Source organism: Vicia villosa, unplaced genomic scaffold (assembly GCF_029867415.1).
Source record: "Vicia villosa cultivar HV-30 ecotype Madison, WI unplaced genomic scaffold, Vvil1.0 ctg.000063F_1_1_1, whole genome shotgun sequence".
Lineage (NCBI taxonomy): Eukaryota > Viridiplantae > Streptophyta > Magnoliopsida > Fabales > Fabaceae > Vicia > Vicia villosa.
Window position 1 is genome coordinate 760,632 of NW_026704991.1, and position 72,089 is coordinate 832,720.

The 72,089-nt window shown below is 32.4% G+C and overlaps 2 protein-coding genes and 1 long non-coding RNA gene across 8 annotated transcripts; 2 read left to right on the forward strand and 1 right to left on the reverse strand.

The window, feature by feature from the left end:
* Positions 1-1,771: 1,771 nt before the first annotated feature.
* LOC131623419 (probable LRR receptor-like serine/threonine-protein kinase At1g06840) lies at positions 1,772-10,299 on the forward strand. 2 transcript variants are annotated; one of them, XM_058894430.1, is made up of 20 exons: positions 1,772-2,063; positions 2,394-2,549; positions 3,780-3,930; positions 4,204-4,275; positions 4,403-4,474; positions 4,609-4,752; positions 4,857-4,928; positions 5,037-5,108; positions 6,142-6,216; positions 6,379-6,447; positions 6,575-6,640; positions 6,753-6,824; positions 6,969-7,055; positions 7,327-7,395; positions 7,552-8,039; positions 8,127-8,288; positions 8,428-8,763; positions 8,848-9,098; positions 9,496-9,630; positions 9,746-10,299. In XM_058894430.1, the coding sequence occupies exons 2-20, from the start codon at positions 2,444-2,446 to the stop codon at positions 10,094-10,096; spliced, it is 2,850 nt and encodes a 949-aa protein (XP_058750413.1). In that variant the 5' UTR covers positions 1,772-2,063; positions 2,394-2,443; the 3' UTR covers positions 10,097-10,299. The 2 variants fall into 2 exon arrangements, with proteins under 2 accessions (XP_058750413.1, XP_058750414.1); XM_058894431.1 differs by lacking the exon at positions 1,772-2,063 and adding an exon at positions 2,104-2,262.
* Positions 10,300-21,436: 11,137 nt separating this feature from the next.
* On the reverse strand, positions 21,437-28,442 carry LOC131623420 (probable LRR receptor-like serine/threonine-protein kinase At1g06840). 4 transcript variants are annotated; one of them, XR_009290196.1, is made up of 14 exons: positions 28,279-28,442; positions 28,008-28,076; positions 27,811-27,879; positions 27,610-27,681; positions 27,371-27,457; positions 27,208-27,276; positions 26,944-27,068; positions 26,563-26,846; positions 26,336-26,387; positions 25,908-26,158; positions 25,633-25,767; positions 22,796-25,533; positions 22,495-22,705; positions 21,437-21,995 (listed from the first exon to the last, which is right to left on the reverse strand). XR_009290196.1 is itself a non-coding variant. In XM_058894432.1 (12 exons), the coding sequence occupies exons 1-12, from the start codon at positions 28,296-28,298 to the stop codon at positions 25,231-25,233; spliced, it is 1,536 nt and encodes a 511-aa protein (XP_058750415.1). In that variant the 5' UTR covers positions 28,299-28,442; the 3' UTR covers positions 22,381-25,230. The 4 variants fall into 4 exon arrangements, 1 of the variants encoding a protein (XP_058750415.1); XR_009290195.1 differs by lacking the exon at positions 21,437-21,995 and having other exon boundaries at positions 22,381-22,705; positions 22,796-22,870; positions 22,978-25,533; XR_009290193.1 differs by lacking the exon at positions 21,437-21,995 and having other exon boundaries at positions 22,381-22,705.
* Positions 28,443-49,528: 21,086 nt separating this feature from the next.
* On the forward strand, positions 49,529-50,291 carry LOC131623390 (uncharacterized). Of its 2 annotated transcripts, none has more exons than XR_009290189.1 (3): positions 49,529-49,677; positions 49,787-49,911; positions 50,069-50,291. It is a non-coding gene; the product is annotated as an uncharacterized LOC131623390 (long non-coding RNA). The 2 variants fall into 2 exon arrangements; XR_009290188.1 differs by having other exon boundaries at positions 50,072-50,291.
* The last annotated feature ends 21,798 nt before the right edge of the window (positions 50,292-72,089 follow it).

Consider the following 72,089-nt stretch of genomic DNA (forward strand, 5'->3'; position numbering starts at 1 on the left):
TCTCCATAAGGCATTCTCTTCTGCGTTTATATCATTGATACCTAAGATGCTCAATGTTGAATCACTTAGTGACTATCGACCAATTTGCCTCATTTGTAGTATTTTACAACATCATCTCTAAACTCTTAGCTGGAATACTAAAGATGGTTACTATCATGGTCGTCTCTTCAAATTAATCGAAATTTATTTTGGAGCGAAGTATGTTGGACGAAGTTGTTGTTATAAACGAAGTTGTGGATTTAGCGCAAAGAAACAAGAAAGATTTGTTTTTCTTTAAAGTCAACTTTGAAAAAGCCTTTGATTGCGTCTCCTGAGATTATTTCTTATACATCCTTCAGAGAATGAACTTTTGTAGTAAATGGATCAAGGCCTGTATATTTTCCAGCTATCTCTCTATTATGATCAATGGAAATCAAACTCTAGATTTTCAAGCAATAAGAGGATTACGCCAAGGAGATCCTCTCTCTCCGTTCCTTTTCATCATAGTTGCGGAAGGTATTGTTGGCTTATAGAGGAATGCTCGCACTAGAGTGAGTTTCACTCCTTCTATAATATCGAAAAATTTGAAAATCAATCTTTTGCAATATGCGGACGATGCAATCATTCTTGTCAAGCCCCTTTGGAAAAATATTTGGGCCATTAAATAAGTTCTTTGCGATTTCGAGTTGGCTTCAGGATTGCAGATAAATCTTCACAAGAGCAAAATCTCTTGGAAATGGTTTAAGGCAATATTTAAGAGGGTCCACTGTTTGTCAAGAGAGATATTGATTTTTAAACCCGATCCATAGGGATGGCAAACAGACCCAAACCCGTGGGGCCCACCCGCACCCGAACCCGAGTCAACGAGTGAAAACCCGAGTTGACTGGGTTTGGGTTCGGGTTCGGGTGCCACCCGATATTTCGGGTGCGGGTTTGGGTAGTGTGAAACCCGCGCCCGAAACCCGAAATCACACCCGAATATATATATATATATATATATATATATATATATATATATATATATATTATATAATATAATATATATATATATATATATATTATATAATATAATATATATAATATATATATATATATATTATATAATATAATATATAATATATATATATATATAATATAATATATTATATATATTATATAATATATATATATATATAATATAATATATTATATATATTATATAATATATATATATATATTATATATATATATATATATAATATTTATATATATATATATATATATATATATATATATTATGGAAAGTTGTAAGAAAATTGTAGGAAAAATATATTTTATATATTTTGTTGCGGGTTTGGGTTTGGGTGAAAAAACCCGAACCCAACGGGTGTGGGCGTGGGTGTTATTTTGTCACCCGAATAACTTATGGGTTTGGGTTCGGGTTCGAGTGGTAATTTCGGGTGCGGGTTTGAGTAGTATAAAACCCGCACCCGCGGGCACCCGTTGCCATCCCTACCGATCCATTTTAAGGTTATTTTTTTTTCACTTTTCTCCTTTCTTTGTATTAGGGTAGAGTACCCTCCCTTTGTACCCACATTAATATAATAGTTGTTTATAAAAAAATTAAAAGAAAAGAAGGAAATATTACATCATACTTTAGTTTTTTAAATTACTAAAAAAAGAATAATATATAAAGAAAATTTGATATCCGAAGAAGTAAATAGAAGGAGAATAAAACAAAAGGAATTAAGACACACACTCTATCTCCTTAACTAGTTGTTGGAAGTTGGAGCTGAAATTGTCCCCTAAAAAGCCTTTTTTTATCTCCATTTTGTTTGATTTATTGTTTCATCCACACTATATCAAATCAACTTCATTCTCCTTTTTCATTCTCATAAAGTCAAAGAAACCAACCCCATTTAAGAACAATAACTCTCCATTTTTTAATCCAAATGGTATTAATCTACTGTACCATTGAAAGTGATGGCTTCTATAATCAACAACACCACCACCTACATTTGTTATGGCGACTCAGTCATAAAGACAACACCCACCTCGTTGATTTTCACATCTTGCCCACGTTTATGCCTCTTTCACTCTCTTTGGTAATAATATAGCACCCCATGTGTTTGGTTTTATTCCGTTTGTGTTGTTAGCTTCAAAGTTTGAGTCTTTTTGCTATTTTGTTTCACTTAAAGACCAAACATAAACACCCCATGTGTTAGTTTTTACTTGGTTTGTGATATTAGCTTCAAAGTTTGAGGCTTTTTTATTTTGGTTTCAGTTTTGCTTCTGTTGTTTCAGGTGGAATTCTGATTTTGTTTGGTATTTAGTTGGTTTTGTGGTTATGTGTTTGTGTAGGGTTGTTTTTGGATTCACATCATTGATTGTTTTCTAAGTTGATTTGTTGCTGTTGCTGTTGTTGTTGTTATCAGGGAGAGATATTTAAAGGGCTGTGTTGTGGTGATTTCTATATATTTCAAGGATGTTTCTCTCAGAAGGTTACAAGCATCAAGTTATTTTCGTTTTATGGTTTTGCTGCTATTTGGTGCTTATTGCTGCACAGGGTAATATCACTGACCCTACAGAAGGTATGTTTGTTTTTCTCCTTTTTTGGCATTTCATGATTACTTTGCTTCTGTTAGGGATGTACTTAAATAATTTTGGATTTGTCTGTTATTCATCCCTCAAGTCTGAAGTCTCCTTGTGTGAGGGAGATGTTAGGGATGTATTGTTAAACTTTTTTTTATGTCTTTTGGCATGTTTGGATTGATTTATTTAAAGCTTATTGACCATCATAATAAACACTTCTTAAAGATTGTTTGAAAGAGTTTGTGGAAAAAACTTATGACATGTCGTTAAGTTGTTCTCAATTTATTTCTGTAAAACTTCCAAGCTAACTAATGAAAACAACCAAGGCCGTCTTAAAGTTTTTGAAGCCTTGTGTAGGCTAGCCACAACAAAATAAATATGGGTAATATGTAGCTACGGTTTAACCGTGACAAATATTTTTATGAGGCTCTATTTAGACACGATTTAACCGTGAAAACTTTTGAGCCCTGTGCGGTAACTCGTCTTGCACGTCTTCAAAGACGGTCTTGAAAACAACTTATAGCTTATATGGAACGAATTTGACTTTATTTTATCTTTTGTTATAGAAATAGTTTATGCATAAATACTTATAAGTTATAACTTAGGCTTTTCCGATATTTGGTTCTTGATAAATTCTCTTTGATGATATTCGAGTTTTTTTGGAAATGGTAGACTAATAGTAATAGTATAGTGGTGCTTTTTGCAAATATGTTCTTTTAGTTAGTTACAATGTTGGTTAGTTTAGGGATTCAGTTGTATGAAAAAACCTTAGATGACTAATTTTTTAACATAAAACCATTTATACATCTTTGTCTAATAGCTTAAGCTTTTGCAATAGTTGATTCATGAGATGGGTTCTAAGCTTCTACGACCAAGTGCTCTTGAGTTTGGTCCATGTCTCCTTCACTAGAAGTAATTGAATTTCAGCACAAGATAGGCGGTCCTATAATTTTCCACATTTTAAGCACAGAGAGCCCTTTTGGATGTGGGGACATGTTAGAAAAATAATATTAAAAATATTCACACGTCTTCACCAAACAGATTTAGCTTTTAGGATAGTTTATTGAAACAAGATCTTTTTTGATGAACGAGTAAAAATACCATATATGCAAAAAACTGGATACTATGAGACTATCTATAAGGCCTTGCTTATACTATCTAATGTTGATTTTGTTTGGCTTTATTTGATATTGTGAAGTTACGATAATTTTGTCTGAATTGGCATGCAGTTGAAGCATTAAAAGCCATAAAAGAAAGGTTGATTGATCCTAATGGAAATTTGAGCAATTGGAGGCGCGGAGACCCATGTACATCTCGCTGGACAGGAGTTTTATGTTTCAATGAAACATTAGTTGATGGCTATTTACATGTTCAAGAATTGTAAGTTTTTTGTCTTCTACTTGACATTTCTGTTTCATAGTTCACAGTTCTTTATGATGAATTTTTCAATTTTATTTCCCCGAGTTAGTATGTCTTCTAATCTCCATTTGACAAGCCATTATCAATCTTATTTGTTCTTTTTTCTTTCTTTCATTTTTTTCATTTCTTTTCCAGAATCAACACTCATTGCAGAGCTACGATTCTTGTTTGAAAATTGAGAATTTTCTTTCCGCTGCTACTCCTTTTTTTATGTTTGTTTTTTCTTGTTTGTAGGCAACTAATGAATTTGAGCTTGTCTGGAAATTTGGCACCAGAAATCGGCAGCTTAGCTTATATGGAAAGATTGTAAGACTATAGCTTCATTTATGTTTGATACAACAAATGTTGTTCGATACTGCTTTGCTTACTTAGTAGTTTTGACTCATCTGAGTGTTTCCTAATTTGCTGATACATGTTTTTCGGTCTTCTAAAGGAACTTCATGTGGAACAAAATAACTGGGAGTATTCCAAAGGAAATTGGCAATATCAAATCTTTAGTCCTCTTGTAAGTCAACCCTTTTTCTTTTGGCATGTATGTTAGTCGCCAATATATGATTAAAGGGCTCAATTATTTTATCGCCTTGGTAAAACAATGGTTCTTTCACATTAACTTTTATTTTTCATTTTCATTTTTTGTAGGCTATTAAATGGAAATCTATTAACAGGTTCACTTCCAGATGAGCTCGGCTTTCTTCCGAACCTTGATAGAATACAAATCGATCAAAATAATATATCAGGATCTCTACCAGCATCATTTGCGAACCTGAACAAGACAAAGCACTTGTAAGGTTCTTTCTGACGAAAATTTAGTTTAAGCATGACCATTGTAATTATTACCATAACAATAGAAAGAAAATAATGTTTCATTTTCCCCCCCAACGGTGCAGTCACATGAACAATAATTCAATTAGCGGGCAAATCCCACCGGAACTCTCGCGATTACCAAAGCTTGTTCACTTGTAAGTTTGTCAGCGGAAGTATCCATTAAGATATTTCTTTGTTTAATTTGAACCTTAGATATATCATGCTTATATGTTTGTTGACAAGGCGTTTCTCTGGAACTGCAGCCTTCTTGACAACAACAATTTATCAGGATCTCTTCCTCCCGAGCTATCCAAACTTCCAAGCTTACTTATACTGTATGGTTTCTTATTCTCTGAGATGTGTGTGTAAAATTCTATTTTAATTTCTCGTTTCAAATGTAAAAAAGCTCACATTCTTTATACTGCTGATGGCATCTTGCTTCTCATCCACGGGGCATTATTAATCTCTGTTATCTGTTTCATTATTTAAACATCTGTGATTTAGACTGTCATGAAGGAGTAAAATATAGAGTAACTACTCAAATAGTAGTACCCGACAAAAAACACGTAGACCCATTTAATCTTTGAGAAATGAAAAATACTAATTGTTTTCCTTACGAATCTCAAACATGTGTCAAATTAATCCCTTTAAGATAATTGTTATGGGCATTTTAGTACTTCTTTTGAAATTCTTCTCAACCAGATTGGTATTTTCATTTCTCAGGGACCAAACAGGTCTCCTTTTTGTCGAGGACCAATTTGCGATTTCACTCTAAAATAAATAAGTGTTAGGGTATCTGGAGGATATCTCATAATTGATATGTTAGGAATAGTTTCCATAGTTCATTTATTGAGTATGGCTCGTATATATATGTAGATTTGGGGTATTATTATAAACTGAACCATAGTATTATATATATATATATATATATATATATATATATATATATATATATATATATATATATATATATATATATATATATATATATATATAATTTTATCACAGAAATAAAACGGAATATAGCTGCTCTATAGTCCCAGATGTAGGCACCATTGACCGAACTGCATTAACAAATATCATCGGTGTTCATTGTCTTTTACTTTTGTTTCTTTAATCTTCTATACTGGTTGCTGTTCTAACTTCATTATATATATCATGATTTTATTTTCTGATTAAATTTCTGGTCATGTTTTATTATAAATAAGAGATCAATACTTTGTCTTTGTGTGGTCTTTGTAACACCTCCTTCACTATAAACCTCTTTTGATGATTACATTACAGCTCTTATATATTTGTTTGTTTGTATCTTTAATGTAGTATAATTAGAATTTTGAAGTGTTGTATTGGATATTCTTGTTTTTGCAGTCAACTTGACAATAATAACTTCGAAGGAAATAGCATTCCAGATACTTATAGCAACATGTCAAAATTGTTAAAGTTGTAAGTGACTTTTGTGATCCCTTGTCTCTAAGTTTATAAGAACAGGGAGTGGAGTCCAGATGCTTATACTAGTTGAGCTACCCCACCCACCCCTGTTAGGAGAAGAATTTGATTTTAAGTTTGGTCATCTAAATGTTGTCATTGGTTTCTTGATATTATCAGGAGCCTTAAGAATTGCAACTTGCAAGGACCAATTCCCGACTTAAGCCGGATACCACACCTTCTTTATCTGTAAGTTAAGTTATCAGTACCAAAAGAGGTTACTGTTCTAGGCAAAGTGCGAAGATTATGATTTCCTGCGTTTTAAAAGATACTAGCCTGTAACTATTTTTAATGAGCATTGTTGTATGTATTTCAGTGACCTCAGTTCTAATCAGTTGAATGAATCAATTCCTTCCGATCTTTCACAAAACATCACAACCATGTAAGATCTCTTTCATTGAAATAATTTGTACTCTATTGATTTTGCATTTAATTATTTGAATTTCATATGTCAATTTTTCCACCTGATTTTTGTCCGCCGGGGTTACATGCAGTGATTTATCAAACAACACACTTACTGGAACCATTCCGTCCTCATTTTCTAATCTTCCAAATCTTCAGAAATTGTAAGTTGTCTTTTGCTTTATCTTTTCCCACCAAATATTGAATTTTGTACTAACTAGTAAGATCCTTTTTTATATTTCTTATTAATCAATCATGTTATAAAATAAATGGTTTCTTACTAATATCATTCTCTGTGGAACTGGTAGGTCTCTTGCAAACAATTCATTGAACGGCAGTGTTCCTTCTACAATTTGGCAGAATAAGACTTTAAATGGAACAGAAAAATTTATCTTGTAAGCTCTAAAGTGATAAGTTCCACAATTTTGTTTTCTTAGCTAAATATGTATGGTGAGTGTTCGTGCTCTTTCATGTGTAGAAAACAAAAGTAATTGAATGTAACCACATGTGTCAATGTCATGTTGTAGATTTGAACCTCGGGGCATATTTTGGGATTTTTTCTATTCTTAGTATATACAATTCAATTGTACTTCCCTCTGAATAGATGCTAGTGAATTCTTTGATTTACATTTTTGATTTTCATAGCCGGTGATTTGAATTTTGCAGGGAGTTGGAAAATAATCAATTCACAACTGTATCAGGCAGTCTTGATCTTCCTCCAAATGTCACAGTCTTGTAAGGTTCTTAACTTTCTAAGCAGTTTGTACTAAAAGCATTTAAATGCCTTGTGTATTTCTCTGAAGATCAAGCATCGAGCACTAGATTCAGCATTTGTACTCAATAGTTTTTAAATAGCTTCCACGTTGCTATCTGAAAATAATTGTCTTTCAGGCTTCAAGGGAATCCTCTATGCTCAAATAACAGCCTGAGTCAGCTCTGTAATTCTGAAAGTGTTAACAGCGCAGATGGTCTAACTCCAACAAACACCATTGGCTCGTGTCCTGCTCAATCGTGTCCACCACCTTATGAGTACTCTTTGGATTGTTTCTGTGCAGCCCCATTGCTTGTTGATTACCGACTGAAAAGTCCTGGGTTTTCAGATTTCCTTCCATTTATTAATGAATTTGAGGTGTACCTCACTACCGGTCTCACTATAAATACGAGTCAGCTAAACTTTACTTTTTGGTGGGAGGCAGGACCTCGACTGCGAATGAACTTGAAGTTTTTTCCTGTATATCTTGGTCAAAATAGTTCTCATACTTTCAATGGTACCGAGGTCTCACGAATTAAAAGCATGTTCACAGGATGGAATATTCCTGACAGTGATTTGTTTGGGCCCTATGAATTGATCAACTTCAATATGGGTATTTACCAGAATGGTAAGTCTCACAAACTACGCATGAATATTATGAATTTCAAATAAAATCTCTATTAGGGTTAATGCATATTGCTCGTTATTGTTGCAGTAACTGCCACCTCTTCAAAATCAAGGATAAGTACAGGAGCAATAGTCGGCATAGTCTTAGGAGCAATTGCATGTGCAGTGACGTTGTCTGCGATTGTTACTCTTCTTATATTAAGAACAAAATTCAAAGATTATCGTGCAGTTTCCAACAAACGGCGTCACGGTGAGTTCCTTATCACGAATCAGCAAGTGTATTGTTATTTTGTTCCTTATCGAAATCTGAAAGTGGTGCTACAAATTTACTGTTACAGACGATGTTTGATTGGTTATCAAGAATAACATAGCTTCTTATTTATGAACAGTGTCTAAAATCTCGATAAAAATTGATGGCGTAAGGGCCTTCACTTACGGAGAATTGTCCTCTGCTACAAGCAATTTTAGCAGCTCTGCTCAAGTCGGACAAGGGGGATACGGGAAGGTTTATAAAGGTATAATTTCTGACGGCACAGTTGTTGCCATAAAACGTGCACAGGAGGGGTCACTGCAAGGTGAGAAGGAGTTCCTTACAGAAATATCACTACTATCGAGGTTACATCATCGCAACCTTGTCTCTTTGATTGGATACTGTGATGAAGAAGGTGAACAGATGCTGGTTTATGAATATATGCCAAATGGAACACTAAGGGATCACCTTTCTGGTACATTTGAATTTCTCGTTTTCTATTTTCCCGATATTGTATGTTAACTTATGATTTAGTAACATCGTATGCTGTTCTACACAGTTACATCAAAAGAACCTCTGACTTTTATCACGAGATTGAAGATCGCACTAGGGTCAGCTAAAGGTCTCATGTATCTACATAATGAAGCTGATCCTCCCATATTTCATCGGGATGTCAAGGCCAGCAACATATTATTGGACTCAAAGCTCGCTGCAAAGGTGGCAGATTTTGGACTTTCACGGCTTGCCCCAGTTCCAGATATGGAAGGCATTGTTCCTGGTCATGTATCTACAGTGGTAAAAGGGACACCGGTAAGACTTTCATAGTTGGATTTAACTTATTTGGGTTTATCTATTGACATAAACACTTGTAAGACTATTTGGGGGAAGCATATGGAAGAACCTTATTATGATATGCCTATAAGCTGTTTTTAGCTTATTTTCATAAGCTCTCTAAGATAGCTTATGAAAACAACTTATAAGTTATCTGAAAACAGTTTGATATTATTTTATCTTTTGGTATAGAAATAACTTATACATGAACACATGATAAGTGCTTTTGCTATAAACGCTTAATTAAAATGTTTATTAGATAAACATGCAGCCAAAATAGTGTGTGCGAGTGTGTGTTGGAAGCTTTATTTTATTTTTTCAACGAATATTTATCTTTTGTTAATCTTTTCCCCATCCCTCAATTTAAAATATGCAGGGTTACCTTGATCCGGAGTACTTCTTAACTCACAAGTTGACCGACAAAAGTGATGTTTACAGTCTTGGTGTTGTGTTTCTTGAACTTTTGACCGGAATGCATCCTATCTCACATGGCAAAAATATTGTTAGAGAGGTATTTGCTTGACTAAGTTTCTCTCCCGATTCTCTTTTGTCTGTAAATTTCCATATGTCAAGATATCAAAATAATGCAATGCGGGACGGGAATTCTTATCAATGTCTTTTTTCAGGTCAATATTTCGTACCAAGCCGGTGTAATATTCTCAATCATCGACGAGCGAATGGGGTCTTACCCATCCGAGCACGTAGAGAAATTCTTGACATTGGCCCTCAAGTGTTGCAACGACGAGCCAGATAATCGACCTAAAATGGCAGAAGTGGTTAGAGAGCTTGAAAACATATGGAATGTAATGCCAGAATCAGATACAAGAAAAGCCGAATCTATAACGAGTGTGAGTGATTCAAGCAAAGCAATGAGTACACCATCTTCATCATCTGCTATAAGGACTTCTTTTGTATCAGGTGATGTGTCTGGTAGTGACCTTGTTAGTGGAGTAATACCAAGCATCAAGCCAAGATAGAATTACACACAGGAGTTGAAAAATATTAGGTTTAGATAGTATGGTCCATCTTATATGAATTGAATAATGAGACTATTATTGATTTGTCACTAGGTTTCATCTTCACCCTTTGTATTGTTATTTTTGTACAATCTGATATACTGATAGAAGAACATGGGATTGAATTATTGTATATAACATATCTGATTTTCACATCATATAAACTAATGAGTTGTTAATGTAGTGCAATTTTATTTTATTTTGGCGTTAAAAAGCTAGCTACAAAATTCACAACTTCTCTTGTCAACTACAACCAGGGGTGTTCAAAATTAAATCGACTCAATAGAAAACCACAAAAATGAACCACACCAAATCGAAAACGCAGAAAACCGCATATGGTTAGGATGTGTTTGAGCAATTTTTAATAAACTGTGCGGTTCGGTTTGCGGTTTATATTTTACAAACCGAACCAAATCGCATTATGTTACAACCCTGAACTTCAATTAACCTATATTCAACTTAAACTCAAACTTATTATGCCTTAGCCTTACAATTACGAATGATTTTCTTTTCCAGTCTTCTCAAATCTCTCCTAGTGGTATTGTGCCTTCTTCTCATCTTCTTTTTCAAATATATATCACCTCTTCTTTTTTAATTTTTCATCTCTTAAGTTCTTTCTTTTTCATCTTATTATTTTTATTCTATTGTTCTTTTTTCCAATTACGTTTTTAATGTTCCTCTTATCTAATCTCTCATCTCTTCTGCTCTTTCTTTTTCATCTTCTCTAATCTTTCATCTCCTCTTTTTTTCTATTTCATTATAATGTTTTTGATATTGTCTTATGCTACTATTTTATGTTTTTTATTCCACTTTTATCTAATCTTATTTTTGTATATTAAATGGAAAGTTGTTATCCAAATATGATGAATTTTGTTATTATTTGATAACGCATAAATGACTAAATACAAAGTTATGTTGTAATCTATATGTGTATGTATGATTCGATAATTTTTTGTAAAAAACCAAACCAACCCAACCCAATCCACATTTGTTTTGTTTGGTTCACTTTATTTCTAAAAGCCAACTAAAACAAACCGAACCACACACTTTTTTCTCTCGCGGTTCAGATGATTTTTTACGTCAAAATCACTCTAACCGCACCACAAACACCCCTAACTACAATTACATCTACACATACTATGTTAATCAATAATCAATCTATCAATATCTATATAGTATATAAATGATACATATTTGATACATAGACACACTCATGCATTTTGCAGTAGATAAATAGAATTACTCCTAAGTGGTTGAAAAACACCTTATTCTAAAATATATTTTCGGATTCATCCTGATCACACCAAAAGACATTCTAAAGTGAATCTCACTCTATGTTTTCCAAAATTTAGTCCATATATGTATTTCCGGATTACTCACACACCCCATACATTCCTCATTGAAACACTCTCATTTTCACATAAATTGATTTGGAGATGCATCTCCGTATATACCAAACAAAATTCGGAGATGTATTTCTTAAAATTGCACTAGACATTAATTTTTAGCTTGTTTTAGAGATACACTGATGTAATTGACGAAATATTATAGTTATACTATCATATTCAACTTTGTATAAATTAAACCATACACTTATCAAATAATATGGAAATGACATATATAAATGAATAAATCTGTAATGCATAATGAAATAAAAATAAAATACAACCGATAATAGTGTTTCTAATACAAATACTATATACTACTGCATATGTCAGACCCATCCCCCATGTTCTTACGCTGCCTCCTATACTGCAATGCCTTCCATGCCTCCTCCATGATGGCATCTAGAATGTCCCTCGCTTCAGAGCCTTCCGAAAAGACAATTTTATCTATACCGGTCTGTGCCGTATCTACGATACGTCGACATCTAAGCAACACATCAATAATATGATCTGCCCTAGCCTCCTCTCATATATTATCTCTTGATGAACTGGCCTAGGTGGGTTATCCGGAGCATCTAGCATCATATAAAAATGTGACACCCTGAAATACCAATGGTATATCCGTGTGCAACACTCTAGACGATAGGAGCTATGGTACTCTGTGCCTCATCCAGTACCTGATGATTAAGATAATCATCAAACATGACATCTACATCTCTATATGGTATAGCGAGAGGGGCATAATCAGAGGGGTCTTTGGGAATTAACTACATGTAGCCGAACTATCATATGACGCGCACAGGCAAATGTGGATACAACAAATATGACCGGCAAGTCAACCATCCAGAGTAGAAGACTATGTCCTCCAAGGGGCACGTCTCATAGTGATCTATGTATGCTTGGGAGTGTATATCCTCTACTACCAAGTGGTTATGGTACATTCTGAATGACTCTGTCGCCTGATTCCCACTGAGTGCGATGAATGCAGAAATAATTGGCATGTCCTTAGTGTAGGTCAGAACACATGACCGACCAAATATGCATGGGAAGTTTTGGTGGATCCAAACATGAAAATGGCACATATGAATCATTAAGATTTTTGTAGCAGAAGTTTTATGAAAATGACACACAAACACTAAAAGATGCAGAAACATTACCATCAACAGTGTGATGCTGCGTGTCATTTGTTTGGTCTTTCACATATAATCTTCAGCTAACTTGGACTACAAGTAGACAAAACAAGCAACCCTCCAATTTTACTCATGGATCCACTCCAAGTTAGAGAAGTATCTCAGGTAGACCACTTCCACATAAGTGGCACTCTTGTTCACAAAAATGGACGTGGAAACCAAGTACAACAGGTATGCTCTCAATGCATATGCTATATGGTGCATAACCTGCTCATCATCACCAGCAGTTTGCCCTACCGTAAGCAATTATGTGTATACAACTTTTCAAGGAATTGAAACCTAGCATGGCACCCTTGGGTGACTTCTAACTCCTGTAGGGCATCCCTTGGGTGAGCTCCCAAATAGTCCACCACCATAACCACTACTTAATATATGATAATCCCGCTATGGTCTAATAGTCCTTCACTGATTGAAAGATGCATCAATCATGGGACATCATCTAGTGTGATGGATATCTCACTATGTCATGTGGAAAATGAAAAGATGAAGTCTCCAAGTGCCATCTCTCTATATGACGCAGACAATATAACATGGTTAACTGTAACATAACTGATCCTGCGCAAGTCTTCTAACCCCTGATAGATGCATTACATCCCAAAACCACTACTCAACAGAGTGCGGCAGTCCTGTAATCTTTTGGCCAATGGTTGATGAATTTCAAAGCATCACGATTCTGAGTTCTAAGAAGCTGGTACATGGCATTCCCAAGATTGTGAGGCCTAATAAGTCATGTGAGATATGCATGAAAGGTAAGCAACCTAGATTGCCATTTGCATCATAAGTGGTTCCAAGAGCAAAACATGCTTTGGGAGTTCTGCATTCTGATGTGTGTGGGCCATTCCCAGAACCTTCACTTGGAGGAAACAAGTATTTTGTGTCATTTATGGATGAGTTCACAATAATGACATGGGTATCAATCATCAAGTTTAAGCCTGAGGTGTTTAATGAGTTTCAGAAGTTCAAGGTGAAGGCAGAAAGACATAGGGGTTAGAAGTTGAAGATTCTTAGAATCGATGTTAGAGGTGAGTATAACTTTACAGAGTTCAGATATTTCTATGAAGAAAATGGAGTTAAGCATGACGTGATTGCTCCGTATACTCCATAACACAATGGTATTGCTGAAAGAATAAATCGTACTTTGCTTGATATGACAAGGAACATGGTAAAGGAGAAGAATCTACCTTATTCGTTGTAGGGAGAAGTTGTTTCCACTGCAACGTATGTGCTCAACAGGTGTCCAACTAAGAGTTGAAGGAAGTTGTCCCTTTTGAGAAGTGGACTGGAGATAAGCAAAGTGTGCGTCATCTTAGGTTATTCGGTTCTGTTTGCTATAAACATGTTTCAGGTGCTACTAGAAAGAAGCTAGATGATAGAATTAAAATGATGTTATTGGTGGGGTACCATAATACAAGTGCTTATAAAGAGTTATTGTCCAATCTCTAAGAAGGTGAAATTCAACAGAGATGTCATAGTGGAAGAGTAAAAAACTTGGGATTGGAACACGTCTAATCCTACCTCTGGTGTTAGAGGTCCTTCTGAAGAAAGTTTGGAAGTAGTTTCTGAAGATGAGTCAAAATCAGAAGATGTTTATGATTCTGAAGGTGAATTAGAGTCTGAAGGCGACTCTAAAGTTAACTCAGACGAAGACTCTGGAAGTGATACAAACTCTGAAGGTGGTTCAGAGGGTAACACCCCGTTTTCTAGAAATTAAATTAAATTGATTTAATTGGAGTTTGTGGTCTTTATTTAATTATATTTTTGGTGATTTAATTAGATAAGTTTGAGAGTTTTGGATATTGGTGGGAATAGTAGTGAGAATGAGAATTAATTAGAATTATTTAAATAATAGTCATATATAGTTTATTAATAAAATAAATGAGGTAAATAAAATAATTAGAAGTGTAGAGATTTTAAGGGTATTGGGGGTAATTGCATTAGGATAAGTGGGGGCATATGAAGAAAAACATAATAAGGGTATGGTGATATTAGATAAAAAGGGAAAAATTAGGGAAAAGGGAGAACGATGTTGCATCATACGTGAAATAGGGAGAAACAGAGAAAAAAGGTAAAGGGGAATAGGGCATATAAGAACAAGGAAGAATTCATCCATAGAGTTTGAAGAAGCAATTTCTAGGAGATTTCTAAGGTAAGAGGTTAATTGTAGTTAATTATAGATTGAAAAAGGGATGAGTAGACATATGTTTTGTTATTTTGTGATGATTGATGAAGAATGAATTAGATGAATTGTTATAATAATATATATATATATATATATATACACATGTTATATGATAATGAATTATGTTGTTGATGGTGATGCAATTGACTATTCGTGGTCGAATATATATGTGATGTTGTTGTACATGTTGTTAATCATGCATTCATGGTGTTTTGAATGTTGGTACGCTTTTGATGAGCCTCAATCCCATTGTGCGGATTGGGTGCGAGTAGCTAGAATTTATTGTCCGAGAATTTTAGTGAAGCGTTAATATGGTGATGGTAGCAAGTTGTGATGTGCTCTGGTTCCAAGAGGGAATCGATCCTATGATGGGGATCATGGATGGAAATGATCTAGGTGTTCATAATTGGTACCACATGCATTGAGTTGGTGTTGTTGTTGCATTAATATTCTATGTGACGTTGCATGAGTTTGTTGATGATATGTGTGGTGATGATACATTGTGATTGGTTTTGTGATAAATGTATGACTTCTTGTTGATGAAACATGATGTGTGAATATTTGAAATTTGTTATGTGATTATTTAGTGATGAATATGAAGGTGTGAGTATATGTTACGTTGTTGCTGCTTGATTTGTAGACTATACCCTTGAAGTTTACTTTTCTCTTATACTTTTTATAATTGATTGTGATTACTCACCCTTGTTGTTTGAATGTTGCCTCCACGTTGGTAACATGCAGATACTCAGGAGTAGCTTTCGGATGTAAGTAAGATAACTCATGAAGTATTTTAGTAGTTTCCGTTAGTTATAGAAGTGTCTTGCTCTAATATTTAACATCGGGTTTGGAATGCTTCGTTGAATAATTTTATGTCGCATTATGTTTTGTTTCAACTCTTTAATGAGACTTATGTCATGAGTTTGGAAGTTGATAATAATTATATGATGATGATTCCGCTGTGATGTTTTGATTAATTTAAAAAGTTGAATAAATAACATGAATATGCATGTTTATGAATAATTCTTATGATAAAAATAACCTGTGTTAAGGAGCATATTGATTTGACTATGTTGTATGACGCGTGACATCTTTGTGTGGAGATTTTTAATTAAATTATTCGTAAATGATATATGAGTTTAGAAGGGTGTTACACAGACTCTGATGGTCAAGACTCTAGGGGTCAAACTTCTGGAGGTTATCATGTTTCTGAAGGTGGTAATTCTGAAGATGGTGTTTCTGAAGGTGGTCTAGAAGCTGACACTGTTGTAGGTTTTGTAGAAGATTCAAAACAAATTCAGAGACCACAAAGAATGAGACAAATATCCTGAAGATTTGTAGATTTTGACATGTTACGCAAAACTGAAATAGACTTTGAAGGCAAAGTCATTTAGTGTGCCATGTTATTAGATTCTGAACTCGTGAATACAGAAGAATCACTCAAGAATAATGTCTGGATGAAGGCCATGAAAGAAGAACTTGAGGCTATAGAAATAAACAATAATTGGGAGTTCATCGGGCTTCCAAAGGAGAAAAAAGCCATCAACCTCATATGGGTTTTCAAGGTGAAGATGAAGCCAGATGGATCAATTGTGAAATGCAAAGCAACGTTAGTAGCTAGAGGTTTTCTTCAGAAACCTGGACTAGATTACTTTGAGGTGTTTGCACCTTTAGCTAGACACAAAACAATCAGGTTGGTGATTGCTATAGCTGCCAATAGGAATTGATCAATGATACATCTGATGTTAAATCTTCATTTATGAATGATCTTTTACAAGAAGAAGTTTTTGTGTTATAACCTCCTGGATTTGTGAAAAAGAATCAGAAAAGGATGGTGTATAAGTTGCATAAAGCCTTATATGGATTGAAGCAAGCTCCCAGAGTTTAGAATTTGAAGATTGATTTGTTTTTCAAGAAGCTGGGGTTTCATAAATGTGAGATGAAATATGGTGTTTATGTTCAACATTCTTCTGAAGGCAATATGATTCTAGTACGTCTCTATGTTGATGATATATTGCTGACTGGAAGTTGTTCGAATGAGATTGTCAAGTTCAAGAAGGTGTTGATGAATGAATTTGAGAAATATGGTATATTTTCTAGAGATGGAGATTTTGTACTCTGAGAAGGATATTATTTGTATAAGCTAAAGTATGAACTTGAACTTCTAAAGAGATTTGAGTGAACAAATTGCAAGTCTACAATCACACCTGCTAAGAGGAATCACAAGCCGAATTCTGATGATGATGGTGATGATGTAGATACTACAACTTTTAAATAATTGGTTGACTCTATATCTCTGTAATGTCATACCTTGCATCTGTTACATAGTTGGAATGATGAGTAGGTTTCTGAAAAACCAAAGTGGTCACATTACCAAGTTGCAGTTAGGATTCTGAGGTATATTAAGATGACTCTAAAGTTTGGAGTTTTGTTCCCTTCTGGTGCTGACTGAATGTGAGTCAGAACTGATGTGCTACTCAGACTCTGAATGGGTGGTGATAGAATTGATAGAAGAAGTACTTCTAGATATTATTTCAAATATCTGGGAAGTCCCATTTCTTGGTGCTTCAAGAAGCAACCAGTGGTTGCGTTGTCAACTTGTGAAGCTGAATACATTGTAGGTACTTTGTCTGCGCGTCAAGCTGTTTGACTAATGAATTTGTTGCAGGATCTGAAGATCAAAGTGAGCAAGCATGTGAAGTTGATGATTGACAACAAATCTGCCACAAGCTGTGCCAAGAACCCAGTGTTGCATGGGAGAAGCAAACACATTGACACAATGTTTCATTTTCTGAGGAATCAAATTCAGAATGAAGTGCTAGAAGTGGTGCACTTTAGCATCCAGAAGCAACTTGCAGTTGTTATGACGAAAACTGTCAAAACTGAGCACATCAATTTGAAGAATGAAATTGATGTTGTTGATTTTACTCTGAATGTAAATTAAGGGATGGTGTTGAAGTGTAATTGCACATTTAGACTGTTAGCTGTTAGTTTGTTTTGGACATTGTGTTGAACTTTAATTAATTTGGCCAAATATGAATTTAGTATATGTAACATTTTTTTTCTTTGTAATGATATAGATAGAGAATCATTCGTTGTAACCGTTTTTCAATTAAATAAAAGTTAATTACAGTTTTTTCTCTTTTCCTATCTTCATCTTGTTCATTGTGCTCTAACATAGGAGATTTTTTCAACGTTTGGTTTCCTAACCTAGAAAATGAATAGTTTTTTTTTAATTTAATTATAAATAAAAAAAGATGGTGTATATTGGAATATATTTCACTTCAATCCAATATCCAACCAAGGTGAAAACTAGTTAGAAAATCAATATTTTATTGGAGTGTTTTTTTTTTTTTTTTTAAATTTCTTATTTTCCTTTCTCAATCATGAAAAGTTATTATGCAAGTTTAATATTAAAAATGAATGAATTCTTATGATGGATAATTTTTTTTTATGTGATCTACTTATTAGTGAACAGAAGAGACAATCACAGCATTTTGGTGCACTTAAGAAGCATTTAGTAATAATTTTTATTAATGTAAACAGTACATAAACTTTATAAATTATAAAGTGAAAAAATTCTATTATACTTTATATATGCAAAGGGAAAATATGGATCAAATTGTTAGATTTGCTTGTGTTATGATTATCTTTCTTTTTCAATTTCTTGTTGCAATGAACGTTAACGGTAACTATTTTTTTTTTTTTATATATTTTTTTTCTTCAAATTACCTTAATTATCTACAACACAATATTTTATCACATTATACTTATATTCTTTTATTTTCTTTTTTCATTACAGCTACTTTTAAATGTGTTCAAGACTCTGATTGTCCAAAATATTATTGTCTGGTTATTTTTAAACCGAAGTGTAGTATGGGCTGGTGTATATGTGTGTTAAAAAATAGAATGATTTCAAATGATTAGTAAGTATTTTATGCAAGTATCATGCTAAGTGGTTGAAGGGGAATGAATGTATTCAAGATACATTTAATAAAGATTTATTTTAGGAATTGATTTTTAAACTCCGTAAGGAGTAAAACCTATTAATTCATGTTAGTAAAGCATTAGCTCTATTTAATTTCTGTTATTAGCTTCTTTTTTTTTAACCACTAGTATTCGGTCTATTGAACAAATTAATCTGATTTAGGACTAAGTTCTCATGTCAAGTGGTTCCAACTAGGGATGGTAAATGGACATGCCCGTCCGTAAAAGTCTGCAAGAAAATATGGTGGGGCAGTCATAGTTGAGAGTGTGGACCTAAAACCTTGGCCCGCCCCGCAAAAAATTAAGGGCGAGACGGATTAAACCCGCGGGCACTACACTTTTTAAGCCTAAAGATACAAAATTTATGTTAATGCATGTGCTCGCAAAAGCCCACATAAAAAATGGGGCAGGGCGAGACGGTCACACTAGAGGTTGAGGTCCTAAAACCTTTACCCGCCCCGTACAAAAGTGCGGGCAAAACGGGCATGCCCGGCGGGTCGGCCCGTTTTGCCACTCCTAGTTCCAACTCCCTATGAATCACGGTTGCTAGAGATCTAATCGTGCTCCTCCCTACCAAGTTTATGACCAATCACCACTAGACCAACTAACAATTGATAAAATGATAAAATTGTTATAAATGAAATAATTATGGATGTCTATTAATGAGGGAATTTCATATTGACTATTCTTTCATGATATATGTCTTATAAATATGACTCATATTATATTTGAAAGTAATATTGATAATGAGAGAATAATACAACACACTTTCTTCTTCTGTTCTTCTCTCCTATATTGTTTTGTTTATTTTCATAATACATTATCAACACGAAACTCTACTATATGAATGTTGATTAACTGTTTTAGATGTTATACAAATATAACAACGAATCTCTAACTATTGAAGATAATATTGATTTTTTCTTTTATTCTTTTCTTATAAATATAAAACGAGAGATGAATATTGGCTTACAAATTGCTTGAAAAATATTGATTAATATTGTAAGATGTTTTTCCGAATAAAACATAATTTTTCATATTATTATTTTTAAAATCAATTTAATAGATTATATGTTCAAAGAGGGGTTAATGAAACAAACAATAAAAAATAGTTAATATAAATTCAACTGTTTTCTATCACTCTAATATCCTATTCACAGGTTCTGCAAAACAAGGTGAGAGACCCACAAAGAATCATAAAAATAATATCTCAATATCAATATCTATCTCAAACTTAATAACAACAACTAAACAACAAAATATATCTCAACAAAACAACAACAACATCAACATCAACAATAAACCTGTTACGTACTTATCTCAACAAAAACAACAACATATAACATTCAATCTAAGTTTAAACAACAACAAGAAGATTAAACCTCTAGGGTTTATGGTCTCAAAAACAACCACAACAATAACAACAACAATAATAACAATAACAACAAAGCTAATGTAACATGAGTAGTGATCTTTTATGTATCAGATATGTGAGGAAGAAGTCAAAGAAATCTTTTTGGTCTTTGATGAGCTGGGGAAGATATGTATATGGAGTTATGATATGATGGTGAAATAGTTGAGGATATATAATATGTGTTTAAAGCTTTCTTTGTTAATATAGATGATAAACTTTATTAGGGTTCTGAGTGTGTTATTTTAGGCAAGTGAAACTGAAGAGAGCTACAAGCTATAATATATATATATATATATATATATATATATATATATATATATATATATATATATATATATATATATATATATATATATATATATATATATATATATATATATATATATATATATACTATTTCACCTAGGTTGAAAATCATAACCGAGGTGAAAAGTTTAATATTTCACATGGTGAAAAGTAGCTTATTTTTTATTTAAAAATACAATATGAAGAAAGACATCACTGTAAAATGGAATCAATCATTAAAATGAAATAAAAACATTAACCGCAGTTTCTAGGATTTGAAGCGTGTCTCTAAGTTAGTTTTCCCGTCAATTTTCTAATACAACAAAGAGAATATATGGTATTTTTAAAAATTAAAATACTTGCAATCAGTGTTTTAAAAACCGGACCGGTCATCGAACCGGTGAGGGTACTGGGTCACTAGTTTATCGGTCGAACCAATGGGTCACTGGTCGAACCGCACGACCAAACCGAATAACTCGGTTGAATAGACCTGTCATTATATAGGTATAAAACCGATTGAACCGGATGATTCAGTCTCTAAAAAAATATAACTAGCTTTTAAATTTTTTAAAAATATCATATCATAAATTCACAATTTCATAACTTAAATTCAAATTTTAAACAAAGGTATCACACATAACAAAATAGTAAAAAATTACAAAGTCTAATTGCAAACAAAGTCTAATTACAACATAATCTAATTGAATAGTTTATAACAAAATAACTCCAATGCGTACCAAATTTAATTCAAAATAGGATCCTCCTAAAAAGAAAATCAAATAAAATTCAATATGTTTATGCTATTTAAGAAAATTTATTAGCAAAGATAACAAATAGATAATAAAGTTTTTAATTTGTCACTAACGAAAAAAACTATGTGAGAATGCTATTTAAGTAATACACTACTAAATATATTTAAAAAAAAGTTTAAAAGAAATGTTAAAAAAAAGTTTTAAAAAAAATTTTAAAAAAAAGTTAAAAAAAAAGAAGCAATTAAACCGCCGATTTTCCGATTTTCACCGGTTCCCACCGGTTTGATGGCATACCTGATCTGACTATTGAACCAGACCGGTTACCTGGCCGGTTCCCGGTTCGATTGATCCGACCGGCCGGTCCGGTCTGATTTTTAAAACACTGCTTGCAACGTGTCAGGAATGAAAGCTCGGTTATTTATTGACTGGGGTGAAAGCTTTATAATAAAATATATTATTTGTAGGAGTGGTCCATAAACCAATCCGAGGTGTCCTCAACTTTGTACTCAAGAAGAGCAACTCACTTCCACCAAGAAGACACCAAACAAAGAGACCCTAGTATCCTTACTAGTATTGAAGAAGACCGGACAACTCCATATTAGGCAACAATAATATCACACAAAATCCCCGAAGTGCCAGAGACCAGGGTCGATCCCGAGTTTTTAGAGGCCCTAGACAAATAAAAAAAATAGACCCCTTATAAAAAATTGATTTTTTATTTGTCTCTAAAATAAAAAAAAAAATCACGAACACAAAATTAAAATAAATATTACAATAAATAAATAAATATTAAAATATGAATATAAGGGTTATAATAAAAAATTATTGAAAATAAAATTTGTTTATTTTATAATTAAATTTTGAGAAATGTTAATTATTAGAACCCATATACTTTAACATTAGTTTAGATTGAAAAATAGAGCGGTAGTGAAGTGTCGAACCAGTAACCTTAAGCTTCCACTACACATACCAAACCACTAAGCTACAAACATTAAGTTGTTCAAGAATTTCGCCAATAAATGAAAATTTTATTTTTCATTATTATAATTTCTTGCTTGGGATTCTATCCGACAAATGTTCATTGTTTTTTTGGAGGTACATGATAAATGAAACAAATTAGAGCTATGTGAAGGTATATGCCGTCAAAAAGAGAAAAAATACAACCAATACCTTAGGACTTTGTTCTTTTTCTTGGAGTTCTACATTGATAGTTTGACTTTGTTTCTTTGGGTCTAGAGTGGGTGGATTTATGGTTGTTGCTTCTACTAGTTCATCAATTAGAGGTTGGTCGCTTTTCACGGGTTTGTTTTAGGATTTGAGTCTTTTCGTTGTTGTGGGAACTTGTGTCTTCAATTTGGCCCTCTGGTTGCTTTGATGTATCCTATGGAAATAAAGAAATAAATAGTGATGAGAATGTCGAAAAACAAGACCTAAAAAGGAAATAAAAGAAATTGTAAGTGCGTATATGTACTTGTTAAGTTTTTGAAATTTTCTTCCTCTTGGGTTTTATGGAAGCAGCGGGAGAATCATGACCTCTCTTTGAACCCTGGGAAAAGACAGAGTTAAGGCTATGTCGAATTTGATAAGAGAAAACAAAGAGAGCGGGTAAAAACTTACTTTTTGGGGTTTGTTTTAAGATGTAAAGATGTATACCTGTTTTGGCTACCAAAGTTTCCGGTAAATTAGAAATGGCAGTTGCCAACCTTGGAAGAAAAACTGGTTTAGAAAAGGCGCCTTTAAGGTACTTCGACCACCATTCTTCGAATTCTTTTGTCTAATAGAAAGATTGTTGGAATTTGAATGTTGGCAATTCAAAGAATTGGTTGTGTTGAAACTTCAAATAGTCTCGATATTGTTGTGGGCTGAGTTTACGCTCCGACTAGCAAATATCATCTGCCCACTTGTAGAGAGACTTTGGGACCATTTGGCTAAAACCAAATTGTGTTGCTACAAGAGTTGGCTGATAAATGGTGAAGCCTAAGCAAGGATTTTATGGACAAGAGTGTTGGAGTTAGAAATGTCGCCTAAACAATGGTTGATGTGGCAGCAGCAGCAGCAGGCAAAACACCAAAAAAATTTGTTTCTAAACTAGGTGTAACCAACAGTTCGATCCACAAAAGGAGCCATGGTCAAAACAAATATTGTTGTTTCAAGAAACAAGGTGATAAATACAAATCTGCCAGTAGCAGTTTACCCAAGGATATCTTTCCACCCTCATGAAACTGAATTGCTAAAGGAATGTCACCCTTTGCTACTTGCAAAGAGCCTGAGCAAAAGCAGAAAGAAGAAAGCCAAAGGGTCAAAAAATGCAACATGCTCTATGTCAAAATCTTCTTCATTGACTTTATCATGGTGGTCGGCAATATACTGTTTGAAGTTAGAATTGTCAAAATTAAACTTTTGATTGGTTTCTAGAGTAAGGTCGAAAACTTCTCTTAGAGGTGAGAGGCCCGTTATAGCTGCCACGTCGAAGAGAATTGGCGTGACCATAGGGAGTTGAAAGGTGATCGTCGATCCTTCCCAAAAAAGATCAAAGCAATTAACATAAGGGGTTGTACCTAGGGCCAATTCTAGAGAGCTGTATCAGGTCGAAAATACCTAGGTTTTCCAATGTTCCTTTTGATGGCTCTGTACTCTGTCGAGTCACGCATTGTATTCTTTATTATTTAGTGTGGGAGCTGATCGGAATACACGTTCAGATGGATCTAGAAATTTCATGTCTAACATGCGTTGTTCGAATGCTGGAGGCATTGTACGAAGATAACAAGGAAAAAAGTCTTTCACCGTTTCAGGGGATGACTTCGGGGTATAGTATGGTCCTAGAAAAGCCAAAAGTTTTTCAGAAACAGGAAAACATATGAGTACCTGGAACTTCCAAATGGAGGTTTTCTCTTTGTCTTGCGGTGGTTCTGGAATAAAGCTCTCAATCGTGTCTTCTTCCGCTGACAGAATGACAAAGGCTAAAGGATTTTTGACGGTGTCCATCTTGGAGTTGGAAGCGGAAGCAGCCATAGATGAAGGAAGAAAGAATGGAGAGTTTTTATTTCTTTTCTGAAGCGCAGGAGTATAGTATGAAAGAATGAAAAAAAAAAGAATGAATGAGATGGTGAAATGGATATTTATAGGCAAAAGTGGTACTCAAAGTAATTGACAAGTAAGCGTGACAGTTATTAGGCGTTTTGTGTTCGAGAAGTGGAAGAGTTAGTGGGGATTTTAAGATTTTGCAGACCCATGATCTCCCAGACAAGAGGGATAATGATGGGATCTTCTGCAGAAGTCTGTCGGAAGTGATAACATGCGAAAGATTGCAATGATGACGGTGACGTAACTGCGAACATTCCCTGAAAAGTTAATTTGGAGATGTAACTGAGAACATATCCTGGAACCCATTCGGCGAAGGGCCTTCGCAGATGCATCTCCAAATTAATCTTTAAGTAAAATGAAGAAATGATGCGTTCGGAGATGTATCTCCGAATATAAGGGGGAAAATTTTGACTGTTCGTCAAGTGTCTAGGAGAAGATGACAGGGTGTAAAGAGAAATTCCCTTCATTAAACGACCAATTTTTAACGGGCCTTCGAGTTTTGTCCAGCCGTACAAGTTGACATCTCAACATGGGAAACACTTACACCCTTACACAAGGCTTACACCAACAAAACCCAAGCACGTGGACATTTGCAATCTTGTATCAAATGTACAAAGTTATATCTATTCAACAATTATAAACATGAAAACATCTCACAGAAACTAATGTAATAACATATGAGCTCATCATTTAATTCATAGACTAATATCTAATCACAAACCACACATTAAATCAACCATTATTGCTAAAGCTACTAACTTTTAATTTGTACTTAGTTCTATATGGCCTTGGTTTTTGGGATTACTCTACTAAAAAGGTACATTATACAGTTCTTAATACAAAGGGAGTCTTTTTGGTTGAGGATGAAGATGTGCCTAGAAGGCTGACTGTTTCGCGAGAATCATTGCTTGTAGATGTATCTCTCATTGTATTTGAATCTATCATCACAGAACACATGTTTTCGAGTATTCTAACCACTTCTGCCATTTTAGGACGTGGCTCTGGCTTATCTTCACAACACTTCAGAGCCAAATTTAAAAACTTTTCTGCATACTCAAATGGATAAGACCCCATGTTTTTATCAATGATCGAAGATATCTCGCCCGATTCGAAAGCAAGATTAACCTGAAAAGGATTTAGAAAAGTGTTATCGATAAGCACTCTATTGTTAACCAAGATTCCCTAGAATAAAGAGAAGCATGCAGACTAGTGGTAAGCAAATACCTCTCTGACAATATTTTTCCCATGAGCAATGGGGTGCATCCCAGTCAAAAGTTCTAGAAACACAACACCAAGACTGTAAACATCACTCTTGTCAGTCAATGTGTGAGTTAAGAAGTACTCTGGATCAAGGTAACCCTGCATACGTAAAACAGTTAAAAACAATAAAGACACAAGTTTATCAAATAAATAAAATTAACCCTCCATGAAATCCACTCTTTTCTTGTATCTACATGCACAATTTTAGAAAAACCAAATCTACTTATGAAGGTCTTTACCGGTGTGCCCTTTACTACCGTGGATACATGACCAGGTACAACGCCGTGAACATCTGAAACTGGGGCAAGTCGTGAAAGTCCAAAGTCTGCAATTTTTGCAGTAAACTTAGAGTCTAATAATATGTTGCTTGATTTAACATCTCGGTGAAATATCGGAGGGTCAGCTTCTGTGTGCAGATACATGAGACCTTTAGCTGACTCGAGTGCTATCTTCAATCTCATAGCAAAAGTCAAAGGTTTTTCTGATGTAACTATAATAAAACATTAAGGACATTATGAGCGGCAACAAAGAAATATTACAAACTTTGGGAAAGCTAGATGATGAAACAAAGTTTGTTGTTACTCGTTACTAATCGGTAAAATACAATGGAGACCAAAATGTTACAAGACCGATTCAATAAATTAGAAAAGCTGAACACATGATGTACCAGAAACGTGGTCTCTTAGAGTGCCATTGGGCATAAATTCATAAACCAGCATCTGCAGTCACAAAGAAACAGTCCATGTGGTATAAATACAACACAGTCGGAGAAAGAAATAAGATAGTGAGTTTATAACATCAAATTTGAAAGAAGAAGATAAAAGGAAAGATTTGACATTTAAAATACTAAGCAAACCATTTGACGAAGTTTCTGAATTTTGAAATGAAGTGTACCTGTTCCCCTTCTTCATCACAGTATCCAATCAAAGACACAAGGTTGCGCTGATGTATCCTTGATAGTATTCTTATCTCTGTGAGAAATTCCTTCTCGCCTTGCAGTGATCCTTGCTGTGCACGTTTTATGGCAACCACAGTTCCATTAGAAAGAATACCTTTATAAACCTTCCCGTAGCCTCCTTGTCCAATTTGAGCATTGTTGTCAAAGTTGCTTGTAGCAGCAGACAACTCCTCATAAGTAAAAGCTCTTGTGCCATCAATTTGCATTGAGATCTTAGATGCTGCCAATAAATAGAAATCTATATTATTATACTTCAATTCTATTACTTCAATTCTTCACACAGAAACAATTCACATAGAATTCATTATGAGGTGGACATCTTTGATTTGGACAAGGGTCACTGGAGTTTTTTGGAGATGTGCCATTTGTTTCACTACCAGCTCCTTCAAGTTTACAGAACTGATTCAGTGTGTTATCTGAGCATAGCGGATTCCCATCAAGCCTGAAATACAATCATTTTGATAAGAGTGATGCTGTTTAGACATCAAAAAATTGACTTTGTATTTCAGCAAGTATAAAATTATACTATTTATAACTGCTGATGTGAACTCCACAAAAAAAAAAAGTTTAGAGAATCTTACAAGAGTGTGACATTTGGAGGAAGATTAGTATTTTCTGATATGTTTATAAATTGATTGTTTTGCAACTCTCTGCAATAATAGAAACCAAGGGTCAGCCAAGCATTACTCATACACGCTAAAATATACACCTCTAGCTAAAAGAGAAACGCTATAGAGATCTTACAGTAGCAATCTTTTACCAGCATTTGAAATATTGTTCTGCCAAATGCTGGAAGGAACACTTCCATCCAATGAATTGTTTGCAAGCGACCTAACAAAAAGAATGTTATAAGTAAAAAAGCTATTTATTTCGTAACATAATAATTGATTTAAATATCAAAAAGAATGGTAAGAAATTCAATATGTAGTAAATTTTTTTGGCTTATATACAATACAGAAAGGATAAAACAGAAGGCAACTTACAATGTCTGGAGACGTGGAAGATCAGAAAAATAGGATGGAATAGTTCCAGTAAGATTGTTGTTTGATAAAATACTGCACATGACCCCAGGGGTCAAAAAATTAAAAGTAGATTAATCTTGAGCAATAAACACCTGTGTGGAGAATATTGACATAATATCCAAATATATAGAATCATTTCATTTGAATGACAGAGATTCTTACACAGTTGTGATATTTTCAGCAAGCTTATTAGGAGGAATTGATCCATTCAACTGATTGAAGCTAAGGTCACTGGAAATTTGACAGTAAACAGTGGTTGATAAATGCAATTAGAGTTGACATTAGACTTTATTTCAAAAATATAGATAAATGTTTTTCACTTTGGCAGGAACAATCACTTCTCTTAATGTATAGCTTACACAAAAAGAAGGTGCGGTATCAAGCTTAAGTCCGGAATCGGTCCTTGCAAGTTGCAATTCCTAAGGCTCCTGATAGTACAAAGAAACAAACAATATTGACTCCAAAAGTTTCTCCTAATCACAGAGACATTAGTATCTCAAATTGATATTTCACGGTTAACGCCTTGAAAAATAAGATAAAGGGTCTAGAATAGAACTTGAGATTCATTCCTTCAACTGGAAAAAGCATGCAAAATCTATTTATAGACAAGAGATTACAAAATTGACTTACAATTTGACCAATCTTGACATGTTGACGTAAGAATCTGGAATGCTATTTCCTCCAAAGTTATTGTTGTCAAGTTGTCTGCAAGAAAAAGGAAGTCTAATTGTACTACATGTTCTACTAATAAAACCAATTTATTCATAAGCATATTTCGAGTAATGATAATGATAGTGGACACCATTGGCAAATCATTTACTTTTTTTTCCATAACTTCCCCTAGCAATTTCACTAGGAATTAACTTGCCACCCCGTTTTTTTACTTGCACCCCCTCATGGGTGGTGTTTTGACCACTTTACCCATACAAAAATACCGGATATTCTTAAATTTCTCAAATGTACCGGAAATTTGTTAGGATATACCAATTTACTGCGCATGATGAGCTATGCCGGAAATATAAAATTTCCGGTATGAATCACTAGTTAATATTCATACAGGAAATTTAAAACATCCAGCACCAGAAATTTACCAGATATTTCAAAATTCCAGTATGATTTCAATGTATAAAATTACCGGAAATTTCAAATTTCCAAAAATTTTCGGTACTGGGAGTTAAATTTATTTATTTTTAACTTGATTAACATAAATAGAATAAATATCAAACCGTCTTAATATATAAATAGAATAAATATCATACATATCTATTATTATAATATTACAACAGTTTCTGCATCCATAGAAACATTCTTCCGAATGTCTGACTTTTCTGCGAGTTCTTCCCAGTGTCTAAACCGACCCGCATATGCTGATTCTCATGCTTTTGCACTATTAGAACAATTATTTCTCTAACGACGGGATAGTGAAGAATCGGGTCTCAACTTTATCTAAGCCCAATGATTACCGTTGACAAAATCAACTATGCCCCCAAATATTTTTATTATAAATCAAAATTTTAAAATTCAATTTATTTTCTATATAATGAAATATGATAATATCAAATATTTTTTAATGGGTATATTTAAAATACCTCCCAATTAAAATTCACACACACCATAATATCTATAAGGCGCATTAGAGCAACAAAAATTATCACAATCACAACATTTACAATTGTATTTGCATTTGCAACTACATCTGCCATTTAAATCCTGCAGCTCCTCTACCCTCAACCTTGAATCTTAAGCTCAACCCAAGTATTTCTACCAAATTGTCAAAGAATGAATGAATAATGGAAGATTCCTTTCTCTATCATGAAAGGTTGTCAGATTATAGAAGTTTAGTATTAAAAATGACTAAATTCTTATGGTGGATAAGTTCCTTTATGTTATCAATCTCCTTACTAAGTGTGTGGAAGAGACAAAAACAACACTTTGATGTACTTAAGAAGCATGTAATAATAAATCTTATTTTAAAAACTTATTCTCACAACTCCATAAGGGCTAAACATTTTAACTTATAAGTGATAAAATCAGATTCTACTTTATACATATAAAGGAGAAAAATATGGGTCAAATTAGGTTTGTTTGTGTTATGGTTATTTTTCTTTTCCTACTTCTTGCAATGAACGTTAATGGTAAATTATTTTTTATCCTTTTTAAATTTTCTTATTTACTTTCTACACAATATTTTATCATATTATATTTATATATTTTTTAATTTTCTTTTTTCCACTACAGCTGGTCTTAGATGTGTTCAAAATTCTGATTGTCCAAAAAATTATTGTCCGCTTCCTTTTAAACCAAGGTGTAGTTTGGGCAGTTGTATATGTGTGTTAAAAAAAGAATGAATTTATGGAAGTGTCATGCTAAGTGTGTTGAAGGGACAAAAACAACAAATGAATGTATTCATGATACATTTAATAATGATTTATTTTAGAAATTGATTTTTAAAACTCCATAAACACTAAAACCTATTTAATTCATGCTAGGAAATAATTAGTTATGGATATGGTGTGTATATGTTATTTTTCCATTTGAAAATTAAATTTTTATAGACTATACATCAACTATAATCATCAACTATCAACTATAGACTATACACTATCGGTCATAAATTATAAATTAGCAATTAGCTTATCAATCAACCACCTTTTTAATCAAACATAGCCTTAAAATTAAATATCTATAAACAGAGCCTTAAAATTAAATATCCATAACTTTGCACAAATTTAAAATAACATTCTTGTTATATATACTTAAAAGTTATGGATGAGAATAGGGAATTGTTGTTTTTATGTATATTTATATGCTGAATTTGATATTTTAACATTTATTTGAATTAAAAGATGAGATGACACTCCATATAAATTCATAAGAATCATTTTTTCCACCTCTGTAATTCTTTAAGCTTTAATTGGTTCTTTTAGAGCTATTTTAAAAATTTGTTTTATAAATTAAATGCAATGTGATAGTATTTATATACTTTTTTTTTTATATTTCACTTCTAAATATTCATTTAGTGAACGACCTGTCGTTGCTAAAGCATAACAATAGGAAGTAGAGCCGTTATGCACTCTTCACAAAATTGTATCAATGCATATTATATTATGATTTGTGTGGCAAATAACAATCATTAACAACTTTTGTAACTAAGTAGTGGAAAACTCTTTCATCCGCACGTGTTCTTGTGTGGATTGTGGAATTGTCATCCGTTTGTTTTGACATTCAAATAAAATAGAAAATAATTAAAGTTAATTTTAAAAATAAAAAAATAAAAAATAGTCAAAGTTAAATATATAAGTTAATTAAATCAATGATTGTTAAGAAAAAAAATTTAAACACCAATTTAGAAACAAAAATAATTGTGCAAAATAGATAAAAATGAAATGTATTTCTCAATAGTAGTTACCCGTGCATTCACACATTACTGATGTTTATCCGTGCGTCCGTATGAGTACTGGTGTGGACCGCAAAATTATTACCAGTTTGTCATAAAAATTTAAACAAATTAGAAAGTATCACAATATTATTGAAAAATAAATAAAAATGAGATACTGTTGCGTCTGCACGGATACAGGTTTAGACCGCGTATTTGTCACCAGTTTGTCATGGAATTTCAAACAAATTATAAAGTATCAAAATATTAATTGATAAAAGAGAAGAAAAATTGGATGGAAGATGAATGTTTATGTTTTTAAAAATAAATATTCGTAAGAAAAACTATTAAACACAAATGTTGTAAGAAAGAGAATGATCTAAAAGAATTAAGTTTAATGTCGTATTTATTAAATGTAACATAACAATATTTAATGTTGCACTCTTAATTATATTCATAATTATAACTTAAATGACATTTAATTATATTTTAATCCAATGTTAATATATAAAAACCAATATTTAAATATGAGAAACAAATTAAAAATATTTCTTTCTATTAATTATATTAATTATAAAATGAAGGACATATTTTGAAAAAATAAAATAAAATTGTTTTACATTAATAATTTATATTTTAACTTTTCATATATTAAACATGTGCGTTTGCGCGGATTTTAGTATGATTACTCGTGCACTCACACGATACTGGTGTGTTATCCGTGATCTTTGCAAGGTACCGGTGTGTTATTCGGGCGTTCGCACGGATGCTGGTGTGGCATGGTACGCGAATTTGTTTCCAAAATATAAAAAAAATGAAATAAAAGAAAAATTAAGTTATTGAACCAAAAAAATTATTATTTTTAAAAGAGATAATAATATTTAAGGCCTAATTTATTCTTCTTACCACTAAAAATGTTGAAATATTTAAATTGATAGATCTATGAAAACTATATGATTTTATTTAACCATTATATATAATCAATGTAATTATTTTAGAAGATATTATTCGGGATGAGTCGGAATAGATGACCAGCAACGACGCCTTAACCTTCGGTGATGGTTGAGAAAAAAAATAATTTTACCTGCAAGATACTCTGATATCAAAGTAGAAAATAGAACAAAAACGAATTATACCACAATTTTGTCCAACGGACCATTTACAAGGAAATTGTCCTACAAAGCATCTCAGATATATTTCCACAGACTTGTTGACTAATTTCGTTTGTCCATAAGACAGTGGGTGATAAACATAACTCATACAGGGTAGTGCCACTCAGTTTTAAAATATTTAGCAAAAATGAACAGGTGAGCACTTTATCACGATCTGATACAAGGCTCTTGGGAAAACCATAAAGCTTGACCACAATATGTATGAATGCTTCATCCACCTTCATGCTAGTAAATTCTAATTTCAATAGAGTGAATTTGCTATATTTAGAGAGCATGTCAACCACCACCATGATAAAAGTAAAGCCATTCCATGGATGCACTCCAATAAAAAAAAATCTATTGACACATCCTCATAAACTTCAGAAGGAATTGGCAAGGGATGATTTAGCTCATTGGAAAATTAAATAGTTAGTCACAAACATTCACATATCTCGAGACAAGGATGGCCTAGTGGGGTTAATATCCTCTCCATTTTTATCTCTCTCCATTTACTCCATTACTATACTTTTATGTATAGACAACACGCATATCGAAAACATGTGACATATTTTTAATGATTATTTAATTTTATACACCTAAAACTATAGTAATGGAATTTTCCATTTCTTTAAGGAAATGGAGAGGATCCACATTCAGTAAACTGAGATGTTATTCTTGCTTTGGTTCTAGCAATTCCTACATGATCCCACAATATAGAAGAGTGCAATTCTCAACTGTATATCCATAACGAATGATTGTGATAGGGCATCTACAATGTTGTCTTTGCATGGTTTATACTCAATGGTAAAATCAAAACCCATAAACTTTTGTAATCAATTTTGCTTCTTAAATGTCCGGATAGTTTGATTAGTTAAAGCTTTTAACTCTTTAATTAGTTCTAATAACCAACTTCTGGCGCAGGATATAATAACCAACTTCTTTAACATATGCAGATTTGTGTTTCAGTACTTCAGTCAAGTGAGATAAGTGGATGACCCAAGTAGGACTATAGATCAAAATTTCATCAAAGAAAACGAGCACTAGTTTTCTGAGTTATGCTTGAAAAATATGATTCATGAGACTTTGAAATGATATAGGGGCATTTGATAATCCAAAAGGCATCAATAGCCATTCAGAATAGCCTTGATGGGTTCTAAAAGTAGTCTTGTGTCTATCACCAGGCTTGACTAAGATTTGGTGGTACCCGGATCTCAATTCTAACTTACACTACTACAAAACGCGTAAATAACAACGCCCAAGTCACCACGGTTCTTCCAAACACCGTGGTGACATCTCTAAACTCATGCGCTAACATTTTTTTAATTAAAAATTATTAGGATATAATAATAGTTGATTGACTCACCGTGGTGATACAATCAAGCTTTCATAGGTTCGGACCACACACACACACACACACGCACACACGGTTGGTAATGACAACCTTTTGTGAACTTTTTACCCATATATAAGCAAATTAGCATTCGCTTCGTGACAATATCGCCGTATCTTTTACAGCAAAACCCCAACACTCATTTTTCTCTTCTTCTTCATCATTAGCTTTCCTATTCTACATTATAGTCGTTGATAAGTGCCAAATTATAGTTATTTTGAGTGTGTATAATTGCCACTTAATGGCTTGATTCATTGGTTTTACTAGTGAAAACTTCGACTTTAGTATAAATAAGTAGCTCTTTAGCAATATGGTGTAGTTTTTGCCGATTCGTGTAAATATTTTTTTCAATTAATTGTTTTTTATCTCATTTTTGTAGGTATTCAAGCAATGCACTTTAGTCATTTGCTTCTAGAGCATTTAATAAGCTTTCCAACCCTGGCGACCGTGCGTCAATCGGAGTTACGGTTCAAGAGTTATGGCAAAAACAAGTGCTGAATTATTTTTCAACACAGTAGGTTTGGCGCTAAGCCGCTTTGCTGTGCCAGCCCCCTATTTAAGTGATTTTTCATTTATTTTTGTCATTCTTGATGGCCACAAGCTATGGAGAAGTTGTAGAAACATTTTGGAGAAAGAGAGAGGTGCTACAAACATCAAGGAAGCTGATTCTTGCGGATTTGGAGTTGGATCTGAGTCAATCTTCAGGACACCTTGGTTGATTTCTTCTTCTTCTTCTTCTTCTTCTTCTTCTTCTTCTTCTTCTTCATTTCCCCTCGTCTTGGTTAGAGGCCATGAGTGGTTAGGATCACTTTCTTGTTGGTTTTGGTTGTAATAACTCGTACTCATATGTATTTACTATGATTCTATTATATGTGAAACAACTAGATATTTAATATTGTTAATTATGTTGTGTTTATGTAAAACCTAGGTTTTGGGAATCTTTTGACAAATATTTTGACAAACCCCTTTAAAAAATTATGACCCAATGTTTTTTATTATCGAATACCATACTCTGGACACAGATGTGAGATTCGATATTCATTTGTATCTAATCGTTAATGTTATCGTAACACTTGGTTGGACACGATTGAGTTAGTTACCTTAAATTTCTCGTCATTTGGTTGAACACGATCAATGTCGAGGAGGGATTCGTGATAATAGCGAATGATTGATAAGTTCACACACACGATAGCTAGATTAGTTTAATATGTATGTTGTATATTTATGTTTATTGGTCATGGTGTTAGACGCAATTTGTTTAGGAATCAGTATCGATGCTTTAGCATCTGTTGGGTCCTGAACTCTAGAGATAGACTTAGGCTTAACATTCACTTTTGTATCGATTTTTAATGCTACCATATTGCTTTGGACATGAATGATATGGTTGAAACCTCGTCGGATGTTTGGACACGAACACCGATGTGAACGATACATGATGGTTTTGAGGAACATTTAGATTGTGTATAACTAACCAATAGAAGGCATATTTTCTATTTATGAAAACTAATCCTAGCATGTTCTGGCCTCTCTCCAAGATCTTTATTTTTGCATGGTTTATTTCCTTTATTTTCCTTTCCGCTTTTATAATATACTTTTACAAACAAGCTTAGAAATGTAGTAGCGATTGAATGACATTGATAGCACCAATCACTGTGGAGACGATAAGAAGATACTTACTCAATTTTTTGCTTGAAAGCTTCTATGCTGCTGCTGTCAACAAAATGACACCGTCAATCTTGTTCTTCATACTTAAAGGTATTCTTCTTCTTCCTTATTCTTTCGTTTTCGTGTATGCTGTTGTTATGTTTCACATGATTTTCAGATGATTTTATTATTGTTAGATAGTTTATGATTTTTTTAATGTTGTATGTTGTTGTATATGTTGTTGTATGATGTTGTTGATAAATGTAGATAAATGTTTGTTGACGTGATTTTCATATGATTTACTTCGGTTTCACATGTTTTGTCGTTGCTTGTTGTTGTTGACAAATAGTTTTTCATATTCTCTCTTCTTCGTGTATGTTGTTGTTATGTTGATATTATTGTTATGCATGTTGATAAATTTTGTTGGATTACAAATTCTAGTTTATGTTAACATGTTTTTTTTCATGGTGTTTGTAGGATTCAAATTCACATAGTATGGTTGTGGTTCACATGATCGATGATTTGTGGTTCAAATTTAATGAGAAAAAAATACAAGGAGGAGGAAGCTATTAATCCTCCTTGTATTTTATTCATAGTAACACAAGTAGATCAACTTCAACTTCATTATAAGACAATTAGTTTTTCAATTAAATGTATGTATGTTATTTATAAATGTTGTTTATGTTCTTGTTGTTGGTGTTGTTTTGTGTTTTTTGTTAATAAATGGTTTTTCATGTGCAACTAGCAAGTGGTTATGGTTCTTTACTTATCACTTAAAGCTTCGAGAAATGGTTAGTTATTAAGCTCTCCCAATCTTTGTTAGTTAATTGATAGTTTTTATAAATGTTGTTAGTGAGTTTGTTATATCATATTTGATTGCTTGTTTCACTAACTCCTCATTGAACTTGCATTCATTTAAATAGATTTTTGAGATAATAATTAAAAAAATGAAATTATTCTTGAAAATCAACTTAGACAATCTAATGTTTTTTCGAATTGCATGTATCTGGTAATTCATAATTTCCCCTTTAGCCTATAGAATTTTATTCAATGCCACAAATTCTTCAAAACAATTTTGATAAATGGATGTCAATCTGCATCTTTCCCACAAATCTTGATGTTTGAAAAATAAACTATGAAAGAAGAGGAAATCAAATTTTGTGTGAAAGACTCAGATTGACATGCATTCATGAACATTACTTTGAAGAATTTGGGACTGAATCAAATCATATAGGCTAAAGAGGAAAACATGATTTTCAAGAGGCATACAATTAGAATAATATTGGATCGTTTAATTTTTTTCAAGAATAATTTAATTTTTTTTATTATTATCTCAAAAATTTATTTGAATGGTTGTATATGGTTAATGAGGGCTAGGGAAAAACAAGCAATCCCATATTTTATAATAAAATCTTACATATACCACAATGATTGGAACTTATAATTGTGGTGAAATGTTATTTTTATGCGCTTTAATTTTGTTTGTAGTTGGTATCAACCGTTGAGATAGATTGCACGTTACATAGTTTATTACAACAATCGTGTGCCCGTGGTTGAAACAACAAACTTACAATCATACGCTACTTCACAATGGTATGTCACGTGTGATGGTATCCCTTTTCCAACCGTTGTGAAAGGGTTTTTCCGTAATAGTGTTAGAAAAATATTGTGCTCTATATAGCTCATCCTATAATTTGTCCACTGTAGATATAGGGAAAGTTATTCTTGACAGTGATTGCATTTAAAGCATAATAGTCAATGCAAAACCTCTATGATACATCTTTCTTTTTAACAAGCAACATCAGTGAAGAAAATGAATTGTTGTTGGGTTGTATAACACCCTGAGCAAGCGTCTCCTTAACCATTGTTTTAATTTGTGCTTTCTGACTGTATGAATAAAGATAAGACCTGACTTTAACTGGGTTACTGCTTCAACCAATGGTATAGCATGGTCTTGAAACCTAACTCGTGGCAAGCTCTTTGGTTTAGCAAACACATCATATAGTCTTGAAACCTAACGATAAGAATACGTGGAGGTTTAGTCATTTGTGGGTGATAGTGAATTTTTCATCGCAGTAGTTGCAAAGCCCTTTTCACGGCGGAGCTGCATTTTTGCTTTGGTAATGTTTTTAATCTGGTGACTTTTAGAAGATGGGTAGTTTAGTTTTTGAGTTGGTAACAATGGAGGGTGAGGATTATTTCTAGGTGGGGTGTTGGGAACGGGAAAGTGATAAGGTTTGGTGGTGGAATTTGGAGTTTTTGCCGGTGCTGGTGGGGAATACTTGTCTTCAAACAACTGAGCCAGAACGTAAGCTCAGAAAAGAGATAAGGAAATTTTCGCAATAAAATCATGTTTTATTTTAGATTTGAGATGACAAATGAAGCAATAAGGATTGGCTTCAGGGATCAGACCTTGAGATCGATTAGCAAGAATGGTGAATGTAGAGTAGAATTCAGTGACAATGCCGGTTTATGTTTGTTTGAATAAACTAGGTCTGGGCTACTCATGAGGTGATGGGCCAAAGTCCATTTCTAGGGCCCGAGTAAACATGTCCCAAGATTGAAATGATTGGTTAAGTGATATCATTTGAAACCAAGGAACGACATCTTTTTCCATATGCATGCTGACAATGGTGAGACGGTGGTTGTCTGGCGTGCCATAATAATCAAATAATTTATCGAATTTAAAAACCCAGTATATCACCTCAGATCCATTTAATCAAGGGAAATCGAGCTTAATGTTACGCACCAAAACTGGTGGTTGTGTTACCGGTGCCGAAGAGGTGGAGTTCTTGCTACCGCAAATTCATGAAACGTGCATTGTGCTAAGTTGATTCTCACCACGATCAAAGCGAGCATGGTCTATGTGACGGTGTTGAGCATACTCGGTGTGACGATGGTCAGGTTCTTCCAAAAAAATTCGAAGCGTTTTGTTCATATCAGCTATGGAACTTTCCACACTCTTCATGCGTGTACGGGGAAGGCCAATGAAAGCACCAAATATTATGAATTACAATGGTGATTAAGTAAATTTATGGGGTTAAATATGTCTGAGGTCCCTATAAATATGACAATCTTCAATTTTAGTCCCTGCAAAAAATTGCTTCAAACAATGGTCCTCGCAATATTTTTCGTCTCTATTTTTGGTCCCTCCCGTTAGATTCCACTAACAGATGCTTATGTGGCACGCCACGTCAATTAAAGTCAATACTAGAGAGAGATTGCGGGAGTTTTAAACCCCCTTTAAATAACTCTAAAAACAATAATTTTTCACAAACAATTAATTAAATTTGAATTGAAAACTAAACTCATTAACTGAGTTAAACTACAACATACCACACACATTGGTTGTTTGATTCATGACCAGAAGTTATCAACTTTTTTATTAAAGAGAGTGTTCATCATGTCCTCTACAGGATGGTTAATACACAAGTTAAACATATAACACATGTTAAACATATAAATGTGATCTCATTACTTCAATTAACACACATGCTTTCCTTATCCCATTCACTAGAAAAAACTTATCACCTGTAAAATAATCAAAACAGAAAGCTGAAGAAAAAAAAAGGTAAAATGAAAAACTATATTCCAACTAAAAATGCCATAAAATTATTGCACATTTTTAATAAAACGCGTCTACAATTCCCAACACTCGCATGGGGTTACCCCTATTCCAAAAGTTCATAACTTATCGAAGGTTCATGGAAAAATTAAGAGTTGATCCCTTCATTCCTTTATTGAATTGTTTAAATAACTGTTAAGCAAAAAAATGGAGTTCATAACTTTTCTTTTTATTTCCCACTACTTGTTAGTTTATTTGTTTTTTACATGCTATCGATGATTCTCAATCTTTCTGCTATGATTTTCCCCCTTTCTTATAAGAAGAATTATTGTCAGTATTTTTACAAGTCATTACAGTTCAACTTTCTACCATTCATTCTCTGTTCCTACAGTCAAATGTGAAAACTGTCAGTGCTAGTGTTTTGAAACTTTAAGTCTATCAATAGGATTCATTTGTTTAATGCTGTGAAGCTTGATTATAACATGATATATACAAATGTAGTTTATTTTTGTCTGACTTGTATCTTGGATGATTCCTTTAAAAAGAAAATCAGTTAACACACCACATTTTGTTAACTTGCTCGAGAATATGCTTAATCATACATACATGCACGGCTTCATATTAGTTGGCCAATCGATTGTGATAAGTATTGATAGCATGAAAAGTTAGGTCAGGAAATAAGCCATACCACAAAATGAATGTTTTGAAATGGAATATTTTTGTCTCTAATGCAATCACATCCAAAATAGTGTTTGTGAAAATCACCTCGGCTCCCTTCCGCTCGCTGATATCGCCGCCGCGCCACCCTCCCCATAATCGTCGACCACCATAGAAGAATTTTTAGTGTTTGTGAAAAATTATTAACGTTACACTTTCCACTGTTCCATCCATCGTCTCATATTGTCGGCTGTTCGTATTAGGCCGCTACGCCACCATGCGTCGCCGTCTCATATTGTATGATAGGAAGATTCCTATCAAGACTATAAAATTAGGGTTTTCTAACTAAAATGGGAAGAACACTAAAATTAAGAGAATAAAAGATAAATTAAATACTTTTTCATTTCATTTGATATTCCTCAATGTCTCATAGAGACTACATATATAATATCCTCTAATGGATAATAAACTAAGAAGCCCAAATATGAATAAGAGCCCACTAAATAACAATACATAAAAACATTAATATAAATTCTAAATTAACTTAAATAATATAATACTACTCTCTATCATTGCCGACGGATTCACTTGAATCTTGTCCTCAAGGTTCTAAAATTAAAATTAGACAAACTAAAGAAATTAAATTAAATTCTCATTGTAGATGATGCAAGCAACTTGTAGAGTGGTTTTAGACCAGAAAAAAAATTTGCCAGCTTGCACTATTCATGTGTAGTTAATACCATAACTCCACTGCTCCACCAAATATGCTGCACTACACATTAGATAATCTCATAGAGGATTACAGCTGGCACACGATAGAGAGAGAGCAACTATTCACTTGTTTCAATTTTTTTTCCATTTCTTTTCTCTTTCTTTTTTTTTTTCTTACGTTTCCTTCTCTTTCTTCTAAATCTTCATCTTCTTTTTTTGTTTCTCTTTTTTTTTTCTTCAATTTTTTTTTTCTTCAAAACCATGATTTAACAAAACATGCTGATGAAATGGCGGAAAACTTTTAGAAAGTTGCTTGTAATATTTTCGATTCTCTATCAGCATAACAACTCAGACTTGGAAAAATAGAGGCTTGCATCGTGAAAAACTTTTTTCACAAAATTGAGACCCATTAACGTCACAGGATCAGGTGGCTTTGGAGGCGGTGACGGTAGTGCCGGCGATGATGAGACTATGTTTGATGAAACTGAAGATAGTGGTTGCAGCAAGGAAGGTTTATACGATGGCAGCGACAGAAAGCACGGGATCAACGATAAACATGAAACTTGTTTTGCGGATGGAGACAAATGTGGCGGATCCGAAAATTTTGCTGATTTTTTTTCTGGGTTTTCCTCAATAATAAGTGATGTATGGTTTAAAGCATTGTCAAGGAAAGAAGATACCTTGTTAGACTTCAAAGATTCATCTTTTGTTTGTTGGAATGGTGGAGGATCTGGTGGTTTTGGTAATAATGTCGGAGTCAGTGCCGGAGATGTCGTCGGAGGCTGTTTCAAATCCGATAGCTTTGTTGGAGGAGAAGACGTTGGACTTGTCTTTGTTTCTTCATCAATTTCTTCTTCTTTGTCTTCTGTAGTTCTCCTAACCAAGTAATTTGTTTTCAATTTTTGTTGTGTTCCATGTAAATTAGATTGTCTTGGTTGTGGTTTGTATAAATCCGGTGACTTTTCTTTATATGAAAGTTGTGATGCTTTGAGAGAAAGACACAAATTTTGAATCTGTTCCTTCAACTCTTCTCTAGATTTTTGTTGGATTTTATGAGTTTCAATCAAATATTGTTTTAGAGTTTCTAGCTCTTGGTAAAATGTTTCTGGTTGTGGATTGAAATTTTGAGGTTGTTCCTGGATCCCACTGTTTAGACTGGACAATCATAACAGAAAATTCATTGTAGATCTGTTCAAGTATTAGAAGCTCATCCATTGAAAGCTCCAAGCATGAAAACAGAAATAATACATTATTTCTCCTAAGTGCCTCACGGCTACCCCTTTTCTTTGAAACACCATCATATAGAGGGAAATTGTCTTCATGTGAATAAATTAAAGCCTTGATGATCTTCATGTTGTCAGTGTGTGGTCTCGAAAATAATTCGCGTAGCATTTGATAAGCTTTAGCATCCATTATGTCTTTAATGTGTTTGTGGAAGATACCAAGTTGATTTTTGAGATTGTCCCATATGTTGGCACATCCACAAATGTAGCTGCCATATGCCCTTATATTATGAACATAAACACCAATTCCTCCAGCAGATTTACTGATGACAGCGCACTCCTTCAATGTATCATAAATACCCTCAGTACTATCATCTTTCATGCATATCAAGAAGTAACTACTCAACTGAGCCTTAGGTGTACCAGCATTTAACAGAGTCGCAAACGCATGCGTAAACCACAGTTGAGACATCATGCGGTAAGTCTTGACAGCAATTTCTATATCATTCTTATGAATTCCAACAATAGACTTGTCTATTTTGGACAGAAGTGAATGAGGCGAAAACAGCTTCTGGTCTTCATCTCTGGCCTCTTCATAAGACTGATCGCCAATTCGATTCTTTTCACAAACATAACCAAGACCTGGACTGAAAATCCGAAGAAACTCGGTCACTGTCCCAGCAGGAAAAACCAGACTCATTGTCGTATGAGTCCTAACCATATCCTTACGCAAACTGCAATGACGAACTTTCCATGTGAACTTCCCATTCAAAAGATAAGAAACAGGGCCTGCAACAACCGATAAAGACGCCAACGATGACGATGACAGAGCCGAAGACTGCACCACATTATTATCCCAGCTAAGATTAACAGACTTATTTAGAATAAGAAAGTCAGCTGTAATCAACACAGAATCATTACTAGACATATACCCCAATTTCAGATCAAAAATAGTGGAAGCAGGCGTAAAATCCCACCAACCACGCGATTTCTTCGTAGCAGTAAACCTATGCCAAGAATCACTATGAATGGTTTTGGAATCATCAATAACATTCACAAATACCAAACAATAACTAGAGAAACAGTCCCATTTGGAAGAAGAAGTTCTGCTAGGGTCCATGAATTGAAGATAAACAGAATTATAATCAGACAAAGCTTGTGAATCACCCTTAGGATATATCAACAGACAGCAATAGTAACCACCTACCTCAAAATCTAAATCAAAGAAAGAATCAGAATTAGAACCTAATAAATCTCCCAGAGTTTCATCAGAATTGACCGCAAGACCCTTGAGTTGCTCATTTTCTTCAGCATCGTCGACTTCATCTGGTTGAAGCTCTGCGTGAATGACGTCGGCAATATCCTCTTTGGCGGGATAAGGTTTGAGAAGACCTTGTATAACGAACTCTTTGCATTTGAGAGCGATTTCTTTGTCGATTTCACCGAATAAGTCGTCTTGAGAGGATTGAGGGGATTCAATAGAGGAAGCTTCGTCGGAAACGTCGCCGACATCGTCGATTACAGTGCGACAAGTGGTTTGGATGTTTTGAAAATCCTCTTCATCTTCTGGTATAACGAGAAATTTCTCAATATTTGTTGTCGCGAAATCAAACTTGCTATCAAGGAGAGGGGCGATGTTGACGTCTTCGGGGTCGTTGTATAGGTGAACATCTGTGCCGATCCAGGATACCGCCATTGAAGCTTTGCTCAGAGATTCCGCCGTCGCTCTGAATTGGGGATACCGTTTAGCTTCTCTATGTAAATGAGAAGCAAATATTGGAGATCTTATTTGTTTCGATTTTAATTGAAAGTGAATTCGGGAGAGACGATGGGTGTAAGGATAAACCACTGAGGATGGGGTTTGAGGTGTGGGGAGAGGGTTTCTCCCATTTTCATTGTAAAGTGAGCTGTCGGAAATGGTATAAGCAAATTTTTTTTTGAGTGTTTTTTTAAAAGAATGATGAGTTACACGGAGAGATTTAACAGAATCCCTTCTAATTTTAAAATGGGTTTGATATTGATGACCATTTATGGAAGAGGTGTTTAGTGGTTGGAGTTGATGATAATAATTAGGGTAGTAGTATGAATCATGAGAAGATGAATAGGATGAATATGAGTTAGGTGGTGGTGGATATGAGGTAGGTGTATGAGGTGAATATCCATGATTTAGATAATATTTTGGTGATGAAGATCCATGAGTGTAGTAAGGTGTAAAGAGTTTCCATGGGAATGATGGAAATGAAGGTGTTGGTGTAGGTGTGGAATAGGTTGGAGGAATGCTCCATTGATGAGATGAAGGTGTATGATAAGCATAATCCATAGGAGGATTAGAGTACATGATTGAAAGCACCAATTGATAGGAAGATTCCTATCAAGACTATAAAATTAGGGTTTTCTAACTAAAATGGGAAGAACACTAAAATTAAGAGAATAAAAGATAAATTAAATACTTTTTCATTTCATTTGATATTCCTCAATGTCTCATAGAGACTACATATATAATATCCTCTAATGGATAATAAACTAAGAAGCCCAAATATGAATAAGAGCCCACTAAATAACAATACATAAAAACATTAATATAAATTCTAAATTAACTTAAATAATATAATACTACTCTCTATCATTGTATGTGTTTTCTCTCGCCTATATCATATCATACATTATATCAAAATACATCAAGCTTTTGCCTTATACAAATTAGTTGCAGAACAAGGTCCATGGAGTTCTTTTGTCTAGATGGGAACTGGAAATAAAAATGTTGGGAAGGCATATATGTTGTATTCAAGAATGGATCAAATGGATTATGAGGTGGCACATAGTAATGCTCCTTTGATTCTTTATAAATATGGAGAACAAAGCATGTGCATGGGTTTGGATGAATCATGCGGACAGTTTATTTGGGAGATTCATGTGTTTACCTGTTGCAATATTGCATGTGCATGGTAACAACCAGTAAGTGATAATTGAAAAGGTTCAAATCTAATGTTACTTTTCTTATTGATGTCTTGGTTACCTGATGTAATTTTTGCTCATTTAATTCATAGATGGATATATGATACTATGTCTAAGTTACTTAAAGATCTACTTAAATGGCTAATCAAACAGTTTAGAGTAGAATTTTTATGCTTTAATTCACTATGTATTATTTCTAAGGGCCAACATTTAATTGCTTTTTCAGTTATTTAAAGGAGCGTTTCAAACCGCCACAATTTTTCTAATTTTTTGTAGTGTTGACTTTAAGTGACGTGGCCTACCACGTGGCATGCCACGTCAGCTTCCGTTAGACAAAATAGACGGTAGGGACTAAAATTGGGAACGGAAAATTTTAGGAGGACCATTCTTTGAAGGAAATTTTTTTAGGGACTAAAAATGAATTTCGCTATATTTAGGAGGACCGAAAACATATTTAACTCTAAATTTATGTAATAGAGATGTAAACTTGTACTAATACAAAGCTGCATTAAAATATAGAAATACAAATTTTTATTCATGTTAACCGTTTTAACCAATTGAAGAAGGTACAATAGAATCTAAGAATGGATTTGCAAAACTTAGGAGTGCGTTTGGATGAAACATTTTAATGAGGTAATTTAATGTTTTGAGGGAGTTTAAAATAATTTGCACAAAATTTATTGTTTGAATACAAAAATGAAGAATTGTTAAAATGATGGAAATCTATGGAGTATTTTATCTAAGTTAAATTTAATCATTTTGAAATGACACCAAAAATAAAAAAGTTTGAAATTCCTCTCATACCTCGTAGAATGTGTTTGTTACTATTATTTATTCAAATTTTATAAATTGGTCTTCGTATTTTCCAAAATTACAAAATTGACTCCAAAAAATTGCAAATCGGTCTTTAATAATTTTTAAAATTTACAATTTGGTCCTCCAAAATTTTTAAATTTATAAAAAATGACCCAAAAAATTTAACAATGAATTATTTTAATATTCCATTCAAACAAATAATTTAAAAATGAATAGATTTCAATTTAATTATTTGAATTGCTTTAAATTTTAATATAGAAGAGAATCGGATTGCCATCCACTAAATTCCATGCCAATCATTTCCAATCATTCTCTTACTTATTCAAATCCATTAATGTATTTTCTCTTATGATTTCTCACTCTCTTTCCACGCCTAGGTCTCTGATATTCATATCATTTGCCAAGTGTCCTATCTCGTCAAGGGAGTTAGTTCGTGTGGTGATTTTTTTGGTACCATTCATAACGGTTGTTTACTTGTTAGTCTATTTGTCTAAGAAGAAATGAAGTATTGTTTCAAAGGATGTCTTAAGGGAGCGGAGGATGGTTTGGCTCATACCAAACTTGTTTTGTGTGAAGGGGTTGTAGTAACAAATATAAGGTTGGTTGTATATATATTGTCGGAACGGACTATTAATTTGATGTCTTGTATCTTAATGCTTTGTTTGCGAGTTTAAATGGGGAGGGGAGGGGAAGACTTCCGAAAATGAAATTTTAAAAAAATATAGAAAAAAATTTGACATTTTTTTTGAAAAAAGTATTTTGTTTAGAATGATAAAAGATTTATCATCATTACTATATTTTTAATTTTTAGAAAACTATAACAACCTAAAAGATATTTGGAAAATTTCTGTAAGCCCTCCAAAACCCTCCAAAGCCCTCCTTCAATACAATTTTTTAGTTCCCCTATTTTATGGGATTTTTGGTTTTATGAATAAAACCAACACTACAAGGAAAGAGCCACCCAGCGTCCATTTTTTGTGTCGTGTTATTCATGTGGGAAAATAAAGGGTGTTCCGACGTGTATACCACGTCACTATAATATTTTAACGTTTAATAATAACAATCAGACAAACAAGTGGGGTGTCGGTAAAAAAAAATTAAAAAAAATGCTTGTGACATACAATCCACGTCGCAAACTATAAATTAAATATTCAACCATCGTAAACTGTAAAGTCAAAAGGTGGGAAAATAAAATATTCAAATTTTTTTGTTGTGACGTGTTTATCACGTCGGAACTAATAAAGTCTGTTTTTGAATGGACATGAGCAGGGAGTGGCAGGTGAGGGCAGAAGAACAAATTAAATATTATGAACGTTATAGAATTAGCGACGTGTTTGCCTAGCCTGAAAATAGCGACGTGAATAACTAGACGCAAAAGATCTGACCTTTGGATTTTCTGACGTGTAATACACGTGGGAACGTTTTGACGTTCTAATCACGTCGCTAACGTGAAACAGATATTTTTCAAAAGCGCTCCCTTTCTCTTCCTCCCTTCTCATTTTCTCTTCACTTCTCTTCTTCCCCTTGTCTCATTTTCTTCTTCCTCTGCATTTCTTCCTCTCTTCCATCTCCATTAACAATTTCTATCTTCAACTCTTCTGATTTTGTTCCTCTTCCTCTGCATTTTTGAAGGTATATTTTTTCCAGTTGTATTTTTTATTTAGTTTATTTATTATTTATTATTTGTATTGATTATGATTATAATTTATGTTAATTTTTTTATTCCAAATTTTGAAGTATATTTTGAAGATTGAGGAGATATAAAAATTGAACTAGAAGATTGGAGGAGATTTCAGATTGAGGTATTTCTATAATTTTAAATCTGATATATTAATTAATTTATTGGTAGATTTAAATTAGATTGTTTTTTATGTTATATTTGTGTTAATAGATAAATATTATATTTTTTCTGTAATATTTGTGATATATTATTTAGATTATTGAATATTATTAGGTTAATTTAGTATGTAATATTTGTGATAGTAGATAAACTTGGAAAATTTGTGATAGTAGATAAATATTATATTTTTTCTGTAATATTTGTGATGTATTATTTAGATTATTGAATATATAAAAAATAAAGTATTTTGAAAAATTATTTATCCCCCTCTGACGTTAAGTTTAAACTTGGAATATTAGTTAATGAAAAGATATGTTTCCTAATTAAAATATTATCCTTAAATAATACTTTAATGAAAATTAAGACCTAAATAATGGAATTAATTTAGTTAAAATTAGTGTTTAATAAAATATATGAAACATTTAAATAGAAAGAGTAATAAAATATCAATCATGATTAATTTAGTTTACAGTATCATTATTATTAATTTCACAACATAAATTGGTTATAAATGACACAATTATAACTTTTTCAATTAGAAATCTAACATTTAAACCTATAAAAATTTTAAAATCAAAGAGTTTTAACAATTAGGCGAGGCGACCAAAGGTTAATAAAACAAAATCAATAGAAATTTTGTAATTTTTTTTAAACTTATAAAATTACTAAAACAAAACAAACTCTTTTAAAAAAAATGATAAATGGTAGTCATGACAAAATAATGATAAATAATAATCCTTCAAAAAATAATGATATGGGATAGAAATTTATTGATACACTCCTTTTTATAAATGAGAATAAATTATAATTATTTTTTGACTTAGAAAAAAATTATATGTTATATTATTTATATAAGAAATACTTGTGTGTATTACAATAATTCTTAAAAATACCAACATAGACTGATAAGTGAAAAAAAATTAAAATAATCATCTTAAAAATAATTATTAAATTCTTTAACATTATTGACATAGTTTTTAAAATTCATTTTCTTATGATTTAACCATATATTAAACAGTGTTCAATTAATATTATTTTTATAAAATAATATTTAATTTAGGTTTTTAGTCGTTCACTAATTTGTCAATTATTTATTTAAAAATGAATTATAAAATTTAAAATAGATTAAAAGAATAAAGTTTATATATTATGTGAGAATATGCTTGTTATATGTTATAGATTTTGTATAGCTAATATATGTGAGAATATGTTATATATTATGTGAGAATATGTTAGATAAAAAAGTTATATATATATAGATTTTAGTAGTTTAATATATTTTTGTATTTAGTTTATTATTATTATTATTAATTTAACTAAATAAATATTTTTATTAATATTTATTAATTTCCAACAAATAATATTAATAATAAAACTTTTTTTATAATAATAAAAATTAGATTTTTTTTAAAATAAATTTTAACGTTTGTGGCGTGTTTTCCATGTCACTGATTTGTGACATGTAAAACACGTCGCAACTTTCAAAATTAATTTCAAAATTAGCGACGTGTTTTACATGTCACAAATCAGTGACATGGAAAACACGCCACAACTTTTCTTCGTGTACTGTGCCATTCTGCTTTTTGCAGACTTTGTCTGTCCCAGTTGCAAATGAGGTTTGGTAATTGTGCAACATTAGCGACGTGTTTTCCATGTCACAAAGTTGTGACGTGATAAACACAACACAATAAATTTCCCACGCACTCCCAAGCGACGTATATCATCATGTCGCTAATTTTACGTTCTGACGTGAATTTCCATGTTGTGTCATGGATTCCACGTCGCTACAGACGTGATTTTTTCAAAACCCTCATACCCATTTTTTTTATTCTTTTCACTCAAATCTTCCTATTTTCCAAAGTCCTCCCTTCCATTTCCCTCCATCCTTGTTGTCTTGTATATTTAAGAGAAACTTAAGTGTTCTTTCTTGTATTGAGTTGAATATCCTTGTACTATTTTAAATACAACTTTTATTTATAAAGAATAAAGATAAAAATTGTTAATATTTATAAAAAAAATTTAAAACTAATAATAAATTATATAATTGTCAGAACCAATTACATGATTAAATTATTTAATGTTGAACTATTTACTAACTTTTTGGAGATTTAATTTTTTTTTATTTTTACATTCATGCCTCCTTAAACTTATTTGACTTCATAAAATATTTTAACCAGTCATTTAAAACGACAATTATAAATTTGTATTCTTGTATAATAAATTATTATCGTTGAGAGTAAATAGTGGTTTTTAAAGCATTTATCTCCTGTTTTTAATTTTTTTTATTTGATATGCTAACTCTTCGTAAGTTCAAAACTTTATAAGAGCACTTTATCAAACAACTTTGAACTCAAAAATATATTTTAAAACTTAAAAATTAAAAAACTACTAAACAACTTTAACTTGGCTTCTAAAGCTCTTAGTTTTAATTTTATTTTAGAAGTAGTTTTTAAATAGTTAAAAAGCCAGGTCAAACAAAACCGTGTGCTGAAGAAACAATATTAAATAATATTTATCAAAAAAATTATTTATTTATTAATTCCTACGAGTTAAAAACAACATTAGCTTTATAAATTATAAATTGGTAAAATTATATTCTACTTAATTCATCAAAAAGGCAAAAATATGGGTGTAATTGTCAAATTCATTTATATTATGATTATCTTTTTTTTCCTATTTTTTGTTGTAGTAAACATTGATGGTAAACCATTATTTTTTCTTTAAAATTTCCTTTCTTTTTTTTTCTTTCAACACAATATTATATGATTGCCGTTTTTAATAACATTATTTTATTCTTCTTTTTATTACAGCTGCAGCTGAATGTTTTACTCATTATGATTGTCCATCAAGTTATTGCCCGTCAACTTTTATAGCAAGGTGTGTTGAGAGCCAGTGTATATGTAGTAAAAGGAAAAAGATTAATTTCTTATGATTGGTAAGTTTTTTTATGTGTCCTTTTACCTAGTGTAACATATGATAGAGATATATACATTGATATATTTGAGATATTTAATATTGATTCTCATATGTGATTTTTGTTTTTGTTGACAATATTTATCTTATTGAAGTAATATTCTCTGATATCTTTATAGCAGGGTATTAGACATAATTTCAAGATTTCGGTTGTCCACAAATAAATTGGTCTCTCCTTTAAAACCAAAGTGTATTTAGATTTGGGTGGTTTGTGTTAGAATAATGTTCTATATTATATACAAAAACCGTAATAATATTTCATAAATTTCATGTAATTATGATGTTAGACATTTACAAACGTGTCTATGACTTTTTGAAATTAGCTTTGTTTACATTGTGCTATTGAGTGTGTTTATTATTTATTTTTTAATTTCAAACTATAATTTAAGGTTAGATAGGTTAGTAGTCCCCATAAATATTTTAACTTTAATTTTAGTTCCTAAAATATTTATTTTAAATAATGATTTTTGTAAAGTTTTACATTGAAAATTTAAAATTCCCCCCTTTGTTAGACTACTTTATCTGTTTTTAATTTATTTTATTTTATTTAAGGGTTGCGACGTGTTTTTCACTTCGCAACTATTTTTTTAAAATAATATTTCAGACACCCCATGTGCCAACGTTGGTTTTAGTTTTTTAATATTAAAAACTTATAGTGACGTGATTATCACGTCGCAACTCACTTTTTTGAGCCACGTGATAATCACGTCGCAACATTACGTGGCTATATCACACTTTTCTTGTAGTGCATCCGTTGGGCAATGACGCAGTATGATGCGTGACATTATAAATTGGTCATGTTGAGGTGGTGTATCACGTGGCAGTCTTGACTCTTTTAAATTAATAATCGAATAGAGATAGATATATTAGATGTTAAGTCAAATACAAAAGATGAAAAAAAATTAAGATTCATAGAAAAATCTAAAATCTAAAATAAAATTGTCGAAAAAGATGAAGATCCATGACAAAAACTTAGAATCTGTCAGGAAAACATTAGTTTGTCACTAAACCCGTCGTAAAAGATGAATTTATGATTAATATAGAATCAATTACTAAAATTGTTGCAAAAGATGGATAAATTATTGAACTCACCAAAACCGCCGCACATAAAAGCTATAAATTCATAATTTAACCTAAAATCTGTTATTAAAACCAAGAATCAGTCACAAACTCAAAAAATTCAAATAATGATATTGAAATTTTGTATTTTGTAAATAATTAGTTTTTATATTATAACATTAATTTTTTAATATAATAAAAGCTAAAAGTTAATTTAAGAAATCCAAATTACATTAACTAATATATTTTAATAAACAAAATTTTAACTATAATTAAAATTTTGCTATGAAAATAATCAAAACAATGGAGGAGAGAAAATAGAGTTTGTTATATTATTCTCCTTTTGAGTACATTTCAAATACAATATAAAATCTCTTGATTGGTGGACATCCATAATCATGCAATTTATAACACTTCCTATTGCATGTCCATAAAGAATATGTTCAATGGAAAAAAAATCTTGTGAAAAAAAAGAGTACAATATCCTTTTAAGATAAACTCATTTCTCCCCCTCAGTTGAACGATCATTTCTTCGCCGATGAAGGCCAATATTTTACACTAGTTGGTCAAAATTTCCACTAGGGTGTGTCGTTGTGAAAAGGTCTGTAAAATTATCACTTGAAAAAAAAAATTGGACGTTTATATCACCACTATCCTAAAGATCACGAGTCAAAAATAACTTTGGAGAAATATGTTTTGTTCGATCTCCTTTAATGCAACCATCTTTCAATTGAACAATGCATATAGTATTATCCTTAAATATGATTGTTGTATTTATTTTTCCATACACCAAACCACAAGTCTATTGTACCTGTTGAATTAGGAATCTCAACCAAACATATTCTCAACTTTCCTCATGTAGTGCAAAAAGTTCAGCATGATTAGATGAAGTTGCTGCTATGATTTAATTCAAAAATCTCGAAGAAATAGTTGTTTTGCCACATGTAAACAAATAAATTGTCTATGATATACCATTATAAGGATATGGTAAGTAGCCTGCATCTGCATAACGCGTTAATTGAATTTGGATACTTTGGAATAAAACAAACTCATGTCCATGGTAGCTCTAAAATAACAAAGTATATGTTTGACTTTCGTGTAGGCGAAGAACTATATCTTGCTAATAGATTGATAGCAAATCATATATCAATACGTGTATATTTAGCAATGTACATTAGTGCTCCAATCACACTAAGATATGGTACTTTAGGACCAAGTAATTCTTTATCCTTTTCTCGAGGTCTAAAGGGATATTTCTCCACATCCAATAATCTAACAACCATTGGAGTAGACAATGAATCACATTTGTCTATATAGAAACATTTTAACATATTTGCTATGTAACTTTCTTTATGTACAAATATTTCATTGTCCAAATGATTAATTTGTAAAGCTAGACATAATTTTAATTTTCCTAACTTCTTCATCTCAAACTCTTTCTTTAAGAAATTTATAGTTTTTGAAAGCTCTTAAGGAGTTTCAATAATATTTATGTCATCCACATAGACAACTATTATTGCAAACTCTTTTCCAGGTCTTTTTATAAAAGTACAAGGACAAATAAGGTTATTTATATATCCATCTCTTAGTAAATATTCACTAAGACGATTATACTACATCCGTTTAGATTTTTTTAGTCCATAGAGAGACTTGTTCAATTTAATGGAGTAGCTTTCTCGAAATTCAAAATAATGTGCATCTGGTATATTGAACCCTTCAGAGAGTTTCATAAAAATTTCACTATCAAGTGAACCATACAAATAACATGTTACAATATCCATCATGTGCAAATTAATCTATTCATGTGCTATAAGGGTTATTAAATATCAAAAAAATACATTCATCCATTAAAGGTATGTATCATCAAAATCAATTCCAATCTTTGTGGAAATCCTTATGAGTTTAATGGTACCACCTTGAGGTGTTTGGATTACATGTCCAAAAATTTGTGAGTTTAATTCTTCTTCAATTGCCTCCTTCCCTTTTGGATATTCCTCACTTTGTCTATAATTTTTAATAGATGTTGTTTCATGACCCTCTTTGTCATTTATCATACTTAGTGTAATATTGTATGCAAAAATATCATCAATGTCGACTTCATGTCTGTTCTATTGTATTCCACGATGGACATAATTTATCGAGATCTCTTTATTTTCATGAACTTCAGGTATTTGATCATCTTCTTTTAGAGCTAAAGTGTTTATTATGTATGAATATTCTTTTAAATTTTCTATATCCTCGCTCGGACCGTCTTTATTCTTAGCTCCCTTTCTTGTTATATTGTCCAACAAAGACTTGTTAGATTGTCAAACAAAGACATCCATTTTTATTGGAGCATTGGTTGCTGGTATCTATGATTTAGTCACACTTTCTAGATCAATGAATGTATTTGATAATTGATTTGCTAAAATTTGCAAGTGAATTGTCTTTTAAACTTCTAATTCATATTGTTTTGTTGGAGGATCAAGATGAGACAATGATAATTCATTCTAACTAATCACTTTTTCTAGCTTATTATTCTCTCCCATTAATGCTGGGAAATTTGATTAATCAAAATGACAATTAGCAAAGCGAGAAGTGAATAAATCTTCTACTTTAGGCTCAAAATACTTTATAATAGATGGAGATTCATATTCGACATGTATTCCCATTTTCCTTTAAGGATCCATCTTAGTGGGATGTGGTAGAGAAATTGGAATATATACTACACATCCAAAAAAAAATAGATGGTAAATATTAGGTTCTTTACCAAAAACTAATTAAAAAGAGGAAGATGTGTGAAAACTTATTGGGCTGATGCGAATCAATGTTGTGGCATGCGAAATTGCATGTCCCCAAGTAAATTGAGAGTTTACATATCATGATAAGTGATCTTGCAATTAATTAATTTAATATGTTTAATAAATAATTCCACAAGTCCATTTTGTGTATGAACATATGCTACTGACTGTTCAATGTCAATTCTAATATACATACAATAATCATTAAATGCTTCAGATGAAAATTTTGTAGCATTATCAAGACGTATTTTCTTGACAGGATAATCAAGCAAATGAGATCTTATTCGAATTAGTTGAGCTAGCAATCTCGCAAACGTCTGGATACGAGTTGATAACAAACAAGTGACCATCTAGTTGATGCATCAACTAAAAACATAAAATATCTAAATGGTCCACATGATGGGTGTATTAGCCCAAAAATATCACCATGTATACGCTCTAAAAAATTGATAAATTCATTTCCAATTTTTGTTTGTGATGACCGAATTATCACCTTCCCTTGCAAGCAAGATATGCATGAGAACTTATTTGATTGAATAATTTCCCAACTCTTTAATTGACGATCAGGTGAATTTTCAATTATTTTTCGCATCATTATATATAACTCGGTTGAATAGATTTGTCATTATAACAAAATTATATAGATATAAAACCGAATTAAACTGGATAACTCGGTTGAATAGATCTGTCATTATAGCAAAATTATATAGATATAAAACCGGTCAAACTGGATGATTCAGTCTCTAAAAAATATAACTAGAATTTAATTTTTTTTAACAATATCATGTATCAAAATAGTACAAAATTACAAACTTGAAATTGTCAAATTCAAATTGCCAAAATCATGAACTTTAAACAAGACTCATAATATACTCAAAAATCATAATTAGTTGAAACTTCAATTTTAACCATACTGAACAATAATGTGAAGCATTTTCTAAGAAACTTCAATTTAAACCAACTCCAACATGTTGTCTCCGTACATGAACAAATTAATGTTGAAAGAGTTGATAATTATAATTTCAGAAGCAGGAAATTATAAGAAGCAATTATCATTCGATTAATTATAGTTGAAGCAAGTTATGTGAGATGTATAAAATCAACGATGGATCGGAACATGATCATTAGTTCATAGCCACATAGATTTTAATCAAATATTCTCTTTATAAGTACAGACAATAATGAAAATTTGTTTATTGACAGTGAAGTGTGAACTAATCAAAATCAAATATTATCTATCTCTCTGCTTTTCTTAGAACATGAATGTACTATGCTACTTTTCTTCAAATTGAAATTTCTTTTCAATCTTTTTCTTCTTCTTTTGCATATATAGCAGGTGAAACTTTCCAAATATGGTTGTATCAGAATTGTGTTCTTCTGTGGATGCAATTAGGGCATTTCTTGAACACCTCGTTGATCCAATGTTGCCACAAAAACCTTATATTCAAGATGATCCTCCTCTATCTCAACAACAGAAAATCACAAAACAGGTTCATTCTGTTGTGTTACGGTACAACTATTACCATAGAAAACAGAATCAGGAGTTAGAATTTGTGGCATTTAGGGAATTTTGTAAGTTGATTGTTGATATGAAACCATTCAGGCCATATATTGTTCGATGTGGGACTCTTAACACACCCCCTCACGCCTAGAACTAGACAACTGAAGCGTGGAAAGAAACGGTGGGTGGCCCGATAGCGGAAACCATAGAAGGTGGCCCACCGGATCTTAAACGAGGCTCTGATACCATGTTAAGAAATATGGTTGGGCCTAACTCATTCCTACAAAACCGCCTTGTAGGGTGAGGATTGCCCCCACTTATAAGGACATGTTTAGGCCCATAAAATGTCTGATGCGGGACTCTTAACAAAACTTGAGCATGTCAATGGAAAATGGGAATATGACAATCAAAGACCTAGCACCCATCTCTTAAAACTAATTCACATGAATAAAATACATACTGCAGTATTGCGATTATCAAAGCAAAACAGTATATGCATTTTCACTTAACCCTAATACAAATTTAGCATGGAAATGAGATGAATGTAATAAAAAATGAAAGAACATAGATGACAAAAAAGGACGAATTTGGAGATGCCGGAAACAATACAGAGGAGAGAAAGACGCGGGCGCGTAGATGACGGCGTGTATGAACTTCTGCGTTTTGCAGCTTCTGGTTTCAATTTAAATTTTAGGGTTAAATATACGACGCCCCTTGCCATTAGGGCGAGATTCAGTTTTTACCCCTTAAAGATTTTTTTGTGATCCGCCCCCTATAAAACAAAGATTCTATTTTCAGACTTCCTTGTTCCTTGTTTGACTGACTAGACATGGAGAATCTTCCAATGTGGGATCAATAATTTGCTGACTATATAATATTATTGAAATGTCAATATTCTTTGAAATTCTTATGAAAAAAATCTCAGAAAAATGTCTCTCCATGGAATCGAACCCATGACCCATGCCTCATATTCCAAACATCAATCCACTGCGCCATCAGTTTTTGTGTTGCAAGTAACTAGCTAAAAATCAATTAATACCAAAATTATTCAATCTTCTTCTACATTATTTAATCTTTACTTATATGTTCCGCCATTCATTCAATGTAGCCCTGGCCAAACCCACAAAACCAACAGACATAACATTAACCAACTAACCATTACTTTTAACTAACATCACAACAGGACTTGCAATAAGCTAGTTCAGAAACTCTTCATAAATATAAAAATAAATCTCTCAGCTCTCATACCAGGATTATGACAGAAAAAACAATAACGGGAAACAGATTGTAACTAACCTTCATCCAGATTCAACTGTCTTCACAACTTCATCCCCATTTCACTCTTCATCATCAACGCTTTATCTCAGAGCTTCCCATAATTTCAACAATCTTCTTTCACACATCGTTTCATATTCTATAAAAAATATGCAAAAAGGAAATCATAAAGAAAACGCATCAGAATTCAACATTCATCGTCATCATCACATCTTCAATAATCTTCAAGAACAATCTCTAATAAAACCTCCATCAAGATCACGCAAACTTTCATTTCTGCATATTTCAATCAACGCTGAGTCATCTTCAACAACTACGATTATCACAGTTCTCGCAACCGCACTACAAAAAACAATGACGATTTGCCAATTCGCACAGTTCTCACATTCTTGTTATCATCGCCAACGAAGACGCATCGGACAACCTCTGATAGGTAAGATTTCCTCTCCTTCAATCTTTCACCTTTTCACGTGTTTCTTCACATTATTGTGTAGATTGAGGCTCAATGAGTGGAAACCCTAAGGTCCCGAACCACAATTCTCCATCGTAACCATTTAATTGCACTTATTCTTTAAATTAGGGTTTGCTATTTTTTTAGATTCAGTGTGAATTGGCGAAGAATAGGGGTGGATTTGTACTTAGATGAAGGGGACGAAGAGGTTGGTTGAGGTATGGTGACCGAAAGTGGTTGTGGCAAAATTCCGGCGAAAGGTTGAGAAACGGCGACCGTTAATCGCATACGAGAGAGATGAGAGAGGCAACGTGAGGTGAGAGACAAAGAGAGTGATGAGTTTGTAAGTATGAAGTGCGCCTAAGAGGGGGGGTGAATTAGGTTCTTTAAAACTTTTATCGGTTTTATAGAGATGTGTGGATTATTTTTCTGGTTTATGGTGAAGATTATGGAAAGATTAAAGTGCTGAAAAATAAATGACACAAGGATATATCCTGGTTCCCCTCACAATCCGAGAGTACTCCAGTCCCCTTACGCAGTAAGAGATTTTTACTATTGTTTGGTAACTTGTACAAGACTAACCAAATACCAAGAACAATCCTCTTGGACCAAGAACAATCCTCTTGGATTTTACACTAAGTCCACAAAGAGAACAATCCTCTCAAAGTGACTCTCTTGCTTCCAACAATCCTGGACAGCAAGGTATACAAAAGAATTTTTGGAAAATATTAAGAACTTTGAATATATTGAGTAAAACAAAATTCCAATAAGAATTTTCTTCCCTTTCAATGTAACAATTCAGAATAAATAATCACTAAGTGCTCAAGAAACTTTTATCTGATATGAAAGTTTTATGGAGAAAAGTTTCTAACAAATTTCAAAATTATGCAGTAGAATTGTTATGAAAATTATATTGAAAGAGGTGAATTTGAATGATGAAAAAATTCTGATTTTATAGTATTCTTGACACCTCTAGAAATTATGACAACCTTTTAAAAAAATTTCAAAATCAAATGAAATTGATTTGGAAAAGGTGTGATGAAAGTGTGCAATGAAAAGGTGTGAAAATGGTTCAGAATTTTTAAAATAAGTTACAGAGATAAATGGATTTACCAAAAAGTGAAACATGTTTACATCTCTTGCAACGTACAGAAAATTTGAAATTTTACACTAAAGGAAACATGTTTACCAAAAAGAGAAACATATTTCCCCTATTAAAAAAATGAGTAAATCGATTCCCTGCATGCTTACGTTTGTAAATATTTTGGCAGAGAGGAAGGAAACGGATTTACTCAAAAAGGGAAATAGATTTCTCTAATAAAAAATCCAAAATTATACTGAGTAAAAAAAATCCATACTTAAAAGTGAATCATGTAATAATATTTTTCCAAACTTTAGAATATATGATATGAATGTTGTGAGCACCTAATGCTTATAAATTGAGAATTAAGACATTGTACCTTAGCATAAACATCATATCTTGATTATGATCAAACTTATACCAATGAAGCTTTGTTAATACTTTGATCACTTGAGAATCCTTTAATCTTTTCCTTCTTTTCACTTATTTGTCTTCATCAAAACATCATACACAATGAGGCATTCCTTCACAATCTCCCCCTTTTTGATGATGACAAATCTATACTTGATATTTGTGACTTTTCAGGAATACTCCCCCTAAATTCATGCATCTTAATAGAAACAAAGAAAACACAAATATGTATACATCCTTCTCCCCCATTTGACATTATCAAAAAGAAGGGAAAGATGGGTAAAAGATACCATAAATAAACTATATAAAAAGAAGTTCATAACACAAAGCTTAAAACCAAACAAAATCCAAACATAATAGGAATTAAACATAAAATCCAAACATAAGCATAAAAACTAACAAGAATGTTCATAAACATAGAAAACATGTGATAAAGACATAAAGGCAAGACATTAAAATACTTGAATAAAATCAATCTTGGTTCATAGGTTCATTCCTTTCTCCCCTACGAAAGGCATCATATTGATCCATCCTATAAGCAAGTCCTGCCAAATCCTGTCGAAGGTAACCAAATTCTTCTTTCAGAAGCCCAAAGTTGAGATTCATCTGAGAAAAACCTTGATCCATTCTAGCAAAACCTTGTCTCATAAAATCCATAATATCTTGGTATGAAGGACCATTAGGTGAAGGTTTTGGAACTGAAGGGGTGCTTTTGAGATAAGTAATTGTTTGTGCAATAGGGTCATAAAGCACTCCCATTTTACCATTCAATATATCAGAGGTAATTGCACATTCTTCTTCAGTCATCTTAACACAGAGTTCTTTGGTAAGGTTGACATTGCATTTCTTGAAAATCTTTGTTAGAGGCCGAGCATAAGGAAGACTAGCAGAGTGTTCATGAAGACTCGCCATATGATGAAAGATTGCATAAGCCCAATTAACCTGTAAATCATTCTTGATAGCAAAGAGCATCTGCATTTCTGAGTCAGTTATTGAAGTATGATTTGAACTTTTTGGACCCAAAACATGAGCCATAAAATAATGCATCATCCTGTCATCAACAGGAAAATTTCCAGCAGACCAAAAAACTTTTTCAGGCTGTTTTCCACTTAATTCTTTTCTCTTGCTAAGAAACTGTTCTTCAGATACTCTAGATAGATTATAATAAAATTCCTTTTTAGAATAATTTGGCAAGTTTGCTTTAAGGCCAGACTTTATTTCAACACCCTCAAATGGAATACCAAGATACTCACCAAGAGTTTGAACAGTAAGAGAAATTGGTACTCCTCTCACAGCAGATGTCATGACATTATTTTCAAAACTCATATTGCAATAGAAAGCCTTAACTACATCCGGGTAGTAAACTCCAGAATCACTGACAAAATCATATATTTTTTGATCTCTGAAAAATTGGGGAAAATCAAAGCATTCATCAGAGAAAGTAGTGAGTTTACCATACTTTGGAGGAGTGATACTTTTGTTGATGTAGTGAGTTGAAAATTTGTCTCTTTGTTGTTGAGTAGTAAGTAATTTTGACAAATCTGTCGAGTAAACTCTTGAACTGGAAGCCTTTCTTTTGCCTTTGGAAGCCATTGAAGAAACTTTGATAAAGAACACGGTTTAGAAAGTGAGAGTTTTCAAGAGAAAAATTGTTACGGCTGGAGAGAACTTGGTACAATTTGGAGAGAGAAACTTGGTGAGTGAAATGTGAGAGAGACGGCTAGGTTAAAAGAGGGCAAATCCTTATGAGGGGAGATAGAAAGAATCATTTACCAAGATTTTTTACTTATTTTAATAATAAAAGAATAAAATTAAAAATTAAAAAAACTTTTAAGGATAAATCTGTTTACCCATTTAATGAAATCGGTTTCCCTTGCTCCTGTTACAAAGAAATTTGGAACGTACATTTAAGACAATCGATTTCCTATATGATGGAAACCTGTTTCACTTCATTCTTGAATTTTTGAGATTTTGTGATTGTTCAAATATCATGCTCATTCAAAATTCCAAGCTCCCTTCGAATTTTGTAAAATGGTTCTCTTGCAAGCGGTTTTGTGAAGATATCTGCTAATTGATTATGAGTATCTACAAAAGTGACTTCAACATCTCCTTTAAGCACATGATCGCGAAGAAAATGATGTCGAATGTCTATGTGTTTGGTTCTTGAATGCATGACCGGATTCTTTGTAATATTTATAGCACTTGTATTGTCGCATCGAAGAGGAATGCATCCGAGATCAAGTCCGTAGTCACGAAGTTGTTGCTTAAGCCAAAGAATTTGTGCACAACAACTACCCGCTGCTATGTATTCCGCTTCGGCCGTGCTAAGAGCAACACATGCTTGTTTTTTACAAGCCCATGATACTAATGCATTTCCAAGGACGTGACAAGTACCACTTGTGCTTTTTCGATCAGTTTTACAACCTGCATAATCCGCGTCAGAATAACCAATTAAATCGCAAACACTACCTTTAGGATACCATAAGCCGACGTTGGTCGTTCCTTTAAGATACTTCATGATCCTTTTAACTGCCATAAGATGTGATTCCTTTGGATTTGCTTGAAAGCGAGCACAAAGACAAACACTAAACATTATGTCAGGACGGCTTGCCGTCAAATACAATAAAGAACCAATCATACCTCGATACTTGGTAATATCAATTGGAGTACCGGATTCATCTTGATCAACATATGTACCGGAGCCCATTGGAGTATTCATTGCTTTGCAATTATCCATATCAAACTTCTTCAATAGTTCTTTACAATATTTGGATTGATTGATAAAGATTCCATCTTTGAGTTGCTTAATTTGTAGTCCAAGAAAGTAGTTCATCTTTCCCATCATAGACATCTCGAATTCTCCTTGCATCATCAATGAGAATTCCTCACACATTTCTTTGTTAGTCGATCCAAAAATGATATCATCAACATAGACTTGAACCAATAAAGTGTTACTCTTGATTTTCTTAATGAACAAAGTTTTATCAACCTTACCCTTTTCGAAACCCTTTTCACACAAAAAATTGCTAAGTCTATCATACCATGCTCTTGGTGCTTGCTTTAAGCCATAAAGAGCCTTTCTCAACTTAAAGACATGTGTAGGATTTTTGAAGTCTTCAAATCCTGGGGGTTGTTTGACATAGACTTCTTCATTGATGTAGCCATTCAGGAATGCGCTCTTGACGTCCATTTGATAAAGCTGAAAATTTAAAGAACATGCATAAGCAAGTAAAAGACGAATAGCTTCTAACCTTGCAACCGGAGCAAATGTTTCTTCAAAGTCGATTCCTTCTTCTTGATTGTAACCTTGGGCCACCAATCTTGCTTTGTTTCGAACAATTATACCATTCTCATCAAGTTTGTTCTTAAACACCCATCGAGTACCTATGATATGTTTATTACTTGGTCTAGGAACAAGTTCCCAAACTTGATTTCTCTCGAATTGATTTAATTCTTCTTGCATTGCATTTATCCATTGATCGTCTCCTAAGGCTTCATTAACTTTGGAAGGTTCAATTTGAGAAACAAAAGCCATGTGTAAGCAAGCATCTTTGAGATTTAATCTTGTTGCAACTCCTTGACTAATATCACCAATAACTTTATCAATAGGATGATCTCTATGAGTTCTCCATTCTTTTGGTAGATCATTGGTGTCTGATTCTTGTTGTACACTTTCTTGTTGAACACTTTCTTGTTGTACTTCCGGTGCCTTCACAATTATATCATTTGAAGGTTCTTCCGGTGCCTTCACAATTGTATCATTTGAAGGTTCTTCCGAGGGTAAATCTAAAGGATCATCATCATCACAAACAACTATTTCCTCCTTGGAGGTGTTAGTCTCATCAAACGATACATGCATAGATTCTTTAATAGTTAAAGTTCTTTTATTATAAATTCTATATGCTTTACTAGAAAGAGAATAACCAAGAAATATACCTTCGTCGGATTTCTCATCAAACTTACCAAGATTGTCTTTGTCATTGTTGAGAACAAAGCACTTGCATCCAAAAATGTGAAAGTGAGCAATGTTTGGCTTTCTTTCTTTGAAGAGTTCATATGGAGTCTTCTTTAAGATAGGTCTAATGATTACTCGATTTCCAACATAACATGCCGTACTAACCGCATCCGCCCAAAAATATTTAGGAAGATTTGCATCACTAAGCATTGTTCTTGCAAGTTCTACTAGAAACCTATTTTTCCTTTCAACTACTCCATTTTGTTGTGGAGTTCTTGGTGCTGAAAAATTATGAGAGATACCATGTTCTTCACAAAATTCTTCAAATGATGCATTTTGAAACTCTCCACCATGATCACTTCTTATGGATACAATCTTTAATGATTTTTCATTTTGGATTTGTTTTGCATACTTCTTAAAGGCTTTAAAAGCATCACTTTTCTGCACAAGAAACAAAGTCCAAGAATATCTAGAATAATCATCAACAATAACTAAAGCGTATACATTACCTCCGAAGCTTCTTGTCCTTGATGGACCAAATAGATCCATATGCAACAATTGAAGTGGTCTTGTTGTAGTCACCACATTCTTTGGTTTGAAAGATGATTTGGTTTGCTTTCCCTTTTGACATGCATCACATAATTTATCTTTGACAAACTTTATCTTAGGTAGGCCAATAACAAGATCATGTTTGGTTAATTTATTTAAATGGTCCATATGAATATGGGCTGCTCTTTTATGCCATAACCATGATTCATTATTGTTTACTAAAAGACATTTTACTTTCAAAGATAAATCATTTAAAGAAATCATAAAAATGTTATTAATTCTTGTACCTTTGAGTTTTACCTCATTGGTGACTTCATCGATGATCAAGCATTCTTCCTTAGTGAATTTGATCTTGAAGCCTTTGTCACAAAGTTGGCTAATGCTTAGAAGATTATGCTTTAGTCCTTCAACATAGAGAACATCTTCAATGGATGTGAAAGGTGGTGCACCAACTTTGCCTTTGCCAAGAATTCTTCCCTTATTGTTGTCTCCATAAGTGACAAAACCCTTGGCCTTTAACCTTAGATCTGAAAATTGGTTTAGGTCTCCCGTCATATGCTTTGAACAACCACTATCTAGATACCATAGGTTTGAAGTGGTCTTCAAGCAAGCCTGCAAAACAAATTAAGTTTTGTTAGGTACCCAAGTGGCTTTGGGTCCATCATAGTTAGTTCCTTTCTTTACCCATACATAATGTCCACTAGGTACACTAAAGTTTCTTACATAACAAGCATTGGGTGTGTGACCAATAATACCACAATAAAAACAAGTAGGTTCAAAGTTACTTCTATATCTAGGAGGATAAGATTTCTTCTTAACAAAGTTCTTCCTTTTAGGATAATGTTGAACTACTTTAGGCTTGTTCACTTTCTCTTGAATTGGTTGGTCACTAGCCTTGATAAATATAGTTTTATTGGAACTTGGTTGATCAAATTTTGAAAAGCCAAGTCCACTTTTATCATTTGAGTATCTTTGTGTTCTAAGAACATTTTCCAATCCAATTTGTCCCTTTTCATATCTTTCTAGAACTCTTTTTAATTGAACAATTTGGAAGGAAAGTGATTCACAATTCTTGCATGCAACATTCTCTTCTTGAACACTAATCATTTTTTCTTTGTCATCTTTATGTTCTTCTTCAATTATCTTAACCTTCTCTTCTAAAGATGATATTATCTTCTTTTGAGATGAGATAGTTTTATAGAGAATTTTACACTCATTTAACAATTCATTTATTGCATCTTGTGCACCATTATTAAAAAGAGAATCATCGTAACTAACCTCGCCTTCTTCATCATCGGAGTGGTGTGATGCCATCAATGCTAGATTTGCACTTTCGTCACTATCGGAGTCCGATGAAGAACTTACTTCATTATCTTCCCATGCTATGTAGGCCCTTTTCTTTTTGAATTCCTTCTTGCCTTTGAATCCATTCTTCTTAGAAAGTTTTGGACACTCCGGCTTTATGTGTCCTTGTTTCCCACATTCATAGCATGTTACTTCTTGTGATGAAGTGGATGCTTCTTTATCCTTATGCTTTGAGAATTTCTTCCTTTTGACAAAGTTAGCATTATCAATATTATTTTTATTACCAAAAAATTTGCCTAACCTTTTTACAAGAAGCAAGAAGTTTTCATCTTCATCCGATGCATCTTTCATTTTGCTTTCTTTTGAATCTACTTTTAATGCAATGCCTTTGGATTTCTTCTCTAAGTTCTCATGCTTTTCCAATCTTCCAAGTTCTGTCTCATATTCTTGAAGTTTTCCAAATAGTGTTGCGGAAGTAAGTTTTGATAAATTCTTCTTTTCGGATATCGCCGTCACTTTTGGTTGCCACTCCCTTGTCAAAGATCTGAGCACTTTAAGATTAAGTTCTTCGGTAGTAAGAGTCTTACCAAGTGCCTTCAAGTGATTTGTCAAATGTACGAATCGTTTTTGCAAATCGAGAATAGTTTCTCCAGGCTTCATTCTAAATAGTTCGTACTCTTGGCTTAAAGTATTCAATCTTGATCTTTTAACTTCAGCGGTACCTTCATGAGTTTCTACAAGAGTATCCCAAATTTCCTTTGATGTTGTACATGTTGATATTCGGAAGAATTCATCCATACTAAGAGCACCATGAAGAAGACTGATCGCCTTTTTGTCAGCAAGAACCCTTTTTTTATCATTATCATCCCATGACGCTTTAGGTTTCTCCGATCCAACACCATTAACGACCGTTGTAGGAACATGAGGACCTTGTAGGACAGCCTCCCAAACTTCTTCTCCTTGTGCTTCTAGATGAGCCTTCATTTGGATTTTCCAAAAGTCAAAATATTCACCACAAAACAATGGAGGCTTGTTGTTAGAACCACCATCTTTGAAAACCGGTCTTTGATTTGCGGAAGCCATTCTGGATCTTTAGGAACAAGTTACCTATAACTTGCTCTGATGCCAAATGTAAGTATGAAGTGCGCCTAAGAGGGGGGGTGAATTAGGTTCTTTAAAACTTTTATCGGTTTTATAGAGATGTGTGGATTATTTTTCTGGTTTATGGTGAAGATTATGGAAAGATTAAAGTGCTGAAAAATAAATGACACAAGGATATATCCTGGTTCCCCTCACAATCCGAGAGTACTCCAGTCCCCTTACGCAGTAAGAGATTTTTACTATTGTTTGGTAACTTGTACAAGACTAACCAAATACCAAGAACAATCCTCTTGGACCAAGAACAATCCTCTTGGATTTTACACTAAGTCCACAAAGAGAACAATCCTCTCAAAGTGACTCTCTTGCTTCCAACAATCCTGGACAGCAAGGTATACAAAAGAATTTTTGGAAAATATTAAGAACTTTGAATATATTGAGTAAAACAAAATTCCAATAAGAATTTTCTTCCCTTTCAATGTAACAATTCAGAATAAATAATCACTAAGTGCTCAAGAAACTTTTATCTGATATGAAAGTTTTATGGAGAAAAGTTTCTAACAAATTTCAAAATTATGCAGTAGAATTGTTATGAAAATTATATTGAAAGAGGTGAATTTGAATGATGAAAAAATTCTGATTTTATAGTATTCTTGACACCTCTAGAAATTATGACAACCTTTTAAAAAAATTTCAAAATCAAATGAAATTGATTTGGAAAAGGTGTGATGAAAGTGTGCAATGAAAAGGTGTGAAAATGGTTCAGAATTTTTAAAATAAGTTACAGAGATAAATGGATTTACCAAAAAGTGAAACATGTTTACATCTCTTGCAACGTACAGAAAATTTGAAATTTTACACTAAAGGAAACATGTTTACCAAAAAGAGAAACATATTTCCCCTATTAAAAAAATGAGTAAATCGATTCCCTGCATGCTTACGTTTGTAAATATTTTGGCAGAGAGGAAGGAAACGGATTTACTCAAAAAGGGAAATAGATTTCTCTAATAAAAAATCCAAAATTATACTGAGTAAAAAAAATCCATACTTAAAAGTGAATCATGTAATAATATTTTTCCAAACTTTAGAATATATGATATGAATGTTGTGAGCACCTAATGCTTATAAATTGAGAATTAAGACATTGTACCTTAGCATAAACATCATATCTTGATTATGATCAAACTTATACCAATGAAGCTTTGTTAATACTTTGATCACTTGAGAATCCTTTAATCTTTTCCTTCTTTTCACTTATTTGTCTTCATCAAAACATCATACACAATGAGGCATTCCTTCACAGAGTTGATTGTGAGACATATTTTTCTACAAAAAGAAAAAAATCTCAGAAAGAAAAAATCTCAGAAAAATGTCTCTCCATGGAATTGAACCCATGACCCATGCCTCATATTCCAAACAACATTGCCATGTCAGCAATTTTTAGAAGCCACGTAGACAGATTCTCCCTGTCTAGTCAGCCAAACAAGAAACAGGGGGGTCTGAAAACATAATCTTTGTTTTATAAGGGGCGGATCACAAAAAAAAATTTAGGGGGGAAAAACCGAATCTCGCCCTAATGGCAGGGGGCGTCGTATATTTAACCCTAAATTTTAATAAGAATTAAAAAATTGCAGTTCAACCACCAGTTCACAGAAACTGCCGGTTTCCCGGTTTCTTCGATCCAAACCGGTTTTCACCGGCTCAACGACACAAGAAATCCAGCTATTGAACCAAACCAGTTAGTGGTCCGGTTCTCAGTTCAACCGGTCTGACCAGCCGGTTCGATTCGGTTTTTAAAACTATGCTTACAATCACATCCTACCTAACAATGATTATTCAACTGTTATTATAAATTTCTCGCAACTATTATTATATGAGTTTTTCGTAGTAGTGTAATCTTGCCGGTCAACCCCTCACCACTACATTGAAAGCTAAGATCCACTACGATCACCAATCCTCACACCTTTTTTGGTTCTTCAATAAAACAAAAAGAAATAAAATTAAACAATAATCGTATATGTTATAAGAGAAAGAAAGAATAAAAAAGAGTGGCAACATTATAAATTTTTAAGTTAAACTGTGTAAAAGAGAGGGGAATAGAAAAAAAAAATTTAAAAAAATTGATTTTTAAATTTTTAATCAATTTCTCGTTAATAAAAAAAGAGTTTTATGTATTTGTTAATTTCATTTTTGGGTTTTAGTAAGTATAATTTTTTTAAAAATAAAACATTCATTGTAACTTGATATTTATGAAAATTTTAGTAACAGACAATCGATGTCGTATCGGATGTTATGACATCCGCTACTGAACAGATGATTAATTTTTAGCAGTAAGTAAATAATCATAGTAAAGAACACAGGAAATTGTTTACTCAGTTCGGTGTACAACAACACCTACTCTGGGGGCTACCAAGCCATGGAGGAAATCCACTATAAGCAGTATTAATTTAGAGCTAAACTAACAGTTTACACCCCTCACTTAAGACCTACCCAATGTAATTTCAATCTAATACAAGACCTGAGTTCATACTCACTCCCCCTCAATCACAACAGTGATATCAAACAGATAAAAATAAATTCAAAGTGAAGACACACTTCAAACAAATCTTGATCTTGCTTAAAAGCTTCAATCAAGAGACACACCACTCGTGCTTACAAGCTTAGAGTTACACAACAAATTACAACTCAAAACACCCTAGTCTAATACAATCATCAAGGTGATAATTTCTTGGCTCACAAGAAACACTAAGAACAAATAAAACCTAACACGCAGAATGCAACACACTAAATTCTTCACGTAAAAATCTCTGCATCTGAAAGTAGGATTACAAATCTTCTTATATGCAGAACATGAGCCTTGGGCCTCCTCACAAACATAAATTAAGGTTAACCAAGTTAACCTTATTGTCACAAATCAGGGTGCTAAAAACCAGCCATTGACTCGTTCTGTTACTGATATTTAATCAGCACAATTGTTAGTTTCCTAAAATATAGGCTGAGATTAATAAGGAAACAGAACAGAAACCATAACAGTCCACGCTGTCAGATATTGATGTCACCACATTCAGCTTGACATCCAATAAACTATGTATTTGCTAACCATACAAACCCTACAGAACACTACAAAAGCATGTCATGACATCAGTCAAGACATCTAAACACAGACATATGTTTTACCACAAAATGCAGCCAAACAAGAACATCTACAATTTATTTAATTGTTTAGATATATAATTGACAACTTTGAATATAAAAATAATTTTTTACAAACAAATTCTCAATTTATTTATTTTTAAAATTCGTACTTTTAACTTTATTTTAACAATCTTTTTATTCGTGTGTGGAAGGGACAATGATAAGAAAATTGATCTATTTAAGAAACATTTAATAATACTTATTTTAGAAAATGTGATTTACAATTCTCTAAGAGCTAAAATTAATTAATTCAAGCAAGTAGAACATGGGCATTATAAATTATAAAATGGTAAGAATATATTTTACTTAACACATTCAATAGACAAAAAATATGAATGAAATTGTTAAGTTCGTTTACATTGTAATTATTTATATTTTTCTATTTTTTGTCATAGTGAGGGTTAAAGGTAAACTTTATGTTGTACAGATTGTTAAATGTACTTACGATTCCGATTGTCCCCCAGGATTTTGCCCGGCAGTTCTTGTAGCAAGTTGTATAGGGTGCAGGTGTAAATGTACTGTAGAGTAAAAAGAAAAGGAGATATATCTTTTTTATGATCGGTAAGTTTTTTATTTGATGTTTTTACTGAGTTTATAAAAAAGGTATTTGACATAATTTAAGATTTTGATTGCCTGCAAAATATGGAATGTGTGGGGTTTAGATTTATGAGAAAAAAAATTTTAATCTAATTAAAATTTACAATTTAAAATGAAAAATATATATATATATATATATATATATATATATATATATATATATATATATATATATATATATATATATATATATATATATATATATATATATATATATATAAGGAGGGATCAAATTACACCCGAAGAGTTACACCACGAGTTACACTCGTTCAATAACCACATTTCGAATTAATATTTTTTAAATTCAACCGTTCGATTGAAACATAATATCATATAGATCATACCTATAAAGTTTGAGCTTAATCTGTAATGATTTACTATATCATCAAGATATCCAAAGATTAACGTTAAAATGAGCTTTCATATAACGTTAATTTTGATGTAATTCAATGACATAGTAAATCATTATAGATTAAGCTCAAACTTTATACGTATGATCTATATGATATTATGTTTCAATCCAACGGTTAAATTTAAAAAATATTAATTCGAAATGTAGTTACTTTTCGGGTGTAATTTGATCCCTCATCTCTCTCTCTCTCTCTCTCTCTATATATATATATATATATATATATATATATATATATATATATATATATATATATATATATAAACTAATATTTGATACAGATAATACAAAATAACTAGATATTTAAGGATATTATTTTGTTTTCCATAATTAAATATCTCAATAGTCATTCCATAATTTAAAAATACAAATTCAAAATTTTGTTTTGTTTTCGATAATGATATATCAAATAAAAAAGACGGTTCGAAATTTAAATATAATAATAACATAAAAATATTATTCATATTTATCAAATAAATCATATGATTTCAATTTTTTATTTAATATAATGTTTGTAGTTTAAATATTTATTATTAAAGATTTCAAAATAATTAATACTCAAAAATATTTTAATGAAAAGTTACTCAAATGGTTTAAATTAAAAAACTTGACTTTAAAATAATCATAGAAAAAGAATAAAATACTCAAAAGTATTTTTTTTAGATTATTTAAACAAAAAATTATTTAATTTTAATAATATTTTTAACAAAAATTCTATTACTATTAAACTCATTTTTAAGAAATCATAAAATACCTCTTCTGTTTCCATTTTTATTGGCAGGCTAAGGTTTTATGAACACTGTTACATAAATATGATCTTTATAAAGTATGCATACATAAGCACACAATATTTTCCCTTCCAACTTTGCATAATATTATTTTTATAAAATTGTAGAATATTATTTTTATAGGATACGCAGTTTATCATGTTTCAGATACAAATATATTAATTAAAATAAGTGCTAAATTACATGAATAATTTCATTTTATTAATTTTGGCTCGATTCTATGCAAAATATTATATAGATTAACACCTCATCATAGACTATTATATATTGTCAGAACAGGATTCACCGCTAAGAGACACCTCTTCATCAAAAGAATCAGCTTATGTTTATGGACACCTTAACTCCTCAATTCCTTCACGTTTACCGAGTAAAAGTTGTGTAAAACTTATATTAATATAATGTTACCTTCTATTCTATAGAAGTTGTTATTTCATCAATAGTGATACTATATGGTTCAAAAGGAAGAACCGTCACTCATGTTCTTCAACTATTATCATGATAAATAAATAGCTCAATATTATCATGAGATTCATGTCATTTCAAAATATACATACATACTTTGGCAATAAGGTGAAAGGTCTTGAGACCCTTCCTAACCATCAATGAATCAGGTTTCCGCAGTATAACGGAGACAATAAGCTAAAATTAACATATAAGGATGAATAGTCTGGTTTCATAAGTTATTTAAAAGAGGTTTCATAAGTTATCAAAGAAGACGAATAGTCCTTAGGTTTAAATTATGAAAATAAGAAGAAAGTGCTTGTTTCATAACTTGTTTTTGTTAAAGATGCAATGACTCAACCCAAATCTTCAAAGATTAACAAAAATGATAACCAAGCACAAATATCCTGCAAATCAGCTTACTTTAATTTCGAAACTGATGACTGAGAAGAAGCCATACTTCTAAAAACAACTTGTAGCTTATATTAAAACTGCTCGACTTTATTTTATCTTTTGTTATAGAAATAACATATATAAAAACGCCTACGTGAATACATACCAACAAAGCTACAAAATTTGACGAAAAATGTAATTGTAACCAAGCACAAATCTCTTTCAAATCGGTTTGCGTTAATTTCAAACAGATCAGCAAAGATACATATTCGAAAATAGTTAACCCGAGAAGAAATATGGTATTTGTAGGATTTAGAATAATTGTCATTTAATTATTGTGTTACTCTTTTACTATAATTGTGATAATGTGTGTAATATATTTTTTCATTTCCAAAAGTAACTTGCAAGACTAATGTCAAAATAATAATATATACAAAATGAATATATTAATATTTGTTAAAGAACTATAGTAAATTTTAAAATAGCATGGTGATAAAAAAAGTAACTTGTATGACTAATGTCAAAATAATAATATATACAAAATGAATATATTATTGTTCTTGATAAAACATAAATGGGATAATCTCCTTGAAGTTGGTCAGGATGGATTATAAAAGTTGAGGAATTTAGTATTTGAAGGTTTTTGGGAGGGACGAATATATTGATCATTATTTTTTGTGGTTCTTAAGGTTTTTTACTATGTATCCCCTTTGTTGATTTTGAGTCCAACCTTCTCAAAACCATAAACGTTGCACCATATCAACTTCTCCTTAATAGTTGGGATTTTATAAAAGCTCTTGAAATAGTGTCTAGGATCGTGATTATAGTCCCCACCTTAGGTTTGTTCTTTTC

What these genes read in the sequence shown, in the direction of transcription:
- LOC131623420 (XM_058894432.1), bottom strand. Translation starts at nt 28,298, where the DNA reads ATGTCAAGATTGGTCAAATT. An exon ending in ATACCGCACCTTCTTTTTGT is followed by an intron (nt 27,880 to 28,007) that starts GTAAGCTATACA and finishes TCAAATTTCCAG; the next exon opens with TGACCTTAGCTTCAATCAGT. An exon ending in CCTCCAAATGTCACACTCTT is followed by an intron (nt 27,069 to 27,207) that starts GTAAGATTCTCT and finishes ATTGTATTTCAG; the next exon opens with GCTTGATGGGAATCCGCTAT.
- LOC131623419 (XM_058894430.1), top strand. Translation starts at nt 2,444, where the DNA reads ATGTTTCTCTCAGAAGGTTACAAGCATCAAGTTATTTTCGTTTTATGG. An exon ending in CTGAACAAGACAAAGCACTT is followed by an intron (nt 4,753 to 4,856) that starts GTAAGGTTCTTT and finishes CCAACGGTGCAG; the next exon opens with TCACATGAACAATAATTCAA. An exon ending in TTACCAAAGCTTGTTCACTT is followed by an intron (nt 4,929 to 5,036) that starts GTAAGTTTGTCA and finishes CTGGAACTGCAG; the next exon opens with CCTTCTTGACAACAACAATT.